General features: G+C 45.1%; 2 protein-coding genes and 1 long non-coding RNA gene across 3 annotated transcripts in view; all 3 read left to right on the forward strand.

Moving 5' to 3' along the window:
• Positions 1 to 3,494: 3,494 nt before the first annotated feature.
• On the forward strand, positions 3,495 to 7,992 carry LOC142803592 (zinc finger SWIM domain-containing protein 3-like). The gene is made up of 5 exons (XM_075888890.1): positions 3,495 to 3,999; positions 4,151 to 4,259; positions 4,959 to 5,190; positions 5,320 to 7,224; positions 7,492 to 7,992. Exons 1-5 carry the CDS (start codon positions 3,752 to 3,754, stop codon positions 7,797 to 7,799), a joined length of 2,802 nt encoding a protein of 933 aa, XP_075745005.1. The 5' UTR covers positions 3,495 to 3,751; the 3' UTR covers positions 7,800 to 7,992.
• A 1,800-nt stretch (positions 7,993 to 9,792) lies between these two features.
• LOC119182204 (tyrosine-protein kinase CSK-like) lies at positions 9,793 to 46,634 on the forward strand. The gene is made up of 13 exons (XM_037433284.2): positions 9,793 to 9,931; positions 10,632 to 10,744; positions 13,158 to 13,268; positions 16,367 to 16,467; positions 21,850 to 22,069; positions 23,451 to 23,616; positions 27,576 to 27,672; positions 28,503 to 28,664; positions 29,450 to 29,549; positions 30,476 to 30,571; positions 41,905 to 41,991; positions 44,415 to 44,549; positions 46,244 to 46,634. The coding sequence occupies exons 3-13, from the start codon at positions 13,158 to 13,160 to the stop codon at positions 46,292 to 46,294; spliced, it is 1,326 nt and encodes a 441-aa protein (XP_037289181.2). The 5' UTR covers positions 9,793 to 9,931; positions 10,632 to 10,744; the 3' UTR covers positions 46,295 to 46,634.
• Positions 46,635 to 55,089: 8,455 nt separating this feature from the next.
• The window catches only part of LOC142803593 (uncharacterized), a 149,654-nt gene continuing 132,927 nt past the window's right edge, over positions 55,090 to 71,816 (forward strand). Inside the window, exons 1-2 of the long non-coding RNA XR_012894183.1 lie at positions 55,090 to 55,226; positions 57,073 to 57,169. This is a non-coding gene — a long non-coding RNA (uncharacterized LOC142803593). The remainder of the gene's footprint in view (positions 55,227 to 57,072; positions 57,170 to 71,816) is intronic.

The raw sequence follows: 71,816 nt of genomic DNA on the forward strand, positions 1-71,816 counted from the left end.
ACTCTGTAATTGCTTTCTCTCTTCTCTCGTCTCGACGAGCGCACTGTAAGCTAAGCAGGGAGGGATGGCACCGGAGAAAGAAGTTACGTCACACTCACGTCATGACCTTGAGCACTTTTTTTATTTCTCAGAATGCGTGACTTACTTTCAAAGTGACAGAACGCGCGCGGGCGGTCACATCGAACCATCGACCGCTGCAAGCATAATATTCAGGCTTTGTATAATAACTCTATACGGCCGCAAGTGCGGCTGTAGTGCATACTACGGTGGCAGTTGATCGTCTGTAAATTTCTTCTAGGAAGTTTACATATGCTTCGTCGATGCCCTGATTCCACATGCAGTGACTGCATGACTGCTGATATATCTACTGAACCAAATGCCGTCTCGTATAATCTATGAAGGCTATGTATAGTGGTTGGGTGTATTCTGAGCATTCTCTATGTCCTGATTGATAGTATGAATGTGGTTGATTGTTGCGTAGCCTGTTCGAAATTCTGCTTGATTTATTGGTTCACTTAATTCGAATGCTGTCCTACTTCTGTTAGCAATTACCTTTGTAAATGGCTTGTATGCGATGGAGATCAAGCTGATCGGCCTGTAATTCTTCAAGTCCTTGTCATACCCTTTCTTATGGATTAAGATGCTATTAGCAATCTTCCAAGATTTTGGTATCCTCCCCGTTAGAAGATACTTCATAAACAGGGTGGCTAGTTTTTTTTCAAACACAATCAGTCCTCCGTCTTTCAACAGATATGATATTATATCTGATCCTCACCAGCAGCTTTGCCTCTTTGCTTTACTTCCAAGGCTTTCCTGACTTCTGATTGATTGCTATGTGGGGTTTAACGTCCCAAAACCACCATATCATTATGAGAGACGCCGTAGTGGAGGGCTCTGGAAATTTCGACCACCTGGCTTTTTTTTAACGTGCACCCAAATCTGAGCACACGGGCCTACAACATTTCCGCCTCCATGGTAAATGCAGCCGCCGCAGCCGGGATTCGAACCCGCAACCTGCGGGTCAGCAGCCGAGTACCTTAGCCACTAGACCACCGCAGCGGGGCTTTCCTGACTTCTGTCATTACTGGTGGGATGTCATCTGGGTTACTGCTAGTTCTTGCATTATGGTCGTGGTGGTCCAGGCTGCTCTACAGATATCTGTAAACTCCTCCGCTACTTTAACTATCCTATCCATGTTGGTATAGTCACTTTGCCTTCCCTGTCTCTTAGTATACATACATCTGGTTTTTGCCTATCCCAAGTTTCCTCTTCACCATTTCGACGATTCCTCCGATCGTTAGTACATGTTCGTACTCTTCATGTTGCACTTCCTTACATCAGATACCTTATGCTTCATTACCACGTTCGAAAGCTCTTCCAGTTCTATTTTGTCTGTTGTGTTTGATGAGGTTCTTTCTCCTGGGATAGCTTGCTAGTGTCACGTCTAACTACAATACGTACCTCCAACTTCCACTGCACACTCCGTAATTATACTTGTCAGATTATCATTCATTGTGTCAATGCTAATGGTGGGTTTCATCGATAAGAGCCAAATATGCGTCCTGAAGCGAGAGTTTGATTGATTGATTGATTGATTTGTGGGGTTTAACGTCCCAAAACCACCATTTGATTATGAGAGACGCCGTAGTGGAGGGCTCCGGAAATTTTGACCACCTGGGGTTCTTTAACGTGCACCCAAATCTGAGTACACGGGCCTACAACATTTCCGCCTCCATCGGAAATGCAGCCGCCGCAGCCGGGAATCGAACCCGCGACCTGCGGGTCAGCAGCCGAGTACCTTAGCCACTAGACCACCACGGCGGGGCGGAAGCGAGAGTTTGAATTCCTGAACTTTCCCTCTAAGTGTTGGCTCATTAATTGATTTGCTTCTTGCGTATCAGTTCCTTCTTCAGGTCTAGGTGAATTCGAGACCTTGCCATTCTATGATCACTACATCGTACCTTCGCAAGCACTTCCAGATCCTGCACAATTCCTGGGTGTGCACTCAGTATAAAGTCTATTTCGTTCTTACTTCCGACATTAGTGCTCCTTAAGGTTCACTCGTTTTCGGTAAAAGGTATATTGAAGATCCGTAAATTATAGTGTTCTGCGAATTCTACTAATAACTCCCCTCAGGCAGCTCTAGTACCGATGCCATAATCTAGCATGAAGTCGTAGACTTAGCGTTTCAAGCTTCTCTCTGAGGCCCCGTGTCAGTTCCTGCAATTATCCATCGATTGTATCTCAATGCGTACGGACTTATATTTCTACGCAATGGTTGAATGGACGATAGTTATAGCGCGAGAACAAAACGACGACACAGAGACAAGTCCTTCGTGTCCTTCTTGTCTCTGTGTCGTCGTTTTGTTCTTGCGCTATAACTATCGTCATGCCATACCAACTAGCCCAAGCTGCCACACTTCTGGGTGAACGGAGTCGCGGTAGTAGTTCACTTCTTGTCAGTAGTGTATTCTTGCAAGCTTAAGTAGTTATTCCAGAAATCAATTGGCGATTACTACGCCTCCGTAATATGTCTTCGAAGTGGCATCGCTCCGCTGCACCGCGCGATTACTACGTCCTAAATACGTATAATGGCGCCTCAGTCATTTATTCACAAATAAATAATGTAAGACGACACATTGGTGTGGTTGTCACGCAACACAAATAGATGCTGAGCTACGGACTGATATCAGAATGTCAGGCTTGTTTTCCGACTCACGGAGATAACTAGCAGACGACGCCACGCACATCATGGCGCCATTTTGTCTTCTCTAATGGGTAGCACTAAAACCCGCGACAAACTATAGTGTGAAAACGTGTAAAACCTGAACAACAATTTTAGTAAAAAATGTGTATATAATAACTTACCAAAAACATTATTATTTGTCATAACTTTGTAAAAAAAGGTAGTGATGTTTTATGTATTTGTAAACACAATCAAGACGCATTGTTTTTTTTGTATTTTCATAGCAGTGGAAATTCTATATGCAGATCATTTCAAACCGAGAAACTTGTGCGTTCACAATTGACTCAGAAGATGGCGCTAGGCGTGTAACTTGAACTTGACATGAACGTTGACATAAAGTATAAGTAAACGCTGTGTCTAAAGGTACGTCGGACGTACCCGAATACCAAAAGCTAAAGGTACGTCCGACGTACCCGAAACCGTGAGTCTAAAGATACTTCGGACGTACCAGAATACTAAAAGCTAAAGGTACGTCCGACGTGCGCTTTCTCGCAAGTTTTCACTCAAGCGACTCAAGTTCCACCTGCCCGTCCGTCGTTTTCAAGCAGTTCGCACGACTGACCTCTTAGACGCGCGGATCCGAGAAAAAAAAAGTTTTCGTCAACGAGTTTGTAGTTGGACGCGCAGACGTTGCACCGGTTACATCAGACGTTGCACGGGTTGCACTTTCTCGCCTACTCAAGCTTGGTTTATACCACGGAAATGTTTATTCCTCCGTGGTTTACACGCAGCTATTATATCGCTTGATTAGGAAAAAAAAAAAGTTTTCGCCATCGGGTCGATTTCGATGCAAGTAGTACAAATCAATCCATTCCAATCCAGTTCTTGGAGTCCGTCCGAGTCTGTCAGGTGTTCTGTGAGTCTGTCTTATCCATAGTCTTATCCGTCCTACTTGTGTGGCGCCATTCTCCCGTCTCTTCAGTCAGCGTGTTACAGGTGTTCTGTGGTGACCGTTCCGCAGCACGTGCGGCGCCAGTCAAGTGTTCCCGTTCCGCAGCTCGTGTGATGGCTGGCAGCAAAATGAAAGTTGGGGACAAATTTCCAACGTTCAGGGAACTGGAAGCTGCTGTGAAAGGATACAGTGAAGAGAAGTTCGTGCAGTTTTACAAACGTGACTGTCGAACTGTCACAGCGGCGAAGACCAAAGTGAAGCGTTTTCTGAACGAACGACTTGGAATGTATCAGGTGGTTTACTGCTGTATCAAGGGGGGCAAGTCTTTCAAGAGCCGCAGCAAGGGGGAAAGAGATACCAGGTGAGGGCCAGCACTGGTCATTGTTTCCTTTGTGTTTCTTTCTGTGCTGCCAATCCACCATGGTCAGCGACGTGGTTGCGTTGTACACATCATGCATTTAGACGATTGTTTCCTGAGAGACATTGAGCATGTGACAACGGATCACTTTCAGCACCTTTCAGGCTGGATGTCCGGCGTTCGTGAAGTGCAGGGCCTCTGACGATGGGAACTTCCTGGAGGTTATTGAAATGAATGAGGACCACAACCATGAGTTATCGAAGGTATGGAGTTCCTAAGCATCCTTAAAAGTGTGCGACAGTATCTTAATGCCCTGTCCTTCATCCCTCACCATGTGTTGTTAAATTAAGCCAATACAGCTTTTGCTGTTACCTGTTCATATTGGTTAGTGAAGTTCAGTTCTGTTTTTTCACAGAAACAAACCTGAGTTTTGAGGTTATACAGGGTGACATGCACCACTGAAATATACTTTTGACGAAATGTTTGACGTGCTTACTTGATCGCGCAAAATGTTCTCGCTCAATTCTCATTGAGCTGGTAGCACCAGCACAGGGGATGCGAAGTTTTGCGATGTCAAATTAATGGGATCAAAGCAGTACATGCAGGTTCATTTCTTATTCACACTCAGAGGAATTCCTGCTGCATCATTATTACATTGAGGCAGATTAACTGCAACTTGCTTGTCATCAAAGCCGCCATTCTACAGTGCTACTACATTCAGGAACTGTGTCCTTGACATCACATGCGAGCCATATATAGGAAACACAGATTTACAGTTACAAGCATGATAAGGTGAGATTGAAGTGAGCTTGCTTGTGCTAAGAACCTAGATGCCATATATGCAGAATGTTGTCTGCACTTGTTTGCTTCACTCTGTGAGCTTGACATTGCATAATGCAGTTAACCTATAATTGCATATGTAGTTCAGTTTAACATTGAATGAAAAGTTTATTTTATTGCAGTTACTCTACAGCCACCTGCCACAAACCAGAGCATTAAGAGAACCAGGGGCCAAGGAGGAAGCCACACAGCTCTTGGCTTTGCATGCCAACAAGAAGTTGGTTAAGAAAAGGATAGAAGAAAAGACGGGGAAACTTGTCCTGCTCAAAGACTTGAGCAATGCGGCCTCTTCCCTCAGACCACAGACAAGGAATGACCTCATTAAGACTGCAGCTCTTCTGCAAAATGAGCATGGTAAGCACCTGATATTGTAGCACAAGTTTTTAAATAATTGCATCTGGGTTTTCCAGTGGGCTTCAGAGAAACTCGTATGTACAGTCGGCCAAATCTTTTACATTTAGACCATGAAATTTATTTCTACAGGTACAGACTACCACATCCTTGCTGATGGGGAAAACTTCCAAGGAATTTTGCTGTCCAATGAGTCTATGCGGTCAAATATGGATGCCTACCCAGAATTCCTAGGAATTGATGCCACCTACAAGCTTCTAGAAATACGAACACCAGTCTATGTGATGCACGTTGAAGACTCCAATGGAGACACAGAGACAGTATGTGTTGCAATTCTTGTGAATGAGTCTGCACCCACTATCAAATGGATGTTGGAAAAGTTCAAGGAACTGCACCCATCTTGGCCAAAAGTAAAGTGTGTCATGGCAGACAAGGACCTTTTGGAGCGTGACCTTCTCAAAGAAAGCTTCCCGCAGTCGAAGGTGCTCATCTGTGTGTTCCACACTTTAAAGACTTTTCGACGCGAGATTGCCTGCAACAAGATGAACATCACTGCAGAGGAAAGGGACCAAGCCCTGGCACTGCTCCAGAAGATGGTCCTGTCACGATCGAGTGAAAAATTTGAGGAGCTTCAACTGGAATTTGACAATAATGTTTGCCAAGAGATCCGCTCTTACTATGACAAAAACTGGCGTCCCATCAAGGATGAGTGGTACACTGGACCCAAGTTTATGTCTGAAAACTTTAACAACACTACCAACAACAGAATTGAAAGTCTGAACGCAAAACTGAAAAGTGTTATAAAAAAGAATAGCTCCCTTGAAGAGTTTGTGTGCTCACTTTTCACAGTATTGAACGCCTTGAGCGATGAACGTGACCACAGAGCATTGACAAGCATATCCAAAAGACCTTGCAAAGCACCTTCTAGCCCTGAAGAAGCTATGTATCAGGAATCATTGACTCCCTATGCCTTTAAGCTTGTAAGGGAGCAGATCTACCTGTCAGCCAAGCGAGTACCAAGTGACCAAAAAGCAGATGTGTTCACATTCGAGGCGTCGTCTGGCAACACGTCAACAACAAAAACTAACTGCAATTGTTCCTTTTGGAACGCTATGAGACTGCCATGCCGGCATGTGTTTGCAGTTAGGCGGACTCTGAACATTAGTCTCTTTGATGACAAACTTTTTCTAAAAAGGTGGTCCAAGGCATATTACTACTGTCATCAGAGAGCCTTCCTTTCTCAAGAGAAGTGCACAACTGAACATTCCATTTCGGAGCAGGCTGCAAAACCTCGGAGGCCAATGTCGCAGCATGAGAAATACAGGGAGGTATTTCCTACATGCAAGTACATAGCTCAACTTGCTGCAGAAGAAACAGGTGAAAGATACCAGGGCCGTCTAAAAGTTTTGTTGGCACTCTCTGAGGCATGGGAGCAAGGGCGCGAAATTGAAATCGTGGAAGTGTTGCGTCATGAAGCCTCATCCCCTTCATCACCAGAGCAAGTCAGACGCCAGCTGGAGCTGACTGTGTCCGTAGAAGAGAATGCAGAGTCACCCAAAGCTGCATCAGGTGAGGATTGGGACACGTCTGAAACTGCAGATCAGAATAATTCACATGATCAACCAGATCTGCCTCAAGCACCTTTAAGCCATACCGGGGCAGAACCACTTCATACCACTCCTGAGAAAGAGCAGCGTGCCCATAATGCAGGTGCATGCGAAACTCCTGATGAAGTGAGAAAGGCACAGCCACGCGAGAATACCTTGGCCCCTGCAAGCAGCGCCGGGCCTTCAGACTACATGCGCGAACGCCTCGGAAAGCTGAAAGTGCCCGCTAAGGTGAAGTCACGAGGTCGACCCAAAGGGGCGGAGAAAACCGTTATTGGGCTTCCACGACGGCGGCAGGGACCCCACAAATCAGCAGCAACACTGCAGCCATTTCGCGATCTGCCTCCTCAGGAAAAGGAGCTCAGGATCCTAAGTTGCTTAGTTCCTCAGGGCCTGCTAAGTGAGGTTCAGCAGGGGAAACTGCTACTCGGTGAGTTGTGAGATTTACCTTTATTTATGCTTAAATTTCCTATTTTGTTGCAACTTCAGTCGCTATCTAAGGTGTAGTACGAAGGTGTCTGATATCACCTATAGGGCTGCAACTACAGCTACATTCTGTAAGAATATTGAGTGTTCAATTCACAAAATAAACCTGAGCCCTAGAAATAAGTTCCCCTTGTTCAGATTCATAGCATTCTGTTGTACCTTAAAGCCATCTGATGGCAGGTTCAGAACACTTATTCAGTAATTTTTACAGGTGAGGACCAGGTGGAAACCATACCTTCCAGGATTCCAGAGACAATCCTCGACGAGGAAGTTCACCTTGACTGTGTCCAGAAATACTTCACTGAAGACGGCTGGACAGCTGTGCTGGCAACAGTCAAGGTGAAGAAGCAAACCATAAAGTGGAAATGCAACGAATGTCGGGACCTGTTAGAAGAGGACCCTTCTGTGATTTGTGACTTATGTTTGTGTTGGTTCCACCAAATCTGTACTTCACTGAGCAGCCGCAACAGGAATAGTTCCTGGTTTTGTGCGAAGTGTGTAGCAGCAGCCCAAATGTAAAGGAGCTGCTCCGTGAGTGGAACACAGCGATGGGAAACCTGCTGCAATTGCTCCTACGTGCTATATTTTGTTAAAGCTGGTCCATACATGCTACAAATGAGCAAAATTACTCCAACCTGCTACGTTTTGTGAAAGCTACTACATTAATGCTACAAATGAGCAGAATTGCTCCAAAGCTTCTACGCAAGCAGGGTTTGCTTCTACGCAAGCAGGGGAGCTCGCAAGCAGGGTTTGCTTAAGCACAACAAAAGATGGCTGAGTGTATGCCCCACTGGCATGCTTATAAAAAATGGAAGAAAGCTTAGTGCTGTTTCATGCGAGTGACATTTACATGTATTGTGTGTCTGTGTATTTGTTCCTATTATTCTTCATACAATTGTGATCCTTTGATTAAAGCTTGCATTAGTTGTGCCTTCAGTGAACACTGAATTCATTCATTGTATACATAGTTTGCATTGACGTCACCATGGCCGCCATCTTAGGGCCCCCAGCTACTTTGAGATGCTGGGTTAGCTCAAACGGTGACATAGGATTTGTGCCGGTGCCCTTCGCGTTCCTTTGATTCCCCACAGCGCGCCTTGCGAACAGAAGAAAGTGGGGACATCACAAAAGAACACGGGGACCGAACAACTGTGTGTCCTCCTCTGCAATGGTACTCTCTAATGACATAAAAAGTCACGGTTGCCGCCATCTCGGAGCACCCAGTGCAGAGAACCTGTCTGTGATGTCACGTGAAAACTATGTATAATAAGAGCATTAAAATGCTATCTGGCCTGTCTTTTTCGTTTTTGCAACCTGCTAAGGAGGAGATCATGAGAGCACCCAGGCGTAGGCGGCTAGCTAGTTAGTGATCTAACTTGGCTAACCAGATAAATAAATTCGTTTGGTTTGCTAAGAAATGCTTTGCATTTAAAAATCTTACATCTTGTTTTTTTCCCTGCAGTAATTAGCTAACGACCCGCTCATCTGGAAACCTCGTGGACTCAAGCGCGCTGGTTAGTTTTTGGGAGCCGGTCGCAGTTACGGTTTCAAAGGTCAGCGAGTAGGTCGGCTCCCAGAATGGTTTTCGTGCAAACTCAGCTGGCTACATAGGCGCATATCACACAAAACCGCGTTCGCGAGAGTACCGCACAGAACTCTTTGCCCGAAAATTGCTCTGCCGAGGGAAGGACATCAGCCTCTGTACTTACGTGCGAGCCTCCCCCTTTCCGTTCAAAAGATCTGCTAGGAGAGAACGGCACCGCCGACATCGACGCCGTTCGTCAACCACGCGATGCTCTAAGTTTTCCATTGTCACCGGTAGTACTCGCTCCCTGTCAGTCTTTTACGTGAGCAGGCTCGCACGAAGGCTCGTTTCTTCGTATATATGCAAAAATTGGTACGCGGTAGCCGTGGACCCACCCGGCAACTCCCGGCGTACGTCCGACGTATCTTTTTTTTTTTTTAGACTCAGTTTCGCGTACCCCCGACGTATCTTTAGACTCACGGTTTCGGGTACGTCGGACGTACCTTTAGCTTTTAGTAATCGGGTACGTCCGACGTATCTTTAGACTCACGGTTTCGGGTACGTCGGACGTACCTTTAGCTTTTGGTATTCGGGTACGTCCGACGTACCTTTAGACACACCGATAAGTAAAACATTGGTTAGAAGAAACAGAGCGCTCGTGTACTCATTACTTAACTTGTTGCATAATTGGTGTCGATATGCGAATGTGCTTGTCATTGTGCGGTCGGTCTGAGCACCAGTACAAAGAGTTTGTAATAGGATGCTGACAACCAAAATAAAACAGTGATTGTAAAATTAGGCCATTTCTGGAGTGTTAACCCACTTGCTTTTAATCGACCAGCCCGATCGCTCGGCTTTGCTATTTGAGCTTTCATTTCTGCATAAATTTGTCAAAGTCATTAGCGTCATAAGGAATCTGCCAGGGCTCCTAGCGCCATCTGCCCTATGCACGGAGAAGCTCGCTGTGGGGCAATAGAAAGACAGCAAAATAGCTGCCAGGTGCAATGGCAGAATTTTATGGGTGACACCGAGTCAACACTACTGCGGTGTATGAGAATGTCACATTCACTGTGTTCTTTAGGCGTAGGTGGGATTTCATGAACCTAGTCACCGTTTATACAAACTGGTGAGTGTGTGATTCACGGATTGTAAGCCTAATTATTGTTCAGCGTTCCGCATTCGTATCAATCATCCGCGCGTAGGTCGTGCCGTAGGCGCAGTCGATCGGCTTTTGCGTCGCGTGTAGTTTCCGCCAGTGTACGCGCTTGTAATGTTGTTTTTTAATCATAACACACGTTGTGAAAACCTGCCAATATGGTAAGGTTGTTTGCAGCGAGCCCGTGGCATTACGTCGGGGATCGATAACCTCTCGCTTCGCTTGTGTTGGCTAGGGTGGTGTGTGCGCTCCTCAGTCGTTTTGCGTATTTGGGCTATTTCGTGCTCTTCTGACCGTGCGATCGTAGCGTTTGTCTGTGGCCACGCCGATTTTAAGTGCATATGAAGCAACTTTTAGTAGTTTTGTACCGTCTAGCTCACGCCTTGCTAGGCTGCGCAGCGTTGCGACATGGAAGTGGTCCGTGTGTGCTCGAGAAATCGCTACACGCCCTACGCGATTAATCACTCCTGACTGTTTACCCCTCGGCTGGGGTGCCCTGCACAGCGTTCGCGACTGTCTTACGACGACCGCCTGCACGAGGCTGCGCACTGCCCCGACAACGCGATGCATTCTGCAAGTCCACGGCCGTGCAAAGTGCGTGCCGCGTTTCCGTGGTGTCGGGTTGCAGACCCCCACGGAGTCCGACTCGCACACTCTCGTATGCCTGCAGGAAGATCGTCCCGTGGAATGTCCCATGCCGGAGGTGACGGCGGCGAACGAAACCGTGTCCTTGCCACCGATGGCTGAGCGCCTCTGACATGCGGTCGGCGAGCTGTTGACAAAGTGAGTACACAATGCGTGTGTCAGCGAAATTCCGCTATGTGTTACTGCTGTCCAATTGAGTGTGCACTGCCCCGCAGCGTAAACAGCGCCTTTTTGCATCCGCGCGAAGGTTGACAAGACAGGCTTGCAGACATGAATAAATTGCGAAGTGATCAGACCTCCGCGTAAACTGAAGTCTCGCCTTTTGCTATCGAATGCAGCTCGCGTACACTTTTGTATCGTGGTAAGTTTCTTCTCAGTAGCCAACAGGTTAGCGCAAACTTTGTCATTCGTTACAAGATCTCATGCATCGGCATTTATATTTTAGCTGTAAACGTCTAATTAACGTCAAGCACAGATCATGGAAGGCACCGTTAGTTTCTGATCTTGGAAAGGCGCGAAAGCTTTTACAACTGTTTCCTGCATTGAGCCCTGATTAAAGGTATGGAAAGCATAGTAGAGCGCTAATTGTAGTAGTGCTAAAAAGTAGCAATATTGGACTCTGATGCAACACCAGCCGTAGCACAGCTAGTGACAACTTTGTGAGGTCCGCATTTTAGCCATTGCTTCTGAAATTCAAGTTGTATAGATAAAAATTCAGCCTAGTAACCTTGATTTTTTTCTTTAAATCGCAAACTTCTACAAATGTGCTTGTTGCATAGATGACTTTTGAAATCAACCTGCATTGGTGTTTCTGAGTTCAATCAATGTATGTAGCCTGTTTGAATGTAGCTGGACCAAGCTCAAGTGTCAGTAAAAGTGTAGTTATTTATAAATCTTTGGGAGATTGAATTGCACTGACTCAAGCACTGCAACAGGTATAGTAATATGTAGCAAACAAATTTCACTTGGTAGATAGAAATCGCTATTTGGTACCTTGGTAAGTACACAAAGATTGAGAATCGGGCTCATGATTTTGAAAACGGCTTTAGCCGCACAAAACCTCAAGGAACTTCGAGCTGGTTGTACCTTCACAAGATTGTGTACAACCAACTAGCCCGCCAGTAGCTCCTTGACCATGTTCCTGCTTCGCTTACCAGCAGTGAAAATGTTTTTGCTGGTGGTAGCAGGTAGCAAGCAATGGATTAAAAAAAGACATCAAAACAGCCTACAGCTCGCAGTGCGCTTTGTCGCTTTAGGTGCACGTGTTGTCGCATTGGTCAAAAGAACTGAAGGACATTTTAATCACTGCTGTCAGAAGGTATAATAGCACTGCTGAAACCAATAATGCTGTGAGGGCACAAACCAAGCACCAGACACAATAGCTAGCTGCTGATATACTGGAAATGCACTTATTGTGATGAACATTTTGAGTCAGTGGTAAGCCTGATAAGACCTCTCATTACCTCATCTGTCCATCATTGTGCCGCACACTTCAAACAACTGTTTCACTTAACATTTGTTTGTGTAATGATGAATTGTGATGGAGAGCTTGATCACCTTTCCTTTTGTTAGGCTGCTTCTTGATGCGACATTGCATCAGGAAAACATTCCCCATTTGAGCAATTGTTTCTTCTTTTTCAGCTAACAGAAATAACACCAACTCTTATCCAAATGACACCAACTCTTATCCAAATAAAATATTCTTTTAAAGCAGCTCAGGTATATTATTATTATTATGATGACTAGCTTATCTTCAACAGTCATTTGTGTTTGAGCAGGGAAATACTGGCACATTGTTCCAAATTCATTTGTCAATCGTCATAAATGAAATTGAATTATGCCGTGTTTTACATTCATTTGTCAATCATCATATATGACTTTGAAATATACTATGCTACCATCAATTCTCGAGCAAGCACCTCTCCCACGGTGAAAAATAAACCAACAAGATTTGGAGGTAGGTACACACCCATAAAACACCCACGTAGAAGAGTGTTAAAGTATACGAACACCCTAACATACTAGTTTGATCCAACGAGATATGGAAGGCCTTGCTCATTTATGGAGCAAAATGCAAGATGGCGGAGAAAGAGCCACTAAGATTATAAACTACACACCCGTAGTTCTAATGAAATGCTTTATTGAGTACGTATGCATTCATTGTTTCCAACATAGGGAATGAAACAGTAAAAATAGCGGTAGGAGATGGTGGGGGGTGCATGCTCTGTCATTGGCACATATTGCAGATATGTCGAAGAAAAACAGGGCCACTTGCATAGGTTGGGGCGCTTGCTCAAGATTTTAGAGTATATGAATTTTTGAAATGTTTGAAAATGGCTATGAAATAATAGTGTAAGATAATTTACGAAAATATTTAAGCTGTATTTACGTTCTTACACTAAATTGATTTTTTTTCTGATCTAACAAAACTTTCCTAGTAAATAATATAAATATATATTTTAAACAAATCACTTCTGATAATGTTCAGTACTTTTGTTGAGGATGGCAGTGCAATTTAATGAATATTTTTGTGTGGTGATTTCATGTGCAGATGTTGCCGTCGGGTACAGAAGTGGTGGCCCGTTACAACTTCAATGGAAAGTCGCCGGAGGACCTGTCTTTTACCAAAGGGGATATCATGACCATCGTGTCTGAGACTCCGGTAGGACACCACTGTGTTTTGATTTTTTCTTTCAATTCCAAAAGAGGTTTTTTGTATGGGCTATAAAGGTAGAGTTTTGGCCAATGGCTGAGGTAATTTTTATGAATGTTGGTTAGGTTGAAATTCATCCAGCTGTTAGTTGCACGTTGCATGTGAGCAGAACCTCGCTCAAAAATCTTAAGTCTGTTCTGCAATTGAGAGTTGGACCAGGGGATCCTGTTGAAATGAAGTGGGACCATGAAGACATTAACAAATAAGCTTTAAAAAGCAAGATGTTTTCGTCAAAATATAAGTTATTTCATCTTCGTAGTGATGTCTGGAGCTTCAGGATCCCTTAAGTTGACTCTGAGGTTTTCTGTGAGAAAGTAGGGGAAATAAAGAGAAAATGAAATGGGCTACAAACTATCGTGATATTAACTGACTCTTGAGTACTGTCCTATTCAATCCTGTTCAGTCACTTAATGATCATCTTATTTATCCACATACTATCATTTGAATTGTCTTAATAGGATGTTCATCCACATCCTATTCAATCACTTAATGTTTACTCAATCGTTCTACTGTCATATGTGGCCCCGCCACGGTGGTCTAGTGGCTAAGGTATTCGGCTGCTGAGCCGCAGGTCACGGAATCGAATCCCGGCTGTGGCGGCTGCATTTCTGATGGAGGCGGAAATGTTGTAGGCCCGTGCTCTCAGATTCGGGTGCACGTTAAAGAACCCCAGGTGGTCGAAATTTCTGGAGCCCTCCACTATGGCGTCTCTCATAATCATATGGTGGTTTTGGGACGTTAAATCCTACAAATCAATCAAATCAATACTGTCGTATGTGATGTTGATTTTCTGAACTCCCGACCCTTTTTAGAGAAGAAACTATGAGGCGCATGGAGATGTGTTGTTGACACACTTTAAAATTTCTGCACGGGCCGATTTTTCCAGCTAGAGCCTGGCCCAAAAACTTCATGCTCCGGCCCGCTCGAGCCCGGTCTTGTGTTTTTAAATACAACCCATACCCGGCCCGGGCCCGAAAGGTATGGGCCCGGTCTGGCCCATTTCAGTCAGTTATGCCTTGAACATAAACGAGGCACTGTCCACTCTTCGGTTATTGTGAAGATACCAGCCTCAGATAAAATATATTCTTGTGAGTGCTTTGTAACTTCTTTAAGTGTCACGACTTTCACTGGTATGCTCTGTATACATTCAGTGAATTACGCCCGTAACACTTTCATGAAGTGATTGCAGGGTAATTAAAATACAATTGTATTCATAGTTGGCTGTCTGATGTACGCAGTGGTAACCACACAATATCTTTTTGCATTTCAAAGAACTACAAAATATGCTACCCCAATAAAGTGGAAAAAATGCCAGAGATTTATAGTTTGAGTCTACATAAATCGCATGCGAGCCGGGGCTGTTGAGTAAAAAAGTAACAAGTCTCCTGCGAACATCATTTATTATGCCATGCAATTAAAGGAACATGTTCTAGCTACCTCTGGGAGGAACATGCCAAGCTGGGCAGCGTTACATAAATTAAAACTGTGGTGTCGACCCCTTAGCTGCCTCCAATGCATATTATGTTTTTGCGCTCAAAACAAGATGGTTATTTACCCCACCCTTCTTCCTCGAGTCGCTGCCACCACAGTTTCATAGATGTCAAAGTGGGCCACACCCATTAGCAAGTGAGCCACCATCCTCGTTGTTCCTTGAAGACGTCTATCTCGTCTTCTTGTGACGGCCGTCAATCATTGAAAGTGTTATGTCTTTGTGGGAAAATCTCTCTGGAGCTTTTATTGGCACTCAGCGAAGTGCCGTCTACAACATGGCCTACATTGGAACAGTCCAAGAACAAACAAGCCTCTGCTCCACTGCCCTCCTTTGTCTCTTCAGTCTGTGTCACGCGCTATTTTCTATATACATCCTTCGCCCTGATAATTTCACTAACCTTTCCTTAATATTCTCTGCAGGCAGTATTTTGCAGTCTGTATCATTCTTCCACAAATCTTCCCCACAACGAATAACGCTCGGCTACAATTTTAATGTTATTTGCATAAGTGTGGAGAATTCCTAGAACAATATGTCTCAAAAAGCCTCGACTTCAGTTCACAACTATATTTCTTAAATGTTACTTTTTGGAATGGGAAACCCTGTGCGATAAAAGGATGAAAAGCCTTCAGAGATGCTTTAGCCTGAATGCCACTTTACATGTGTGCACTGCTCCAACTGGCACATGATTAACAATGACAATATACGCTTTCACAGTAGGGACTCCCCCTCGCAGCTTCAGGCACAACACTGTAGACGTTGTTGACTTGAAGCAGCTTCGATTGGGACACACCGTCTTTTGGAAAGGTGGTAGAGCTGTTGAGGGAGCATTGAGTCAAAATCGCGTGCATGCATCAGAATTACCGTGGGCTTGTTTAACTTGTGGGTGCTGTTTCAACAACCAGAACCATTCACATAGCTCAGCAAAAGTGCCATGAAGGCCACCATCACGACGGCGTCGTTGCATGTTGCACCAAACAGCACATCTACCATTCTTTCAAACACGCTTTCAATGAAAATGTATTTGTTTTAAATTTGTGAAAAGTTAATTGTTTAATTTCTTTAATTACCGCTATAAATAATGTTTGTATAATCTAAAGATGCCTTTTAGAAAAGGAAATTCAAAGCCACAGGTAACACGTGAATGCCTCCTTTCTGTAGTTTTTAATTAATTGTGGCCATGTTTGTTGAAACGCCCTGTATATAAGACCCGGGCCTAATACAGGCCTGGCTCGGGTCCGGCTCGACTTGAGCCCGAAGCTCATGGACCCGAGCCCGACTTCGACCCGAACCAACAATGCCTTACCTGGCCCGGCCCGGGCTTTTGGGCTGGCCTGGCCCTGTGCGGTCTCTGGAGTATGTGTGATATGAGGATTCCCGTGCCTAGTGCATTTATAGTATGCATCGTCACCTTTCATCTGCACTCTTTTATCTCTGCCATTTCTCCTTGCCAGGGTGAAGAGTAATAGGCCAAGAGTGTGCTTCAGGCCGATCACTGCTCCTTTCTCTGCGTGATCTTCCCCTCCTTAGCTGTACTGCATCATCTCCCTCATTTCAGGACTGCAACTGGTTCCGGGCACGGCATAGTGATGGCCGTGAGGGCCTGATACCACTCAACTACATCCTCCGAAGGGCAGAGGTCAAGCTCAATTCCATGCCGTGAGTTGGACATTTTTGCACACTCAATGAGCTTGCTCCATTGCTTCAAATTGTGCAGAGTGTGCGACTGTAAACAGAGGTGCCTAACGAAATGCTGTTTGCAACAGCTTATCTTTTTCAGTCACAGCTTGCAACATTCCTAGTACAGGAGACTTTTCAGTTCTGAATACAACAGCTTTCATGTCGCTCTTAGCACCGCACATGCTGTAATAATTTCTAGAGTACAGTTAATGCTGGATACATCGAACTCAAACGTGATAAAGAAATGGTTTGATATATTGATAGTTCAATATAAAAATATTTAGTTTTTAAGACTAATATTAATGGATTGCAAGTTTCCAAACGGTTTTCAAGCATCGTAACAAGTGCTAACTTGTTGATTAGCTTATAGTGTGTTAAAGAACAAGCTGACAACTTCTTTTGCATGTTACCACCCATTATTTCGCATGAAGATAGTTCGTAAACTTGTTTTGCTTCTTGCACGCCATCAAGTTCATCAGGGTATCCTCTATATCACTGAGGTTTGCCAAACAAGCAAATTAAGCATCTTTGGTCACAAGTGCGGGGACTGACGCTGATCGACATCGCAAGTAATCGGGCGTGGTAAAAGGTTGTTTAGTGGTGGTGCTGGCATTCTCATGACTTCACGGGTCCCCTTTTATGCTGCCAGCAACGTCATCTATGATCTCAGCATTGACGCAGTCAGAAAAAGCTGAGTCATCTGCACCGACGAAGTCGCTTACTCTGTGCCCATCTGAGGTGGCACCCGAACATGCTAATAAGTTGCAAAACTTATGAGGCTTCGTACGCCATTGTGAGAAGTCATGATGCGCCCAAAGTCGTAACCTGGCTCTAAAGCCCACAAGGAAATGGTTCACGATGATGCTTTGCTTGACATAGTTCCCAAGAGGAGTCGTTATTCTCATCGCTGCGAGCGGGTCAATGTTCGACTTGGCCCCCAAATGAGGATCTACCGGGAACGAAACAGGAAGCACGCCACACCACTAGCTGCTAGGGACACAGCTGCTCTCAAACAACAAAGAAAGAAATCTCGATTGTTGAAATCTTTCAGATGGTGATAGCACTTGTGGCTTTGCAGCAGGCAGCCGATGCTTTGGCACAGAAAGCAAGAAAAGGCGTAGTCTCCGAAATGTGTGTTCTATAATGAAAATGCAAAAAATGAGTCACGAGGTTTTGTATATCGAACGCCATGCTTTTGGCGCACTCATGCTATCATTCACAAAAGAACAAGGAAAGAAATGAGAATGAGACTGCTTAGTCTCTCATCATTTATCTCACTCTGATGGCCTCCGCAATTGGCCCTTTGGAAAAACACTCTGGCCATGAGTTACTGCCTTTGATCGCGCATCAAATAAGCTAGTGCACTCGCAAGCACTGCGTGCGCACTCAGATCAATGCAATAAGATATACTCAAACGTCCTTATGACAAAGTGGCAGCTTACATAAAAATAAGTTCGTTATATTTGAAAATTCATTATAAAGGTTCATTTTTAACACTAGCTATTGTAAGACTATATTTTATTTACTTCGTTAAAATAGTTATTTCGTTATATCTGGGTTCGTTATATCGAGGTTTGAGTGTAGTGCCTCTTTTTCGTCACTTGCACGCGAAGGGGGATCAGAACTTGTTAGAACATGACCTAAATATAATCATTATTTTTTAAAAAAGATACACTTTCTGAACTTCAGCCTGGAGCAGGGTTGATATAATGCGTGTTTCGATGTGCAGTAGTTTGATTTATGTAGGCACCAGCTCCATACTTTTGCATGAACAATTCAAGGGAATTTCTAAACTGTTTGATATAGCAAATAATTAGATATCCAAGTTTGATATATCTGGGATCAACTGTATTGTGTTCTTGACAGTACCCACCTCTTAAACGAATGATACAGGAGCTTTCATGTATTTCCTTCATTGAAACAACTCAGAAAATATTTATCAAGACTTTGCTACATGAACATGAACTTTCCTGCCATGTCATTAGCTTGTTTTTCTATTGGTGTAAATTGCTAAACTAGAGTTTGTGCACACAATGATTAACCACCCTCAAGTAATGTCGCAGAAGATACATGTGCTGCTGTGTGCTGTAAATTCCCGTCTTTAAAAAAGGCAACAAGCATTTATACTCGAATTACCGACCCATTTCCATTATCCCATTCTTCAGTAGAGTCATTGAGAAGCTTTTTGTGGGATGTTTAAAGAGTTATTTAGACAAGTTACATACTCTTTCTAATGAGCAGTTTGGTTTCAGGCCCGGTTACTCAACTGAACTTGCTATGATATTTCTAACCGACAAAATTAAATCTTCTATTGACAATGGTTGTGTCGTTGGTGGTGTTTTCCTTGACCTTTCAAAGCCATTTGACTTTGTGTCCCACGTCATTTTATTTCAGAGATCAGAGTCAATTGGTGTATCTGACATCCCACTAGAACTGATTTGTAGCTATCTGCGTAATCGTGAACAGTTGGTATATGTGTCCCGTACTTTTTCCAGCCCTAAATTCATCAATTCAATTTTTGTTTACCAGAAAACAATCTGGAGGGACACCTGGGCAAGAAGCTGTCGCAGCAGCTTGACGAAAGCCCAGGGTCCCTTACATGGCAGTAGCACATATATGACACATGTCAACAAGTGTTGACATGTGTCATCATTATCGGTGTTCCGCAGGGTTCAATTTCGGGCCTGCTATTATTTTTAGTTTACATCAATTATCTTCCTCATTGCCCCGCTCATTCGTCCTGCATTCTTTATGCGGACGATACCACTGTGTTAACTGCAGATAAAAAGGTGCTGTTTAAATTAAATGCTGTTTAAATTAAACACTCGATGTTGTTTAAATTGAACACTGACCTGAAAAACATCGTTGAATGGTTCAAAAGGAATAAACTAAAAATAAATGCTAAGTCAAACTTTGTGGTATTTTTGTCACCTAATCAAATTATACCTAGAAACGTCTCTGTCTACGTAAGCGATTCTCAAATCCACTCTACCTTTAGTACAATGTTTCTCGGGGTCGAAATTGATGAGCATTTAAAATTTAATTCCCATGTTTTTACAGCTTACGCCGAAAGCCACATATGCCATTCGAATCTTGCTAAAAGTTTGCCCCTTCTTTCATTTATGAGATATTGTTGTCACTGTACTACACTTACTTTCACAGCAACATAATCTATTGCATTTCATCCTGGGGAAACACATACGCCACTCATTTATCACCCATCCAACATCTTCTAAACCAACCATTGACAATAATAACATTCAGTAGCTTCATGTCCAATGCATCACCCTTACGCCGTTCACATGGAATTTAATAAGTTCAGAAGCTGGCCAAATATTTTCTCTGCATTCTTATCTACTAATATGTGAATGGAAAACTTCCCATTCCGCCCCGCCGCGGTGGTCTAGTGGCTAAGGTACTCGGCTGCTGACCCGCAGGGCGCGGTTTCGAATCCCGGCTGCGGCGGCTGCATTTCCGATGGAGGCGGAAATGTTGTAGGCCCGTGTGGTCAGATTTGGGTGCACGTTAAAGAACCCCAGGTGGTCTAAATTTCCGGAGCCCTCCACTACGGCGTCTCTCATAATCATATAGTGGGTTTGGGACGTTAAACCCCACATATCAATCAACTTCCCATTCCTTTACTACACTCAAGTAAGTTTCCTCAGGTGTCATATACTCGTTTTGCAAAGGCTAATAACTTCCTTTTACCCTAACCCAGGACCAATTATGGCAAACTCACCGTAAAATTTTCGCTTGTATTCTTGGGCAATTTTTGACCTTCGGAGATAAAAAGTAGACCCCTTTTAATGTTTAAAAAAAGCTTGTGTTCACACTTACTCAATTCTTAGTTCTTACTATTATACACCGTATGTTATTGCATTTTTTTGTTCTTTTGTGCTTATCTGCATTTTTTCTATCCATCGTGCTTATATGTATGTTATATATCTCAATTTATATTCCTCGCCGTGATAATGCTTGATATTATACTGAGTGATTGTTATTGTATTTCATATTAGTTTATTTGTACTTATCTACGCATTTTGTATATCTTATATTTGCTATTTCGTACCTATCTGTTCATTTATATGTTCTTATTTTTGTATCCCTACCACTGTTTACTATTGCGTTGTAACTCTGTCGAATGATTTTTTAGGAGGTCTCGCTCACAGTCTTGCGACTTTGAGACCTCCTTCTGTATTTGTAATCAACACATGCAACTTATCACTTGTATTTCAATTTCGAATAAATTTCAAAATTTCAAATTTTAAAAGCAAGAACATGGTTGTTTCTGCTTTATTAAGCAACTAGATTAACATGAGATCTTTTAATATAATCAGAATTGCAAAATTTCATGGCCTACAAGTATGAAATTTAGTTTTTTCTCGTTCATTAAGTCTGTAGGTGCTGTGAGTGTCCGAAGAATCTAGCATATGTAATTTACCATTGGTGGCTGTAATAAATTAGGCTAACATAAGGTTAATGTTGAGGGCTCTTGTTTTGTATTCTCAATTTCATCACAGTGATACAAATAAAGAAGCATGAAGTCTTGCAAATTGGGTATTATATTTCCCGAATCACATCTGTTTTGTCCTCTACTTTGTATACTCTGAGCAGTATTCATGAGGTGGTTTGACTTAAACTTAGTGAAACTTAATAGGAGAATGTGGCATTGTGTAATTTACTCGGAGAAAATACTTTGCTCCACACGTGCTTCTCCCAGCACACTCTGGCAGTCTGCTGGGCTCTCAAGCAGCTAGCAACTCAGCTGCACCTTCATTATAGCATCAATTCACTAGTTTCTGAAGGAGCAGAGGTTTGGGCATCTTAAATGCAGCGTGACACAAGAGGAACACTTGTCATATCAAGGTTGCCCGATGAATAGTCAATGCAAGAAAGTGTGCGCAAGCAAGTAGCAAATCAGTAGCACTAATAAACTGCAATTAGATTATAAATAATTTAATGTGCTCCTAGTTTTTCATTTGTTGTTGTTTGTACAACCTTGGGCAACAAGTTCTTTCCATCTTTATTTCCTGTTTTACCTGTCCGATTGCTTATTGATTGAGGCTTAGCCTCATATGTCAAATCTTTTGTGAACAGGCCATTGAAATGTTAAGAATGTACTTGTTGCTTCAATTGCATGTGTGCTTCCTTGATTGCTGGTGGTTCAGCCATAACTGAAAAGGTGGGATGGCATAGTCATTTAAATGTTTGTCATGAGCTGTCTTTCCTTAGGCAATTTTAATGAAATCGTAAAGAGAAAAAGTGGCTCAGTATTTGACTGTATATAAGTGTTTGCCTTCTGTTCCGGGGTGTAAGCGATCATTCCTCAATCTCTACTGCCTAATTTTTTCTTCGACTCAGATGGTTCCATGGAAAGATCAGTCGTGAGCGAGCAGAGATGTTGCTCCAGCCTCGGGAAGACGGGCTCTTCCTGGTGCGCGAGAGCACCAACTACCCCGGTGACTACACGCTGTGCGTCTGCTTCCGTTCCAAGGTGGAGCACTATCGTGTCATCTACCGCATGGGCAAGCTCACCATCGACGAGGAGGAGTACTTCGAAGGTCTACCGCAACTCATCGAGGTCAGTGGTGCAGTGCATTGCTGTGGCCTAGCTCATCCTCCAGCTTTTTGTTTGCTGACCACTCTGCCGTCTCGCATTATCTGTTCCTGGTAGTGTTTTTCACAACCAAATGAATCCAACCAACAGTTAGGTCACAAAAGCAGAAGCGCCATTGATCGTTGTCTTTTCACCGTAATGTAGTAATAGTGACAGAAATAGATCTTAGATGAACTAAAGTAGACGAAAAAAATCTTCGTTTCCTTCAGTGGGTTCTGGACCCACAACCATTAAATCACGCATTCGATGCTCTTCCAATTCAAGATTGCAACAGGTGTGCACCAATTTAATACAATTCCTAATTTTTGCACCAAGCTGCACCAAAACCATGAAATTTGCCGAAATTGTGCCACGCTGTGCCAAAATGATTGTGTGCTAATTTCAGCGAGAATTGAAGGCCACCTGCAGTTTGCGTTCTCAATCAATCCAGGGATATAGGCGCACCGACCCTTAACCTAAATGACGGCAGGAAATTCACGAAATATGATCGACCAGATAAAGTAACAACGCCGCGCACCTGTTGGTCCGCTGATTGCAGTAGGTAAAAAACTAAAGCTAGAAGCGTATGCCGCTGTTACTGTGTGGGAACAAACTCGACATGTTGCGAATGCCGGCGTTGCAGGCGACCACGTTTGGTTACCATAGCAACGGCACATATGATAAATATGCGGTGCCGTCGCTGGGCCAGTGGGCGTGTGCTGGTATTAGTTTATATAGTCAAACAAGTACTACAAGCGCGTTTGACTAGGTAAAGTTTGAAGTTGTGTCCTAAACCTAACTCCATCGTGGAAAACAAAAGGAGGAGGCTGTAGCAATTTGAAAATTTCTTGGCCTTGTCCTAACCCGTCCAGCACACCGCTTAAGCCACCTTCACTGCAGTACATCAATGACCTGCAGAAAAGCGTTAAGATTTGGAAAGGGCTGTTAGTATTTGTCGCGGGACACAGCACAGTTTGTTCAATTACTCATGCATGTATACGCACCATAGTTGTGAGTACTAGTATGATTGCTGATGTCTAAAAATGTTGCTGGCAATTGTTTGGAGCACTGTATAACATTTGTGCAGCCTTAAAAGAAACAACTTTGCGCCAGTTTTTTTATCTTTTTTCAATCTTTTTTTTTTTTCACTCCTAAAGTCGCCAGCTTGGCAGATCCACATTTAAATCCTCAGAGTCTGTCAAAGGATTTGACTGGCATGGCAAATGCTAATGTGGACTTTATCATCATTCGCCAAGTGGTGTCGTTCAAAATGGCATGGCAAATGCTAATGTGGACTTTATCATCATTCGCCAAGTGGTGTCGTTCAAAATACTTCACAATTTTGTTTTCTCTGCTTGAAAACCAGCATTATGAGCAAGATGCAGATGGGCTGTGTACACGTCTGTCACGCTCGGTGCCAAAGCAAGGTGGTGAGCTGGCAATTGATCACCGAGCCTTCGAGATGGCCGGCTGGGCAATCAAGAAGCAGGACCTGCAAGTTATCGAGAACATTGGCAAGGGCGAGTTCGGAGGTGAGATTACTGGAGTCATTTCTTGGCTGTTACGTCTGTTCATTTGTCCCTTAACGGACAGACAAAATGGGTCTAATTATCTGGTGGGGTGAGAGAAACAAAAAATCGACCGCTGTTTGTCTGGAGTCGTGAATATCCACTTTAAGCAGTACCTCAGTATAACAAGAACATTTTTGAAAGGCTGCATATAAGCAAAACATGAAGAAAACACGGCCGCGCTATTCTGATTATTGAGGCATGTGACTAGGGTGTAAGTTTGATATGCTTAAATTTGAAAATTTTGAATAGTTAGGGTTTTTCGAGTGTACCTGCGGGGCCAACATAACAAACAAATGCAGAAAAAAAAATGCACTGCAACTTGCAACTACAAGAGTAGGAAGAAATTTTCTCAGGGGTGGGGGGAGGGGGGCATCATGTTTATTTAAAATTGAGTCTGGGCAGGCAGATTGGGTCGAGTGTCATTTTGGGGTCTGTATGCCATGGCAAAAAAAGAGGGGGGGGGGGGCATTGTGCGAGGCTGCTTGCACATGCTTGCAAAACGCATGTCTGTGTCGTGTTGAATGAACAGGCTATTCACTGCAGCTCAGTGAATGAAGCATGCACGAAGAATGCACAAACATGTGCATATGTGACATTAAGCATACATTAGGCGGCAGTAAGGCTGCAAACGGCCCGGCCGAAATACGACCGTGAGAGCCGAGAAAGTGATGTGTTTGCTGCATGCAACTAGCCAGATGAGATGGGCCGTATGTGGCAGTACCAGGTTTCGGGGAATGGTGCGAGCTCATGGCGAACATGGTCTATATTCACTTGTGAGCACACATCTGGCATCGCTTAACTCTCGAAAAGCCGGCACTGGTCACTGGAGGGGTTCTTAGCCTTTTTTAGTAAAAATGTGCAAAAAAATGAAAAATTGGGGGACCCATAAGCCTTGCCTTTAAGAGTTAAACACGATAATAATATTTTGTCCCTAGTGCATACCGTATTTCCTCGCATAATAGGCGAATCCCCAGTTTGGTTGCGAGAAAGCAGATTTTTTTTTCCTCACATAATAAGCATACTCCAAACTTAGCCGTGATCACCATATTTGCGCAATTGTAATTCAACGTCCTCATACGTTAACTGAAGCAAGAAAAAAAAAAAAAGACTGTGACAGCGCTGTGCCAGCTTAGCGAGCTCGCTGAGTGAGGAAGAAGTGCGGTTTCCTGGGTGTTGAAGTAACCTTTGCACTAGCATCGATGTAGCTTCGCCTGCATGCACTCTGCATCGATCGCATGTCCTCGTCAAGTGTGCCTTGAATTTCTCGTCGGGTAAAGCATCCTCTTTACTGCGTTTGCTACCTCGTCCGCAAATTTAAAAGCTTTTCGGCTTAGTGACGCGAGCTTGCACCTTTGCTACCACCACGCGGACTTATCGGTAGGCTTTTGTTGTCATTGATTTGCTGGCTGCGAACCTAAAGATCGTATCACACACGCTGCTTTTGGATCAGTGCTTGAGTGCGATATTTTCGACGGCCAATCTTTATCTTGTCTTGTACAAACTTTCTGCGACAGCATGCCGAACCGTAGCCTAGGCGTAATCCCTTTTGGTGCTTTTAAATGGCGGTCGCAGGCAATCAACGTTACAGTTTTGTACAGAACCATCGCAACTCTTTTCGATAGCTCTACTTGAAGGAAAAGTGGCTTTGGTGGTGCTTGTAACACTCAAATGGTGGTTCGCGATTCGATTGCAATGTCTTGGATACGAGTTTAGAGCCCGTGAAATGGAACGATCGGTACCGTTCAGCACACAAAATTTCATTCGTGATCCGCATAATCGAAGTGGCCTAAAATATAATCGGTGAATCTCTGCGATGACGCTTTCTTTGCGCCGGTTCTTTTTCCCGGCATTCATTTTCTTTACAACGCGATTCTCTAGATGTTAACTTTTGCAAATTTGAATGCGCACTGCATCGCATATGTCTCGATTCTCAGATACGTGAGATTGCAAGCTAAACATGTTCTGCGCTAGTGTAGCCTACGAAGGAAATCGTTTTGGCTGTAGTGCAAATTTTTGTGTGTTCGGTGACATATACGTTGTTCTATACTGTTCAGAAATGAAATTTTCGGAAGTTTTACCCCGCATAATAGGCGCACCCTGAACTTGGAGCTGGATTTTCTGGAAAAAAAGATCGCCTAGTATGCGAGTAAATACGGTATTTTTAAACACCCAATGCATACTTTTTTAATGTATGATGTTACTCGAGAAGTGTAAATTCTACATTACTACAATGTAATCGATAAAGTTTGAAAGTGGCTTCTGTTAGTGAAGCTTTCGTATATGACTGCATTTTATGTATTGTGGAGCATGTTTTTTTTAAACCATGAGCGATTATTCTCATGAAACCTTTTTGAACTTGCTATGCACCTACTATAGGCGCAGTAACATGTGTGCCTGTTGTAGAGGGTGGCCGTCTTTAAACCATGAATTTATTATGATAATCCCATATTCTGAGGCCCAATAGCTATGTACTCTTGTATCACACATTATTACTGCGATATTACATGTATTTTGAAGCATGTATACAGGACACGTGTGTTTCTAAAGTGTGAAAGTTACTTTCACTGCGTTTACGAGCAGAGAAAGTTATTTTTTCGATATTTCTAAGAAGATGCGTGTCTGTGTGGTAGAATACCTGCTTGTCCACGCAAACAAATCGGGTTCCATCCTCACTAGAACCAGGAATTTTTTATTACTTGTGTTTATTTGCGTCTTTCTCGATTTTTCGGTCATGCACAAGATGAAGTTTTGCTCACAACAAACGATGTCGGCACGGGAATTTTCACGAAAGAAGCTCTTTCGTTGTGTCGCATTAAAAACGGTTTGGTCGCTAAGTGCATGTTTTTAAGAAGGAGTCCATTTACAACAAACTACTACTGATATAACAACCACTTTTTGTGGCACTTTTGATTTCGTTTTGAATGGGTGCTATTGTACCATGTTTCGAGACAGTGTTTGAAAAATAAATCTGTCTTTTCATGCCTACACTGTCATTACATTACATTAGTGGTATTTTTCTGCTAGACACTACAAAAAGTCGCCCCTTGTGCTGCTTCTGGGTTTTCATATTTTTTTTTTGGCCACAGTGAAAAGTCAATCTTTGCATTACATTTGGGTCAATATGATAACAAAATTGAATGTGTGTGTAGCACAACTATATGTGAACAGCACTGACTTGGTTTTACACCTGCATTACGATTTTTTGGCGGCCGCCATGATCCTTGCCAGGGCTCTCTACTTGCAAACCATTTCAATGGACAGAAGGGGCATCTTTTTTATGAACTTTCAAGGCAGTACAGCAGTACAAAAGCTGATGTCCTTGCCTCAGTTAAGAATTGAATTCATTAATTATTTACAACATCCCAGAGGGCATTACAGGGTGTTCATGGTAATACAGTTTTGTGTGCTTGTGGAGTCAGGTGCATTAGCATGAAAACCATTCTGGGTCCTGCCATACTTATCGCTTTTTGACACCAGAATCCGCCTTTTCCGTTTTCCTGTGTTGCCCTCTGGCATTCCGGTTGGTTTTTGAGGGGGGGACGGGGGAGAACTGGCATTGCTAGAACAAAGGCCTCCGAAACCAGGAAGGTGCTTCGCGACCTTTTTTGCTAGGGAAGGGCGCATGTGCTGCAGCATCGTGGAAAAGGCGGATTGCAACTGGGTGCTATAAGTCAGTCTTCGAACTGTCGTATGCTCAAGCGAATTAGGTTTGCAGCCATGATAAGTGGGTATTTGCTACTTATTGCAACAGAAGAAAATATGTAACATTTTTGTGTCAGCACTCTTTCAACCAAGTAGAAATCAAATGTGCATATGAATGTACAGCAAGAAAAAACAGGATATCTCAGATTCTTTCAGTATGACATTCTTGGCAGATGGCTGCAATATGTATTTTGTATTTGCTGCCCTCTTTTTCACAGATGTCTTGCTCGCAACCTACAAAGGCCAGAAAGTCGCAGTGAAAAAGATCAAAGAGTCTGGCAAAAATATGCTCATCGCTGAGGCATCACTTATGACGTAAGTCTTAATTTGTGTTTGATTCTGGCTTTTCTTTTCTCATCTCTCATGCATTTCTTTTCAATCAAATTGTCAGCGATAGCCTTACTGTTGTTCTAATACTGAACAGTTTTACTGTTGTACATCACACAGTTGTGATGTTTTGTACTTGGCACACTGTGATGATCATCCAAATTAGTGAGTTGAGGCCAACTGTGATCGAGTTAACGAAAATTTGTTGCCATATACCAATGTATGCACTTTCCAGGACAAGAGAATAAATCGAAATTGTCTGATTTTCGAAAATAAGGGCCAAATTAACTAGCTTTTGCTGTAATACATATAACTTCTGTCTTCTGGGCTGAATGCTTAAGATTTACCCTGGGATTAATTTTAAGGTGAAAGCTTTGGGTGATTCATGAAATGCAAAAATTGACCTCAGCATCCCACATCCTCAGTGTCAACATGAATAATGCAAAAAATCATCACTGGGTGATTTCATCATATGACATCACAGACCATTAAAATTTGTGACATCACCACGTGACATCGTCGCTTGGTCAGAGGTGTGCTGATCATGGAGCCTGGAGGCAATGCAAAATCGTGTTAAACGTTGAAAGCTTTTGGAAAAGTGCTTCAGAGAATCGGTACACGGATGGCGAAGAAGAAAAAGAAGATGGCTTTTGCCTTGGAGTCTTAGGCGAATGCGTTTGAAATGCTGCGAGTTTTTATCAAAATTTCCGATTTCATCACTATTAGTTTTCCCCTTTTTTCGTCATTTACCGGGCAAGTTCTTGCTGACACTGTCAAGAGACCGCTCTAACATTTACGGCTGTTTGAAAACAATGCAGGTCCTTACGCCACCCAAACCTCGTCCAGCTTCTTGGCCTGGTCATTGAGGAGAACTCTCTGCAAATTGTCACCGAGTACATGGCTAAGGGTTCGCTGGTGGACTACTTGCGTTCCCGGGGACGGCTCCACGTCACACGAGTCGATCAGATCAACTTTGCCACGTGAGCATGTGCTTTTGTGTAGTGTAGTTGTTAGAGTACACTCTCGTTAAATGGAACTTGAAGGTACCTAGGACAATATTTTTCTGTCAAAAAAGCTCTCGCTGGACAGAATTGGCCTTTCTCTCCTGATTTCTTATCGTTAATGTAGAGAAATGTTTGTGTTTCGATATATAATTTGATGCCTTTAATTATAGTTGAAGTTGTCCTCATGTCAATGGATTACCATTGCATATAGAACGGTATGTCTCAGCAGCACTGCTTAACTGAGGCGACAACATGTGGTACTTTTTTCATTAAGTATGCAGATGGTCTACTGACTATTTATTAATAAATCACTTATTATTATTGTTATCAGTGGAGATTGAATTTTTTTTGCCAAATTCGCACTCCCGCTCTTTTCAACGTGTTTTTTTATTCATATTTAAAATATTCAAATTAGCCAATTTTGAAGAAGTTTACCCAGTATTTTCTTTTAATGACCATAAAAGTAAAAGAAAATGTTTTCAGGTGCTGATGCATTGGTTACTCAGAAATAACAAAACTAAAAATGAGAAAGTTGGAATGTTGAAGTAGAATTTTGAGGACAAATCTAGACCATTTGCTCTACATTGTTATAAAGCAGGACTCTTTAAATTAGAGCAAACTACAATAATTTGAATGACTTATTTCGTGTATTCTAGAATTGTTACGAAGGCTCTTCTGTGCTAAGAATGTTGTGTGTAATTTCTTGATTTCGTTGTTCATGCTGTCAATGTTATTTTTACTACCCTCTTAATTAATTGCAGAGACACATGCGCGGGCATGGCTTACCTGGAGTCGAAGCACGTTGTGCACCGAGACTTAGCTGCTCGGAATGTGCTAATCTCTGATGACGGCGTGGCAAAGGTGTGCATGCTTTGAAACACTCATGTTATAACTGTTTGTGGGAGCATAAAAAATGCACTTCAGCTTTTTTAAACCCTTTCCTGACAGAGTATTCTGTCCAAGAATGATTCAAAAATACCAGTTTTTTATTTGCCTATTTGATTCTACATGTCCTGAAACGAGTATAAAAAAAATATCAACAGCACTTTATTCGTAAGTTACATGCAAATTGTCAATTTTTTTTTTTTTTTTAAATGTGCACTAAGTTGTCCTTACTGCAAAAAAAAAAAAACAGGTCATACCTCTGCAGTCTTGAAATTAATATTGAAGAAGCAGTGCGCAGAAGGATGCAAAAACATGCGCACATAAAAGATGTACACATCATTCTCTAGTCTCCAGTGCGGAAAATGTGTACTTAAAATTTAAAAGATAACGTCTTAAGAGAAAATCCTTGAAAACAAACCTTGGTCATGCTGGTGGCGATTTGTTTTAATCTAACAACGTCCACTGTCGATATGTTGAAACTCTGTCGTTGTTGGAATTCGATGATTTGGTTAAGCTGCGCTGCTATGCATTGTCGCTGTCACACTCGTAGGATAACTGATATTCTTCATTTAATGAAACTTTGGCAAACAACGGCATATCTTCTGTGCAAAGCTGTTCTGGCACACGCACAGAGGAAGGCGCCATATTGTAACTCCACCTACATGAATCAAGTCTTTTCTCTACTAAAATGTGTGCTTATTTCATTGCAGACAAGCCAAGCTCGTCTTCGGTACGAGCAGTACAAACTGTGTGGACAAAGGAAAAGGTTTAGCGGAATGAGGGAAAGAGGCGAGGGTGTAGGGAAAGGGTTTAGCGGGTCTAGGTGTCAGATTTTGTTCATATTAATGTCTTGATATCATTCCAATTCAGTGCTGTATGGTGACTTCATCACGGGCGTGCAGGTGTCCGATTTCGGCCTGGCAAAAGATGAGAGTGACAACCTTGAGGGTGGCAAATTTCCGATCAAGTGGACTGCCCCCGAAGCCCTCAAATGCAACGTGAGTGATGCAACTAGCTGTGTTTTTGCTCAGGTAACTTTATTAAGGGGAGACCTCGCACTAGGAAAACTTTTCAACTGCAAGGCTATTCCAAGGCTGGACTGGACAGCAGATGTCCGGCCAGGGTGGTTGTGCTTTGGGGTGCTGTGCAGGACGGCTCGAGCTTTTTGGGAACACGAGTTTGCTTCAAGCACACTTTACGGCCATGATGACAGGAATGACAGGAAGACAGTGCGGAGCGCATGAAAAAAGCTTTGAAGCTTTGAGAAAAATGGCTACAAGAATGTGGATGATGTCACAAACGAGTGGCATTGCGGTAGTTTTCAAAGGAGCACCATGTGTGAACCCGTCAGCATTGCCCTTGGTCAACATTTGAACAATGCAGCGACGTGATTGTCGCTAAACATTGTGCCTCCCACAGGCAGGTGTATTCGAGTGGGTTTGTCTACTTTCAAGCAAGTTTTTTTGCTTCACCTGAAGCATAGAAATTTGCACTCTTGAAAGCAAGAAGAGCACACAAACAGCACTCTCAAGCAGCTTATTTTGCCTCTTTCAAATATTGCAGATAAATACTGAATGGATATGTTGCTGTTACAGGGAAACCTCGTTAAACCGTACCCGCGTAAACAGTTGTTTCGTTTAAAAAAAAAAAAATTGAGAGGTACTAATATCGGAGTCTCTGACGACTAATCAAAAGAAACATTAGAAAAAAGGAAGTCCCTTTGGCGCTCTGCTCTTGATGATAGGCGCAATGGTGCGAAGGTGAAGCTTGTTCGAGATAAGCTTTACATCGACGACGCTGCTTATACGTGGGATTCCCGTTCCCATACATGCGTGAAAGTTAACGCTCAAAGCGAAGCACGCAGCCCAGTCTGACAAAAGAAGCAGTGCGACATAAAACTGATAAACGTGAACGCACGAAGCGTTTTGAACAAAACAGAAGAACTAGAATCGTTGACACTAATTTATGACCCTGACTTCGTGGCTGTGACAGAAACTTGGCTAACAGAGGATGTTGCAGATACGGATGTTTTTCCCATTTCATTTCATGTACTGCGTAATGACAGACTAACCCGAGGCGGAGGCGTTGCTTTACTGATTAAGAAAACTCTTCGGTACGAATTATTGTCGCCCATTAAAGACTGTGAGAACGTGTGGTGCAAATTATTTATGGGAGATATCACGTTACTTATAGGGGTTCTCTATAGGCCCCCCGGAACTTCAGTTGATATTTTTGAGAAATTGGATGACTACTTGCTAACAATGACAAACAAACGAAGCAGAGTAATAATCACAGGCAATTTTAATTTACCAGGTGTTGACTGGAATGCACGAGCTGCTGGGCCGCTTAACAGGCCTCTTGCAGAAAATCTGCTTGACATCATGATCAAGTACGATTTGGTTCAGGTAGTTGACAAGCCCACTCGAGTTCGAGGACAAACCGAGACATTGTTGGACTTACTATTTTTGTCACAGGAAGTGTTTGATTATGAAATAAGTATCGAGGATGGAATCTCGGATCATAAGGTGGTTGCAGCAACTCTTAAACCAAATAAAAAATTAGAAAAAATAACGAGAGTAAAGGTGTACAATTTTCAGGCCGCAGATGATACCTCAATTCTTGATTACTTAGAAATGGCTTTTGACGCTATCCCGCCTACAGATGATGTAAATGGCCTCTGGGAATACTTTAAGAAGGTAGTAAACGACTGTTTGTCACGTTTTGTTCCCCAAAGAGAAAAGAGAACTGCAAAAGCTAACCCATGGATTACCAGAAGTATCATTCACCTAAAACGACAACTATGTCGCGCCCGTCAGAAAATACCAAGAAACTCGTCTGTTATTGCTCACATTAGTGCTCAGGTACGAAGAGAAGTCAAGCAATCTAAAAGTAATTTTCTAACTAATATATTGTCTGAATACATATCCAACTCTCCCCAGAAATTTTGGCGGTACCTGTCTAGTTCGCAGTCTGAAATAACTGGGCTTTCTATAGACGGGACCTCCTATAGCGAACCGATTCAGATTGTCGAAGCACTCAATCATTACTTCAGTACTGTTTTTTCTCCAAGTATTGATCATTCAAAAAAAGGCTGTACGTTCGATGATACTAGTTCCAATCTTCTTACCGTATCTAAAGAGGGCGTAATGGCATTACTGCTTGAATTGGATCATAAAAAATCACCTGGTCCGGATATGATTCCCAACGAATTTTTGAGGCGCTACTCTGATGGGGTTTCTAGTTTCTTAGTTAAAATTTTTAATTTATCTTTGTGTACTGCCGCTGTTCCGATTGATTGGTTATTAGCAAGAGTTGCGCCCATTTTCAAAGCTGGTGACCGCCTTAATGTTTGTAATTACCGTCCAATTTCTATCACATGCACGGCGTGCAAAGTAATAGAACATATAATTTCAAAATATATATTTCAATATATAGAAAACAATAATCTGTTTTATAATAAGCAACACGGTTTTAGAAAAGGCCTTTCAACCGTCACTCAGCTTTTTGAATCTGTTCATGCTTTCGCTACAGCGATAAACTCAGAAGAACAAGTCGATGTCATAGCAAGTGATTTCTCTAAGGCCTTTGATAGAGTATGTCACCGGAAACTTATTCAAAAAATGTTAATACTTGGTATTGATCCCGAAATTGTAAGATGGGTTGAAGCGTACTTGCGCAATAGGTTGCAGTTTGTTGAAATAAGTGGCGCACGTTCTTCTCTTTTACGCGTATCCTCAGGTGTGCCACAAGGCTCCGTGTTGGGACCTCTACTCTTTTTAATTTATGTGAATGATATTGCAACGGTTGTGCCTCCTTTTGTTGATGTAAGGTTATATGCAGATGATTGTCTCTTGTTTTGTCACGTGAAAAGTGTTTCTGATCAAATGCTCCTCAATGATGCTCTTCGATGTATTGACAACTGGTGTGAAAAATGGGACATGAAAATTAATTTTGATAAAACTGTTTGCATGACAATATCAAATAAAAAATTCCCCCTTAACTATAAATACACAATAAACAATAGAGAAATTAAGAGTTCTAATGAGTTTAAATACTTAGGTGTTACTATATCCAGCAGTTTAAAGTGGGACAAGCATATTGACAACATTACAGGACTGGCAAAGCGAAAGCTGGGTTTTCTGAGAAGGAAACTCCATAATGCAACGCCCGCTGTTAAATTGTTGACGTATAAGACTATTGTTAGACCAACGCTGAAGTACGCAGCTATCATCTGGGATCCGCATACTAAAACTGAAATTAACAAACTTGAACGAGTACAAAGATTGGCCGCGAGGTTTATTTATTCAAATTACATGAGAACACAGTCTGTATCACTTTTGCTTGCTAGGGCTGACCTTCAATCGTTAGCTACACGTAGAAAAATAGCTCGCTTAAAATTTATTTATGACCTGTATCATAAGAACTACAAGCTGGATCCCAGTGTATACCTGCGCCCCCCAGGACGAGTGTCGGCTCGTACCAATCACTCATTTTCTGTCCAAGCTTATGTACCGTGGGTGGATGTATTTAAGTTTTCGTTTCTGGTGCGATCTATTGTTGACTGGAATGCGCTTCCTCCCGAGGTACTTACAGGATGTAGATCCTCACAGGATTTTCAACGACGGCTGGACTTGTTTTTTGCCTAACATTGTTTGTGTATTGTTCACCTGTTCACCTCCCACCCCTGCTACAGCCCGCAAGGGCTAGCAGTATTGTAAATAAATAAATAAATAAAAATAAAAGTAGTGAAGTCAAATCCCCGACTCGGCGGTTATTGAAAATAATGCATTGTGTATCCGCATAAGCCGTACCAGCTTATCGCGTATGTATCGGTTAATAAGTAGTTTTTCCAATTTTCGTTGCGCACTCGCTGCGGCTTGTCGTCCCCCACTGGGCGTCCCGACAGAACAGCAAGCCCCAGAGATTGAAACACGCCTCGCTTGTTTGTGTTGATGATGATGGCGGCTGTGTTGGTGAGCGCCATCTCTTGGACTGCAACAAGAAGCACTCGGCCGGCTAGGCTTCTGGTGTTGTCCACGCGATGGCACTTTGCACAAACACGCAAACACGGTGTGCGCTTGCTTTGCTTTCTTTGTTCCTTTGGCACCGTGCATAGGTGTTCTCTGGTTGATCCGTGCCGTACAGCTCTCGCGTCGTTTTTCACGTTTTGTGTATGTGTGCTTGTGCTGCTTCGTACTTGCGTCATGACGAAGCTGGGACAAAAGCATCGAGTGCTGAAAATAGAGGAGAAATTGGACATAACTCGTGCTATTGAAAGTGGCACGAAAAAATCGGTGCTGGCACGCGAAAAGAACCTGCCGTTAACCACGGTGTGTGGAATTGGAATTTCCAGAGAGAAGTTTCTCGGCAGGGCTGCTGCAACTGCGAAAAGGTGCCGGCTACGCGGTTCGGCGTTTTCAGATGTAGAGGAGGCGCTGGGGAAGTGGCTAAAAGCTGCAAGGTCAAAAAATCTGCCTATCAGTGGATCCCTGCTCGTGGAGAAGGCCCTGGTTTTCGCCTCGCAGCTCAACCATAACAACTTCGTGTGCAGCAATGGCCGGCTGGCCAGATTTAAGGCGAGGCACGGCATTACCACGAACACTATTTCGGGAGAAGGTGCTGCTGCTGACGTGAATGGTGCGGAGCAGTGGCAAAATGGTCAGCTGAAGAACATCTTGGAAGGCTACGCACCTGATGACATCTTTAATATGGATGAATCTGCGCTATTCTTTAAGCTGCTACCAGACAAAACGCTCGCGTTCAAAGGCGAGACGTGCACCCGCGGCAAGCATGCAAAAGATAGAATATCAGTGGCGTTTTGCGTAAACATGACTGGAACCGACAAAACACCGCTCCTCGTGATTGGAAAGTCGGCGAAGCCTAGATGTTTCAAAGGCACCCGGTTGCCATCAGGGGTCATCTATCGCAGCAACACCAAAGCATGAATGACGGCAAAACTCTTTGAGGAGTAGGTGCGCCTCATTGATCGTCGTTTTGCGGCTAAGAACAGAAGAGTTGTTATTATTTTAAACAACGCTTTGGCGCACGTCATCCTGGACAACCCGACTGCTGTGAAGTTGGCATTTCTACCACCAAACACAACAGTGATTGCCCAGCCCTTGGACCAAGGCATCATTCGAGCTGTAAAACAGCTCTACAAGAAGAATATGCTGTGCAGATTTCTTCTCGCCATTGAATGTGGCAAATTATTCTCCATCGACCTGATTGGCGCGATACTCGTGGCGGCTGGTTGAAGCAACGACAGTTCAAAATTGCTTCAAGCGTGCTGGCTTCAGTGTGTGTGCGGGCGATGCAGATGACGCCAGTGACACCATCGACCAGACTTCGGACATCGTAGACGAAGCTTGCAAAACTCTGCTAGCTGAAGTGCTGGAGCGGCAGGGCTTTACGGAAGGCATTTCTTTCCCCGACTTCAGAGACGCAGACAGCAATGTGCAGACATCTCCGGACATGTCTGACGAAGCCATTGTTGCCTCGGTTGTCGAAGTGTCGCCAAATGATAGTGATGAGGACGACATGGAAAGCGACAACACGGGTGGTCCAGGTCCGACAGTGGCCGAAGCTGCGCATTGCGTCAGCGTCATGCGGGTATTTGCAGAGAAGAGGGGGCTGGCGGAAAAGCTGGCTCACAGCATAAGTGAGTTTGAGGCCGCTGTCGTTGCTGCTAGGCTGCCGCGTCGTCAAATGAAGATTACAGATTTTGTCACACGAAGTTAATAAATTACTGCACGTTCTTTTTCTTTCATCGTGCTCCCTGAAGGTTTCTTTTTTTGACAGGTAAGTGAGCAACCTGACGCTATTTCGGTTAAGCAGTACTACTGTTTAGTACATACTTTTTCCGAGCTCCGGCCAACTACGGTTTAACGAGGTTTCACTGTACTTACAATACTCGTCCGAAAATTTTTAACCATAATGAATTGGAACAGTGTCTCCTCAAGCCACTAAATACAGTCGAGCCCGCTTATAACGAACCTGAGCGTGACGCGGCATCCGTTCGCTGTATCCTGAAGTTCGTAGTAAATGAAACACAGTTTTTAAAAAAAGTTGCAAGTGAAAACACAAACTTTTTATGCCCCAAAAAGTCCGTGATGCACGTGTTTCGAATAGGAGCAGCGATAAGGGTGGTCTCCAGTTCATTTAAAACGACAAGGTGCTCGTTCACCGAGGCCCGTGGCATAAGCTGCATGAGGCACTGACTCCAAAGTTCTTTGATTCTCGCAATCCGATTCCTCCAAATCGCTCTCGCCACCTACTTCATTCACAATGCCCTAATCCGTGCACGGTTCCGCAGTGTCGGAGTCATCATCGGCCGTAATTAAACCATCGCAACAGATGTCCCACCCGCTCTCCCAGGTCGGAGTCGACGACGCGCTGCGTGGCTTCACGAACTTCGATATTTCGCGATTTGTTCCGCGCAAACTAACAGCCGTTTTCGCGCATCCACACGCGTGCGAAGGCATGCTGAGCTGAGTCCGAAGTGAGCGAGAAGAAGTCGTAAACACGAAACAAATCGCAAATTGACCAAGGGCTAGCAGAGGGGCGTATTATGTTTCGTCTTAACATGTTGTCAACGTTTTCTTCAATAACCTTCCACTCAGCTACTGACACGTGATATGGCCGACGACGAACAGTTGACGTACCCTCAGTCTCGATGCGATGCATGGTGATGCACGTCTGTCCCAATACGGGTGAATGGACGTCAAACAAAGTTTCGTGCTTAGTCAGCAAGGCAAACAGTTGTTGGGTCTGCAAAGGGGTCAGGTCAGAGCTGATGGTAGTTTTGAGGGTGGAGGTGGATGGGGAACGTGCAACAGAAGGATCTTCAGGAGAAGCGTCTTGAAAAGTTACTACACATTAAGGCTCCGGTGTAGCGACGCAAGCCAACGTTAAGCCTTTCGGAACCGCAATTTTTTTCAGGCGCAAACGAATGTGAAGCCATCGTCGAAACGTATCAGACCTGATGCGAAGGCTATTCCTCTGGTGACAAAGCGTACGGAGGGTTGTACGAGCACATCGCCGTAGTCAATGACATCAGACAGAAGTGCAACAATTCGCTGACTGTGCTCAATGTAGCTCAATGTCTTTTGCAACATAAAAACGAAATGGTGCGTCATCTACGTGATGCGAATAGGCGGTATCGTTCATGTGTAGGACGCGTTGCCGGCAGCAGATGGATGCGGACGCCATTGAAAGAAAGTCCCATCCAAATATTAGCTGTTGAGTACACGAACTAAGCACTGCAAATTGCACATAATGGAGAAGTCCATCAAGGTAGACACGAGCAGTGTACATGGTGGAAGGTCGGATGGCGTCCCCTTGAGCAGCGAGCAACGTAGGTCCATCGTAGGGCGTAGTAACTTTGTTGAGAAGTGACACAAATCTCTCTGAACGACTGAGAAACTAGTACCAGTGTCTATTAATGCTTCCACTTCTATGCCTTCCACCGAAACAGATATATTATGAGGATGCTCTGGAGGAACTTTTTCTACTTTGCTAAATGCAGCTTTCCCCCCAGAAGCTGTGTAATTTAGTTTTCCGGGCGAGGGTCGGCGAACTGAGAGGCTGGTCGAAGAGGCGACGTAAAGCGACAGAGAGGGGACGGCTAGCGATGCCTGGCACCACGGTAGCGAGGAGCCATTTCAGGAGTTACTGATGGTGAGGAAGAGCGACCGTGAAGCGTAGCGTAAGGACGGTGCTGGAAAGTGGTTGCTGTGGCATAGTCATCCCGTTCTTAAATTCGTGGGTTCGTAAACCCACGACGTTCGTCTCGCTGACGCTTGCGACAGACACGTGCGATGTGTCCACGATATCTGCAATAGTAGCATGTAGGTCTCGTCGGGCGCCATGATTGATAGTAGGGTTGGGTGTTTGGGCTAGGGACTATGGAAGCCAGGTGTGCTGGCGCCGGTCGTGCATAGTAAGGCTGGTTTTGCATGCTGGGCGCCAGGGACGCCAGATGGGCTGGCGCCGTCGTCGTCGGCGGTATCGGTGGAATGAAGGCTGAAGTAACTGGGGCGACTTGCGTGTAAGTCAGTGGGGCTTTAGAGACCTGAGGGTCTGCGTACGCATTACCAGTCGTAGCCGCCAACTCCTCCTTGACAACGTCCCGTAAATTTGTACTAGGGGTGTCAAAAGGAAACTGATGCGCTGGAAATCGAGCGACTGCAGTTCCTCTCGTATCATAGTGCAGATCATGGCTCAAAACGAGGGGTCGGCAGTAGGGTTGTCAGGAATGGCTGCAGGAGAGTTGTCCAGCTGCAGCCGTGCAGATTCGAGCTCGTCCGGGCGCTGGCACATAGGTACAATGTCAGCAACGGTACTGGGTCCTTTACGACCAAAGCATTGAAGGCAACAGGCCCTATGCCTTTGAGCAGATGGCGCGCTTGGTCTGTCTTGGTCATGGAGGCATTGACACGTCGACAGAGAGAGAGAACATCCTGGATATTCGAGGTGTAAGACTCGCCTAGTTGTTGTTTGCGACCATCAAGTGTTCTCTTTGCCAGACTGGCTTAACTGCCGGAGTAGCGAAGACTTGTCGCAGATGTTCTTTGGAGACGTTCCAGCTGGGAAAGTCGATCTGGTGGTTAAAAAACCAAGTCTTCGCCACGCCAGTAAGATAGAAGGAGACGTGGCGGAGCTTGTGCGGATTGTCCCAACGGTTCGCTGCACTCACTATGTCATATTGGTGCAGTCAGTCGTCCACGTCCTCATTTTGAGTCCAGCTAATAGAGGGGGCTCGCGAGGGGGTCCACTGACGATCCAAGAGTGAGTAGCTGCGGCAGTCGAAGGCGAAGGGGTAAAGGGAGAAGCGCCTGAGGGTTCGTCCTGCGGCATGCTGATTGACACGTAGCCCAAACGGTGACCTGAGCGAAGCTTCGGAAGGTAGAGTGGGCGAGCAGGGACGGGGAATCGAAGAGCAACCTCCACCACTTGCCAAGAAGTCCTTTACACGCCTTTATTAAGCCTGGAAGACGTGGCCAAAAACAGTCACCTCCGAGGCACAGAACCGACTCAAGAGCCTTATCCACTAACGATGAAGATAAAGAACACTAGGGGATGATGGTTTTGGTTTTGTACAGGTGATGAAGAAGCATGTTTTAAATGCCCACAATATGTATATATACGTGTGCTTGTGTTTATTATATTTAAACATCTTTTGCTGTGTGTATACTGCTGATTACGTGTTACCATTGCATGCTTTATTATGAAGCTTTATTTCTTTTATGTACACCGCAGTCTTATTATCTTGTTGCCATTCAGCATTTTTCTTTTTTTTATCTTTATTGTTCTGAAATGTATTACTTTTTTAATATATTTTTTGAATATGTATTTAAATGTTATCTCCCCCCTACACTAATGCCTCACGCACGTGCTGTAGGTATTGTAAATAAATAAATAAATAAAGTAATGCAGCAAAGTTTGTTTTAAACAGGCCACTGTACAATGTGCCATTTACAGTGGATGAACTCAGCGTCATCTTTCTTCGAAATTGGGCACATACAGCGAACTTTTTCTGTGTTGATGTGGACTGACAACGGACTTAACCATGTACACTCTGGGCACTCAAGCCACGGTAATTTTAAATTGGGGCTGGCAATGTTGTGGTTTCTGGCCAAGCCAAGCTTCCAGCAAAGTAAGTCTGAGAGGATGTTGGTCATCCTATCACCTCAATGGTTCAAGTGGTGAACCTTACTGAAATGAGGCGCACATAATTGCATAATCTCACAATAGTGCACGTCAATTTCTGTTTAGGAATTTCGGTTGGGCTAAGTGTAAATAAAATGTTTTTATTTGTGTTTGGCATGAGGTGGTTGTCACTTATTCCAGTAACGTAGTCAGGCATTGCGACCAAAGTCTTTGTAAGGCGTAATGCAGGTGAGGTGCGCCGTCATATTTTCATGACAGTGTGAGAGGTGCCTTGCTGCTCCTCACTTCAGGATTCTCAGACCAACTTTAGACCGTCCAGCGAGCTGTGGAGGCAGCACGGGATGCTTCCACAGCGATTAAATAGCTTAAATAGGCCACAGCCTAAACAGGCCAATAAGTGGCCTATTTAAGCAAACATGCCTTTCCGTCTGCACTAATAAGAAAGAATTCATTTCAAGTCAATCAGCAGAAGTGGCTGAAAAAGCCTGTGGAAATGCTTTATTATCGATCGGGCTAAGCTTTGCTGCTGTACAGGGGCCTTATAGAGTCTCTGCATCTACAGTAGCGTCACTCTCTCAATAAATAGAATTTGCACTTCAGCTTTCTTATTAACTGCCGCTCGGCATTGTTTTCTATATAACCAAACTCGATTAATTCTACAAGGCCTTTGTTCAACTCATGAGCATCAGTGCTGGTGTGGCTGTCAAGTGTTTTATACAGTGGAGCAGCTTTTTTGCACATAAAAAAAAGAAATGGTCAATGTGCACTACTTGAGCAGGGCTGAAGCCATCAGCGGGGCTTGTGATCGCCAAGCTTTTTCCAGCTTTTTACTTGTTTCGAGCGTCTACTTAGTCGGCTTGATTGGCTTCTTAGTGGAGACTGAATCAGCTGGGTCTCGGTTTTTGTGATAATGTTAAAGTTGGTCTTAATTAGTCAGTTTGTAATTAACATGATAATAAATAATTCTGTTTTGATTGATATGGTTTTAATCCCCAACTGCTCATTGTGTTTTTGAAAATTTTTCATTTAACCAGCACACACACCTGAAAATTAATAGTAAAAATTTCAGACGCCTTGTTCTGTATGGCTGCACTTGTGTGCTGTGGAAGACAAAAAAAAAAAAAATGAAAAAGCTTCCGGTTTGAAGACACCATCTAACTTTCTTTACCACCCTTGTTGTGACACTGCATTCTACTAGAGCCAATGGAATGCAGGCATGCACTTAGGGCTGGATTTGACCTTTTCGTACTATTAGATCGTTCTAAAGGGAGTGTTGCCAATGCACAGAAAGTTTGCTGCAAGTTTTCTAAGCTAGGGCCATTCTGCATAGCACCCTACCAGCCTGCGTACGTAGGATGGTGATGAGCTGATCACTGACTTTTCTTTTTAATGACATTTACCTTGAACCATCAGTCAACAAGTCTTTAGGTCTATAAATGGTAACCTATATGTGGGACAATGCATGGAGAGAAATAGGCTGTGTTAGATTTATGCGATGTTCCCATACCCATTATTGAAAGTTGAAATACTATTTGTAACCTAGATGAAATGAAATTTCAAATTTGTGATGCTGCTGTAATAGTAATCCTGGAATCATCACAAGTGACTTGTGTATTACTTTTTCCAATCTCTCCACGCCTTTTCTCTGTACTTTTGTTTTCAGAAATTCTCTAACAAGTCAGACATGTGGAGCTTTGGCATCCTGCTGTGGGAGATTTACTCTTTTGGCCGAGTGCCGTACCCACGAATTGTGAGTCACAGCCATTATTTTGGTTATTGCATGATCAATGGCAAAATATTGATGTTGGTTTTTTAGTTTTTCGTGTACATTTTCAGGTAGCATTCAACTGCACAAGTGGCTTTCACTAAATAATGTATTGTTTCTTGTCTAGCTTCTGCATTAGTTTATAAGGCCTTACACGCCACTTTGTTTTGTCTGCTCTTTTATTTTTATTTTTGTACATACTTAGATGTTCGATAGTCTCCAGCACTGTTCGATTTAAGTTCGAATCGAGGTGAAATTTCTATATTCAGAAATCCTTACAAAGGAGTTGTTTACTCAAAATATTTATGGTCATAGTAAGTGGGCTGGTCTGTCTATTTCTGTGCATATCCATTACTGTCTCTGTGGCTGTGATGTCCTTTGCCAAGCTAGCAGGTTTGATGTATATTTGATGAAGCAGCATCATCGAAGTGGAGGATATCTCCCTGGCCAAAATTCTACGAAGCCTTCCAATATTGCAGCTTTATAAGCTCCATCGTTTCTTTGGAACATTAAACCAAGTGTATGAATCAGGGGTGTCTATAGGCACTTCTGTAATGTAAACTGAAAGAGTGTGTTATTGCTCCACAGGAATGCTGCAATCTTAAAAAGCAACTAGCAATTGCAGCCAGTCATTACTGGTGCAAAAGTATCATATATACATTATTATAGGCCGGCATATTTTATCAAAACAAGAAATGCGAAGTTGGGGCCAGGTAGATGTACAATTCAGTATGAAACCAGTTAAACCTCGTTAATACACACCTGTCAAAAATACGCCATAACTGCACACTAAACAGTTATAGTATAAATTATTGGCATATACAAATTTGCATCTCTTGTCAAGTGATATTACCACCCACGGAAATATAAGTAGTGTGTCTGCAAAAATTGCCAGAAGTAGCCACCACAAAGTCTTTTCGTTTTTTCTCATCAAAGTGGAGTAAAGATTCTGGCACACTCATGCAGTGGCAACGATGTAGGGAATGTTGAAACTAATGTGCGTCTATGTATCTGTACCACGATTTGCTACTAAGCAAGAGATGATCGTCAATACGCAGTAGGGCTGCAAGGAGCAGATTGTTCCCTGGTTAGTTGCATGCAGCGCGTCACTTACTTGGCTCACGCTGTCACTGCATGTAAAGCCGCTTGCTGTACCATACGCATGCATTTGCGATGAAAGTATTTTTTTTATCCACATCAACTTCGCTTCAGGTCATGCACAGATGTGGCGAGTAGCCTGCTGGGTTAACGTGGCGATGACAGGCTTCCTGCAAGCCATGCCCTTTTACGATACTTTAGCAGTTCTGGAAGTGGACAGAGGCACGTTTGGGTTGTTGCCTATTAAAAGTGTGCATAAAGGTTGTAACAGCGCTATGCTTGCAATACTGCACGTGGGCATTTTGCTAGATAATGACTGAACAGCAAGGTTTGTCGGCACTTGAAACCAATGCTCACTCTGAAACAACAAGCTGCTTTGGTTTCTATAAAGTAGTTTTGCTTGAGCACTTTGCTGCATAACAAGACGGCAGCAGTTGGCGGCCCAGTGTGTTTGGGTTTTGACATACTAAAAGCGTGCACTAAAGTAGTGCTACACCGCATGCATGTTCAAGCAAAGAGCTGAAGATATTTATTATGATGTCATTGCCACCTCACCTTCCTTCTTTCCTGATGATTACTCGCAAAAGAATTGGAACAGTCACGCGGAAGTCGTAGTCATTGGTCAACCTATCTGTCCTCCTCAAAAAGACTGAAAACTTTTTGTGGCATATTGTGACATCAGCGAGTTTAGCAGTACAGTAAAATTTTATGGCCCGAAGAGTTATCGTGGCACTCGTGCTATGCACTAAGCTGTAGGTGGAGGACAAACCGCTACATCTTAGACAGTCAGTGAATGCTTTATACTTTACCGAGATTCGGTTGGGAATGAGTCAGAACTATATTTTAATCGTTAGTATGTTTAAAGTGGCTAAATAATAATGAGGTTTGACTGTAGGGCTACTAGTAACAGTGGGAAAGGATCTATGTGGGGTGCTTGCAGCATTAGTCTTCCTTTTCTGCACTGTTCATAGCACATAATTGTAGCATGCTTGTCTAAAAAATTATTTTTTTTATTTTCCAATTATCACCAAGCCATTGTTGGCTGTCAGAAGTTCTGCTGGTATAGTTAGCAGTGTGGCTCTTCCATCAATTATCGACACTTTCCAAAAAAAAAGCTGTACATGCCAATTTTTAACTTCTGATTAATAATGCAAATAAATGGCCATTAGGGAATACGTTAATTTTTTTTCTTGGATTCACGATTCTTGGAGGTCAATCTAAATTTGAGCCGAATTGCAGTCGTTTAAGTATGCTAACTTTACTATAGCATGGAAATAGAGCTCCAGGGCTGTGTTGTGTGTGCTTTGCAGCCCCTGGCAGATGTGGTGCGTCATGTGAGCAAGGGCTATCGCATGGAATCGCCAGAGGGCTGTCCTAGTGATGTGTACGAGCTCATGCGTGCTGCCTGGCAGGAGGAACCCCAGGAAAGACCCACTTTTGCGCAGGTAAACACACACTACTCACTGCAGCAAGGAAATTAACTGGTACAAATAGTACGATAGAGTCTCATTAGTATACCGAACCTGAAGGGATTGGAAAAGTATGTTCCATTTTCAGCAGGAGCTCCGTTCACCAAGAGATGAGCGGGGGTGCAAAATACAAATACGAAACCAATATTATCAGAGGCAGTTGTCCCATTTAAGGGGGCAGACTGGTCTTTGGGACCAAAAAAAAGTGACAAAAAAATTCATTTTTTAAAATTAACATATTTGGTTTCTGAAAGTAATTTTCTATCTCTCTGCAAATTTTCATACACCAGGAAGTGGTAATTTTTTTGTAATGTCATTCTAACTCTCCAGATTCTTGGTGCTGTTAACATGCAGAACCTGCAAAAAAATGGGGAACAGACTTCAAAGCTTCTTTATAATTTGCCGGCACCTGTGTTAGAAGCTCTGCTACGAATTTATGAGCACCTTTATGAGGATTGCAAAACGTGCGCACCATGATTGTTACTTTTTAAAGAAGCTGCATCTTTTCAGTTTTTTCCATTTCTCTCAAAAAAGTTAATTTACAACTGTTCAATTTTGAGGCTTCAATATCTCGCAGCTAGGGCAGGTACAACACTAATTATTTTGCAATGGAAACCTGTATGTGTGTGGAATGCAAGTATGGGAGCAGAATATAGAGCACAAGCCTTTTTAATTAATTCATCAAAATGATAGCACAATACCGACTGCTTTTGAAAATGAATAGTTTATTTTGCTGTAAAATAACCAGGAAAGGCCTAAAAACTAAAAACTCTTGCATACTTTTAATCTGTAGTCATTAGTCTATGTTGGCATATCTTAAATATCACTTTTAATTAAGCACTTTTTTTTCTATGGTGGCCTTAAGCAATAGGGGACGAACTTAAGTTGTCTCAGGAACAAGATGAGTTACAGGAAAACTAATTAAACATTTGAAATCAGCAGAAAAAACTGCATAATCCTGTGCAGTTTGATCAAGACAACTGAAGAAATAAACAAACAAAATGTCTATGACCTGTCTGCCCCCATAAGGAGCACTTATATTTAACAGATTTTCGTTTACTGAGTGTTTATTGTTGTGAGATTATGCATGAAATAACCATGGTGAAGGTAATGCAGTAAAGCAATTATACAGTTTGTGTCAAGCAGTTAGTCAGTGGAATCCTTGAATTAGCTTTAGTATGCGGCCTTTCAAGCTTTAGTATGCGGCCTGTTCAGTATCTCGTATTTACAACCTATGCCTGCCTATATTTCAGCAGTATGCGGCTGGGGTTCTACAGCTTTACCATTATGTTTATAATGCGCTGAAAGAATGATCAGTTTTCTGACAATTTTGGTGACAAATATATTCTTTGTTTTGACTTGTTTAACTTGGACACATCCTAGTACTCTTGTGCATTGCTGTTTTGAAAATGTGTTTGCATTGATACGATATCATTCACTTATGCTCGTGTTATGCTTATATGGTTGCTATGACTAGAAGGTGAATTAGAATCGTTACAATTTTTGCATAATAGCAAGAACAAGAACAGTGCGGCTAATATGGTTTCATGCACTTTGAGTTAACGAAGGTGTAGGTGTTCTCATTATTCACAGAAGGGATTCTTTGAAATGTTAGACTGAAAGCTGAAGGCAACACATGTGACAGGGCAATGTGATGTCTTGCTACACAGGTGCTTCGCAAGCTCCAGGGTTTGAAACTTGAAGCTCAGCATGTCATCTGACAGCGTACTGTGAGTGACTTCCTGGAGGCTGCGGCTTCAGCTCTTGGAGACTCGTGTGCGCAAGTTCCGTCGTCTAGTAGACAGGACCAGACGGTCGACAAGTGTTGTCCTTGTGCCAGTGAATTGACTCTCGTACCAATGCAAGGACTGAAATGCAGCACACCTGTTATCAGTGGCGTAGCTGCAAGCAGTGCAGAGGTAGATGACGCCACAGTGAACGCCGACCACGCCGCTCTTGAGGATTTGAGCTGCACGCCACTCTCGTGTGTGGAGATGCCTGTGTCAGACACGTGTCCACAAGAAAGAACTCAAACGCGCAAGTCACTTGGTTGCGGTGCAGAAGCTGTGCCTGCCCATACGAGTACATCTCCCTGTGAGGCATTGAGCAATGGTAGTGGTGCATTGAGTGCCACACAAAAGCCATCATCGAGCAGCCTAGGAGAGCACCGGACACGAGTCTCTGTGGCGGGTGCCTTTGCACTTTTGGTGACAGCCTACCTTCAGACCCAGATCCCTCCATAGGTGACATTCGGTGTGGCTCTTAGATGTGCACCATGCGGGGTGACTTACACTTTGAGTTTTTTTTTTTTTTCTTCTTTTATCCTGTCGTGGTTTTCTGTTTCTCCTTTCTTACCTTGTGACGCCCATTTGCTATTAGGCAAGAGCAGTTGTCTTCTTATTATATCAATTTAAGCGATACTCAGTTTAGATGGGGGAGTATATCCATGCACTGCCTGGATGCCAAGATCCATGCAGAGTGCTGTCGTTTGCTTCACTTCTACTGTGAATGTGCTTAAGTGCCCATGAAGTGCATATTTGCTCAGAGAAACATGATATCACTCAGTGTGGAGTAACTGTACCAATTTCTTAACACCCAAAATGTAGTGGTGCACGAAAGACTGGCTTTTTACAAATTGTAGTCAGTGCAGTGTGGCCAGCTGATGGATAGAGTGATCAGCAGGCATATCTTTGTCTACCAGCGCCTGTTTACTTACCCAGTCAGATTCCTTGATATGTTTTTTTTTTTAATTTTTTAAAAGCTTGTGTGTAATGTTACGGCCAGCAGTTTTCTGTTTTTCACATCAGAAAGAAGGTTCTGCATGGAAGAGTGAGAGTGTCTACATCTCTTCTTTTTCCTTTTTAAGTGTCTCGTGAAATTGCAGCTTCCTTTGTTTGGTGCCCCGTGCACTGCTAGAGTAGATATTGCTGGTGGGCTATCAGCGAGAAACTGGCCTATACCCACACTGAAGGAACAATGCTACAAGAATATTCACCTTCCTGTGTTTTTTCAACAGTTCAGATCTTTCTGCTTCTTTTTTTATCCTGGCGTTTTTAGGTTTGACCAGTGTGAGCAGGCATGACAGTGTTTCTTATGTAAAGCTGTGGTATTGCAACTTCCAAAGTGCATGTGCACATGCCAAAGCGAGTGGCAGCATTCTTGTAGTTGTGTGTGTGTATGCGTGTCTTATGCTTGGCAGATTGTGTTAACTTAAATACTGCTGTCCCATTTGGCCTCTTCTATGGGCATCTGCTGAACAACTTAAATTGCCAGAGAAGCTTTCCAATAATTGGATGCTCTGTTTTCTACGTTATAAGCTGTGCCAAAGGGAACAACAGCAGTATTGTATGAAGAAGTCGCACCAGAACTTTTATGAAGTCAGTGCACAGTGAGGTCTGTGCAAAATCTGTGGCTCTCCATGCAAGCAACAGCTCAAAGTGAGCTCTTTGATGCAGCAGAAGAGCCCATATCAGCTAACTTAACAGCTTGCCACCACGTCCTCTAAATCATTTCTGCAGCTTTGTGCTGGCCTTTATAAACTGCTTTTGCTGCATAGCATGGCTGCTGGATATATATGCCGAATGAGTTGCACCCTCTTGAATCTTGGCTAAGGTATCTAATGATCTTATTTCGGTCCTTTATCTTTTTAGCATTTTGTCAGTTGTCTGAGCAGTGTCCATTTATTACACCACCACAACCAGCTAGTTGTGAATGGTGAATGATACAAAGATAGAACTGAGTGAATGAAACCTCAGCGTTATACTTACCTTGCTTTTGCGGAGCAAGAGCCTGCATATATGAAACGCTTGTTGTCTGCAATAATACTACGTCAAACTTGGCTGAAACTGATGTGAACTGCTCTACTGTTTTTTACGGTGTGATAAACCTTCCTTGGGCACATTAAATACAGCCAAGTTATTGGGAAAATGGCAAAATTCCTTCCGTGGTGGTGCATTATCTATTTTTCAGTGTAGCAGAAGGTGTGATTCTGGAGTTTCCAAAGACTTTTCGCTATTTCTTGCCTCAGCCGATTTCTGTCACTGTGTGCCTCCTTTTTGGCCTATCAGCATGGCCAGCCCTACCCAGTCATCCGTAGCACGTTGCTATGGTTTAATGTTCGTTGTTCCAGATCTCAGATTGCGGGTGTGTTCTGTCGCACAGTTCTCTCTGTATCTGCCATTTTTGCTCCTCTTGAAGGTTGCCGCCATGCCTGGCTTTCAGTGCCACGACCTTCATGGTATGGCCAGTCCGCAAAGTAGCAACACTATCATGAAGATGTCATTGGAATCTCATAGATGATACGAAAATTGTGCCACAGCGAAGATATTCATGCTTGTTCACCAACCGGCGTTTCCAAGATAACATTACTTCACCATCCGAATTATACCTCTTCTAACATACTACAGACATTCTTGGTTTATAGGGGCGCCTAAAGTGACAGTGAGTCAAGCTGGACTGATAGACCACGTTCCTTAAAACCAGTCAACATTGGTCCCAAGAGAAGTGTAGTTAGTTGAAGATGTGTACGTGTCTCTTAATTTTCCAATTTTCGTTCTGCTAAGTAAAAAGATGCTGTTGTAAAGCAGGACCTCAGCCATGCGACAGCTGATGTTGTGCTCTGTCGCTCCGCTGAGTTGAAAGATACTACAGATAGTTCTGTCGAAAAGCCTCCAAACAAGGATGATTCGCACCTTTCGTATCTTCAAATAATGGGAAGTTTTCACATAAGGTCAGTGCGTTACATATACACTCACCTTGTGTTATTGCCGCTGTGTACGTTTCATACTCTAGGTATTCTTTTGATTACCATTATGCACCATTTTCTAAAATTGCATGCATATCCATGCAGCCCTATAGCTTCATTGCACTGGTAAAATGAAGTTCTGAGTGGAATTCATGTGAATTTGGGCTTTGGAGGACCAACTCTATTCTGAGACGTCTATGCCATGCTTATGCAAACCCATCAAATCTGAGACTGTGCTTCTAATGCTCTCTAACATATGATTTTGATCCGAAAGTCGTGGATTCAATGTTAGCCGCGGTGGTTGCATTTTGATAAAGGCGATATGCAAGAAGCCCGTGTAGTATGCGATGCCAGTGCATGTTGAAGAAAGCTTATTGGTCGAAATTTGTAGAGCCTATTTACTACGACATGCTTCATAATCATATTGGGATTTTGAAACGTAAAATCCCAGATAATATTAACCATGCTATGATTAACATTTAATTTCCCAAGTGGCTACTGTTCGTTATGTAATCATTGACGATACCCCAAGTACCAGTGAGAACTGGTTCCAATATTATGACTTAAGTCATCCGTCCCGTCACTTTACGAATCAAGCAAGGAATGCTCTTGGTTTCAGTTGTACATGTGTTGTCTGCGGAGATTGATCTATCAACATGGCTTGACTTTTTTCTTTCTTTAGCATATCAATGATGAAAAATGACCTTTGAAGGCTGGTTGGCACGTAGGTGACTGAATGCAAAATTTTTGGCTTCAAAGAAAGGCAGTTTCACGCAGTTCAGTGGAATGTTACCTGTTTGCCACAGAAAAACAGAACGTACACAAAAAATGAAAGTCTTGTTTAGAGCTTTTAGTTTCTATTGGAAGAACACTGGGGGTTCAGTTCCAATCACCTTCAAGCACTTGACATAGGTCTGTGAATGCAGCATTGTATGTGCCAAGTTTTACTCCCTAGCAGGCAACCACCACTGCAGTTTGTGAACTAGGTTTGATTGCTGCTGCACTGCTGTTATCTTCCTTTGAAGGGCCTTCTGCACACCTGTAGGACCTTGCTGATCGCTGCTGTTTAGTTACTTTGGCTGCAGATAATATACAGAAACCCAGCACATATGGCTATTTGTGTGCCGTTGTCATTTGTGTGTCGTTTCAGGAAGGAATAACTTAACGATTTTTTTCTATTCTGTCGTCTTTCATGATCTCTCATTGGTTTGACTGCCTCAATTGCAATATTACCAGAATTGGCAGGTTTGAATCAGTAATTCGCAAGGGTAGAATTAGTTAAAGATGAGTCTGCACTAGGCTGATCCTGCTCCTTTTATTCGACCAAGATGCAGTTATTTCAGTCTTTATGTGGCTTTGAATGCAATTAGGGCTTTTTTTTTCTTATTTCCATAAGAAACATTGCATTGGCTCCAGTTTGTGCAGTGGCACATAGCAGTGTTTCATGTATTTATCTTAAGTTTCTTAGTGACAGCTCAAGCAACATTTTTACACCGTGCCGATCTTAGTGTGTATGTCAAATAATCCCTTCACCAAGTGCATGACACCCTGCAACATCTATGCTGTCGTCTCGTACCTTCCCTAATGATGGGGCAATTTTATATTGTGAAAATGAAAATTTTTTTAAAGAATCAATATTTCAATAAACTTCTACCATTAAATTTTTTACTGCTTTTAGCCTAGAGCACAGTTGGTACCGTGTCTGTCAATGGAATAATCCCTTTGGACATAATGTGGTTGTGGGTGATTATGTATGAGCAGTGTTTAGGAGATGTGCTCCTCGCCGCTTATATGTGTGCACGCAACTAAAATGGCATTCTTAATTGATATTTTGTTCTTAAATATACGACAATCACTCGAGTTGAGTTCCTGTGCTGTGTTTGGCTTTTGTCTGCCGATCTTTGTGTGTGTGCTTAGTTGTGGAGGTAATTTTTTTTGTCCGCACACTTGTTTTATGGCAGGATTTGTGGGACATTACTGTTCTGATAAGTACAGTGCCTTTGAAGAGAGCAAGGTGTACCGCTCCACACTTGAGTTTATTCTCCCGAAATTGAATTGCTGCTCAAAGAACTAGTGTGCAAGCCATGAGCGATGCTGTTAGATGACCTTTTTGCAGTTGTGAACTCTTATGTCTGGTCTTGGAATTTAAGAAATTAAAGGCTTTTCACTTCCTGCCAGGGTGCAGGCTTGTATACCATGCTGTGAATATTACTTCTTGATCACGTGTGTGCTGCTTGGCCGTGGCGTCACGAGGAAAATATCTCATTTTAATGCAAAGCATTCTTTCCCTCATTTCGGCACTTTCCTTGTGGCAGTAGTTGACAAGTTATGTCTTATTGTAAGCTGGTTTAGCAAGAATAAGAAGTTTTCTTAGTTTATGCTCCAAGCGTTTTGTTGCACTACGTACAAAGAGCTAGGTTGCTGCACCATTTTCGATCTACCATCACTCCATTTGGAGAGGTAGGCACCGAGTCTCCCTAGAAGAGTGTCTGGGACTTGTCATTGCAACTGGTTGTTGAATTAAAGTATAAATTGGAAATAAATAGAAATGAAACTGTAAAAGTTGCATCCCCCCCCCTCCAAAAAAAAATTGTAGTTGTGACAGCAGTAGCCATGTAATATAGTTACATGAACTAAGGTTCGTAGTTTTATTAGCCATCTATCAGCACATGTTAAAGTAATTATGAGCTTACTAATTAAATGAACAAACAGGGCCTCTCAACACAGACGTGAACCCGAAAGCCGCAGGTTCTCTCGCGGTCGCATTTCGATGGAGGCGAAATGTTAAAGGTAAGTGTGCTGTGTGATGTCGGTGCACGTTAAAGAACTACAGATGAGCCGGGATGCTGCCATGCACTTGATCACGGGGAAGACTAGTGCAGCCACGCCATTCCGTGCGTTGAGCGCAGCCGAGCGTAGCGCTGGAATCACAGCCATTCCAAGGATACTGTAGGCTTCCATACTTGAATTGCGTTTATACAAAGCTAAAATTTTTCAAGTGAAAGCGTTACAATAACATTGTAATGTGTGTACAGTTGCAGACCGTTCTTTAGGCCATCCTGTTGTTTTGAAACTGTAATTGCTTGCTAAAAGTAATAAAAAATTGGAAAAACGTAAACAGCCTTGCTGCCATCCTTTTCCTTCTTTATCGGCTCGAATTGACATTAGCCACTCTACGTGCACCGTACGAGTTAATGTTGCATGCAGCCCTGATAGCAAATACAGATTTCTGCATGATCCTATGAGCCGGCAAGCGATGGCGTGTTAGTGTTTTTGTCTGCGGAAAACGGGTAGTTGCTGTTAGTATGGTGAACTGTGGAAGTCTCAATGAGTTCGCTGTAAATCCGTTCATGTTCGAGCCGGTATGACTAAAGCCCCCAAAACTTCGTAAAGTAGCGACGTACGTGGTTATTCACGCGCCTCCTCTCTTTTCCTTCTCCCACCACTCCAAGGCCGGCGCCGCGTCGGTATTGGCTAGATGCCGTCACGTGGGATCGCTCGCAGTCACCTCGTTTGTTTCCTTTCCTTCCTCCGTGGTTTCTTTACAATCGCTCGCGACTGCCATCTTTGCTCTGAAGGCGCGGACTCCTTGGGGCGCAGCGCACCTGTTTTGACGGATACGAAGTTGTCTTTTCGTGCGCGCTGTGCTGTGAAATACTTTTCACCCAAGAATGACGTCGCGGTTTTCGTGATTGATTGTTGCGCCTTGTGCTACAAGTCGCTGTTAATTGTGTAGGACGTCACGATCTCTTACTCAGGTTTCATTAACGCATTTCGGGGGCTGTTTTTTTTTTTTTTTTGTCTACGATACATGTTTACGTGTTTTGCTTCTTGTTATGCGCCGACTGGTATGAGTTCGCGGTACTGGTTTGGGCGTTTAGAATGTACGCGGAAAGACGCTTGCAATTGTGATTACGAAACATGAGATGTTTCGCGTTGCTGTTCTGACTAAATAAAACTGAAGTACAGCAATTCAAATTAAGATTGGTACTCTCCGTTGGATTTTGTTGCTTGTTCGTATATTTCAGAGCAAATTGCTCTCCGTGACTATTTTACGTTACTGCCTTTGGCGCCATATAACCATAGTCGATTTTGCGCCACAAAACCCGACACAACACACTCTTTTACGTTGATGATGCAAGGGCATGCAGCTATGCAAAGCGTGCTTGCCTTCGAGTCACTGGGTGCGTGCGTCATTTAGGAACCTCACACATACGTGTTATTTCACGTGATAGTTTATTTGCTCATCCGTGTGAAGGTTTACATCTGCGAGTAGAGCTCTCGAGAAGTAATCGTGTATGGTGGCACGCTAGTTCATTGATACGCTAGCTCATCCTTTAGGCGATATAGTTCATATGTGAGATACGTCTACAAGCCGCACTCCTGAAATATGATTGGTGCATCTAACCACTTCACGAAGCAACCACAGCTGTTCGATTATAACAACTCTGTGCCTTCTGACACATTATTAAGGCTTTAGACGCCTGATCAAAAGCTAAAATTGGCCACTGGCGACATCGCCGTCCCGCGTCGACAGCGTCCACGCAAGTTGTTTCATTGAATGACAGTCACTGTGAATGCTCTCAGCACATATTTTGTACCCTACACATGGTGAAGCTTGAACCACCGATGCGCCGAGTAAGACACGACAATTGCACCGTCCCTTCGGGCGCTATCGCGCCAGCCAGCAGGAAGGTTAGCCATAGCAGCCGCACATGAACGTTTGAGCGATGCTGTTTACAGTGTAAAACTTATTCGCGGACACCCTACACGATGGATCAAGAAAACAACGGGTGTTCTCACCAACGATCACATTTTTACGCTTAACGTGGTTAAGGGTGAGGCGCAGAGAGAGAACAACTTTTTTTAAAAATAAAAGAACCCCAGTCCGGGTCTATGAGTGGTGCGCACAAAGTTGACATCCGGTCTCTGCGATGCCGAGTGACTCGATCAAGGCCTGGTCACAAGTACGCGTTGCGCGTGGCACTAAACAGAGCTAATGTGGGCTAATGCTACGCTTGTTAAGATAATTTTAGGATGAGTTAGACGACTGGAGCGGATGCTCTCAGCGCGCTGCCTGACGAGCAAGCGTTCTCTTTGCAAAAGGGCGTCTGCTACGCAGCAGCAATGTAGGTGGCGCCACATTCGAAATACGAGTGCAAAGGAGAGGAGAACGAGGATAACCGTGAGCAGAGGAGGAGAGTGTCGCTACTTTACGAAGTTCACTGCGCCGTCCTTCCGACCGGGCTGCAGAAATTAGGTGCCTTTCTCCTCTTGTAACCACTACCACCACCACGAAGTTCTAGTGGCTTTAGGTATGACCAATGCACGAGGGATGACCGAAAACGATGTCAGCGCTGAACCAGGTCGACCAGGGAAACTCAGCGCTAGTTTCGTTTTCGAAGAACATGCCCGCTCGTAGCGGTTGCCGGGCATCCTATAATCCGGTTGAACAAAGTGAAGTTGATGTGAATGTTCGGATTTATTAGTTTTCACAAGTTTTTTTACAAATACAAAAAGTCAACACTCCTGTAAAGAAGTTTTTTGTTTATAAGTTTTTCTTATTCCTTCTTTAGTAAATTTTAAATGAAGCAAAGCGCGGGAAGTGATTGAGTTGTGTTCGTAGCGCTGTGGCGCTTGCCTCCGCTCCTTCTCGCTCAGCGATATCAGAAGTTGGATCTTGGTTGTATCGCGCTCAGTTGTCTCGCCCAGTTGGCATCTCAACTACGGGAAAGATAAAGACAGCAAGCTGTGGCGGGCAGTGAACGAAAGCCGCAGTGAACTGCGCCGAACAAGTCAACCATGCATTCGTCGAAGCGGGCAACACATGTTTTCCGCGGCTCTGCGGTGTGCTAACCCAGGGATTTCTAGTTCCGGGGAAGTTTTTCAGCGTTTCTTAAGGGCAACGGGTAAGCGCAAGAATTTGGAGCCATTGTTTGAGCGCGTATTGATTTTGCATTAGTACATATGAGTAAACACAATTCTCTGCAAGTGAGACTGGACTGACAGAAGTGCAGTGTCGCTTGACGAATTGGTGAAGGCGGCAGCCAAACTCCTGTCGGAAAAATGCGTTTACTGAAAGTCTTGAATTCGAGGTGGCTCGGCTATTAGTTTCTTTTACTTTTGCGTGTCGTTCAAATCATGTCATGTAATATAGGCTGCTTCCTGCTCATGAAATTCTTGTAGCCGCAGTTTCGAAATATGTGAATACGCGTGATGAACTAAATGCTTCTAAAAATTATTGCGGAGAATGTCGACGGAACCAACGTTTCGACATGTGAACTTTTTCTTCGTCAAGGCAACGCTGTTGCCCTGACGAAGACAAGTCAAGTTGTCGAAACACTGTTTCCAGCGACGTCCTTTCTCGAAAAAACGCCAGGCCTGTGTGGTAGGCGCAGCACAGTCACAGCATAAGCTAGAAGAGTGGCCTTTCAGAGCCTTTTCAAAACACTCATCGGGCTATACTGCAAGCATACTTGCTTGATGCCCACTACGGCATTAATAATGAAAATTTTAGGGTAGTAGGCCGGCATTCGCTATGCTATTTTTCGTCATTCTTCTGAGAAGCGTGGTGTCCGCTAAACTATTGCGAGGAATTTTTATGCAAATTGATCATGCAGTGGCTGACGACGATGAGGAGTTATGCCTGAAGTGGGCATGCGCCACAGTTATTAGTTGAACAGAAACAAGCTTTTGTAATGGGTTCGAGCATTGTACGACCAACTCTTTACGCTGTTCGCATTGTGCAAGGACTGCTTGTTTCTGGGCCGTTTTAAAACGCTTTATAAGTCATATTAACGCGATTGCTTGGCCGACATCAAGTTTGCCAACAAGTGCCAAGCAACGGCGTCGCTCAATTCACCTTTCACACATTTACATATTGGTCAAAATAGAAGTGCGTCGCAAAATACACCCACAAAATTCATTGAAGTGCCGTCAGCGTTTAGCTGACTATTGATGCAAGGCAATAAAGAAAAAAAAAAGACCGGCGTGGCTCACTGGTAGAATACTGGGCTGGCACCCAGCGGACCCTTGTTCGAGCCCCACTGTGTCATTGGTTCTAGGTTATTTTTTTGTTCTTCTAATTTCGCGCGATGTGGTTACGGACACCGGCGGTGGACAGCGAGGGCGCTGCGTGAGATCCCAGTTGTCATAACCGCTTTCGCTGTAAAAAACTTCTGATCGCTTCAAGACTCTCTAGGACTCTGAACATCAGTCTCGTTTGGTACCCAATTTCTCTAAGAAAATTATGCGCTTCGTCTTAACAAACGTGATTAAGGTCAAATACGACGTGTCCTACTCACGATTGTTGAAAATTTTCGCATTGGCTGTATATTCTGGGTTCAACTTTTGCTCATTTTATCTATATGTCAGCGGTAAATCAAAGCTTCGTTCATAGATTGACACTTTCACCGTACGTGTAACTACCTGCTTTTTTATGCAAAACATGCGATAAAAAGTGCATTTCATTTGTGTCGATCGAGTTTAATCTTACTGAGAAATCAGTCGAACATCGCCTCTTCACAAAACACGAGCGAAATTCAAAACTAAATATTAACAAAATTTTATGGCCGCATTGCCCAAGCGGCCATTGGACTTGAAAGTAGGCACGAGCGCATTCCGCTTGCATGCGAAGTGGGGAAGCAGGGCTTCCGCGGCAACCCTCATCCTCTCAATTTTCACTCTTTCCCTCTATTAGAAGACCTCACCAGGGACGTCATGAAATAATTTTTTCTGTTCGTGATTTATTTTTAGTGGGAGGCCCGACAACCGCCAGTGATAAAAGCGTCGCTGCCGAGAGCAGTCCCCTGTCCCAACCAGCTGGCTTCACCCGCGTCGGGAACATAGACTGGTACGTATCGATGGATGTTAATGCTTAATTCGATACAAATGATAAGTTAAACTATCGATATTGCATCCGATAAGGAACAGCAGCATCGGAACTTAATTTTAGCCACGTCATTGGCATGGTCGTGCGCATCGTGCGAAAACGTTATATAGATGTTCGTGGATTTCACTGCTAATTCACGGCTCAGAGTGCAGCGTTGTTGATGCACTGCATCAATATCGCACTGCGCTGCGGGCAAGAAGCATGCGATGAGTCACTGCATACTACCACCAGGGAAAAAAAAAAAACCACGAGTGCCGCTTTTTGCCGGAATGGTGACGTGCTCTGAACTGCGCTGAAAGCTTTCAAATGGATAGTCTGGTCCATATATATAGCAGTCCGGCTTGGAATACGGTCGCTTTTTCTAAATTCTGGCCAGAACTGCAGTGATGGTTTGTTACAAATCGTTCAGCGAACTGGGAGTGCGGGAACACACAAAAAAGACACAACATGAGCGTTCGTGCTGTGTGGCTCTTATCTGTTGGTTGTTTCCGCTCTCCCAGTTCGCTGAACGAATATTGACCCACCAAAAACTAGCCCACCTGTTGCAATGGTGTGTTAACATGCGAGCGATATATCAGCTGCGTTAGACGCATGCGATTGTCGGGTAGAGTACCCAATTTCTATGATGCATACTAATATCTTTGTACACATGTTTTCGCAATAGGTGCTCATGCACGTACTGCGTCCAAATGAGGAAAGGAGGATACATACAAACATGACGTTTCTGATGATTCATGCTGGCGAATTATGCAGTCCCACGTTTTTTCTGTGCAGTGTGATAGAAATACATTCAGCCTTCATTTAAATATATTGGTATGCAGCAAGTCTGCATAAATCATTCTCAACACTACTGCCATGACGAGCCCCATTCAGCACAATATATATATATATATATATATTGTTACCACATGTGTAATTTAGGTATGTGCACCTGTGTAGCGGGGAACATGGTGGTAGCAGAAGAAGAGGACGTTCGGTTGGTGGCAAGAGCTCGCTGCTTCGCGTTCACTGCGGTATACCGTCGAGTCAACCGTTACGTCTGCTTCGAATAAACCCCTCGTAGGCGTAACAGAGTGGTGGAGGTGCTGGGTACGACAAGTAGACGTACCACGGAGCCACAGCTGTTCGGAGTTCGCCGGAGCCGTCGTCTTGCCGGTCTGCCGCCGACAACAGTCGTCATGGCCCAGAGCGAAGGTCAGGAATCAACCGCTTCGACTTCGCGCCAATCTACACTGACTACACCTCGGCATCACTACATGGAACCCCGCCCGTTCGCGGGAATGGCAGGAGAAGATGTGGACGCGTGGCTAACGCACTACAAAAGGGTGAGCCGGTACAATCACTGGAACTCTATCGATCAGCTGGAAAACGTCGCGCTGTTTCTCACGGACACTGCACTGATGTGGTATGAAAACCACGAAGAGTCCTTGACAACATGGGCTCTTTTTGCTCAAGAACTCAAGAAGTGTTTTGGTGACTCCGACTCAAAAAAGAAAAGCGCGGAGCGGACTCTTGCTGGAAGAGCCCAGACTCCTGGAGAAACCTGCACTGCTTATATAGAGGACGTCCTTAAGCTTTGCAAGATTATAAACCCGCAGATGTCCGAAGAAGACAGGGTCGGACACCTATTGAAAGGCATAGCGGAAGACGTTTACAATTTTCTGATAGGCAGGGATGACCTCACCTCTGCCTCCGACGTCCAACGCCAATGCCGCACGTTTGAAAAATTGAAGACTCGTCGCATCGCCCCGAAATTTGGTAGGCTGGCAAATGTGACAACGGTTGCCAGCGTCGACGTGAGCCCGCCCACCGACCTTGCGGCTACTATTCGGGCAATTGTGCGTGAAGAGCTGCAGCGACAAGGTGGTAGGGTCGACGAAACCATTCCTCATCCACCTACCAATCCACCCTACTACACGGCGGCACCATCAGCTCCTTTGCCACCATCAGTATGTGTGGCAGACATCAGCGGAATTGGAAATCCGAGGCCACGTCGTGACTCATTCGCGGCCGACCAGCGATATGGCCAACGCCTTCGGCACGGCTCCGCCACACAGAGGTGGGCAGCCCCCGCTCAGCAAGCTCGTCACCGACCCTTCACAGCTGAGCGGTCTCAGCATTGGTTCAGCGAGCGTCCTCTACCAGTCTGCTACAACTGTGGCTTCGAAGGACACATTGCCAGGTATTGCAATTACCGGCAGCCGCCAAGGTACGACCGATCACTGAGATTTAACCGTTCTGGCCTTACCCGAGCACCGACATTCCCGGGAAGCGCGTCTTACGAGATCCCAGGACCGCTACGAAACCAATCTCCGGCCTCTGACCGCAGTGTGACACCACCACCTGCCCCTCGCGCCAACCGATCACCGTCTCCTCGGCGCCGCCACTCCTCGCCTCCTACGGAAAACTAGCCGGCGCGGCCGTTGGAGGTGAGGTCGCCGGACAGTCTTCGATTTCAACAGATATACCTCTGTTAGCTTCCATGCTTAGAAATAAGGTTCGAGTGCTTATCGATGGTGTACCGACGATGGCGTTGGTGGACACAGGTGCAAGCGTGTCAGTGATGAGTTTAGTTTTCACCCGCCTTCTTGGACGAAAGGTTATGTTTCGTTGGGACCGTCCTGATACGTTTCGTGGAGTGAGCGGAGAGGTGTTACAACCTGTTGGTGTCTGCACTGTGACTGTTAGTTTGGCATGCCAGAACTTTGTCGCGGAGTTTGCTGTTCTCCCTCATACTACGCACGACGTCATTCTGGGACTCGATTTCTTGAAGCTATGTGGTGCTACTGTTGATTGCCGCACAGGACAAATTACAGTAGATTCTGATATCCCAGTTTCGTTTATGGAAAACTCCCCCTCTCAAGAAAGTGCTCTTTGCGTGTCTGTGGACACAACTGTGCCGCCGTTGTCTGCAAAATGTGTCCCTGTTGCCTGTTCACCTGCAAGCGAGAAAACATTTGACGCAACTGTGGAGCCCGTGCATCTCAGTTGCATAAAGAAGAAAGTTTTAATACCCTACTGTACATTATCGGTTGCGCAAGGGCATACTGGTTTATGGGCGATTAACTGCTCTAATGAACCTACAGTGCTGCCGAAGGGTCTGAAACTTGCAGAGATTCGTGAACACCAAGTATTGTCGCTTGCCACCCTCGCAGAAAGCAATGATTCCCCGGATAAGACCCGTTGCGATAATCTGCACGCCAGGGACACCACCATTATGGCTATGATTGATAAGTCACTCAGCACCAAGGAACGTAATGAACTGGCGAGTATTCTGCGCAAACATGCCGGTATTTTTGATTTCGCACAGCATGATTCACCGTCATTCCCTGCTTCCCGTATAAAGCACCGAATCGACACGACATCTCACAGACCTCTCCGACAAAAACCATATCGTGTATCACCTTCAGAACGCGCAGTGATCAATGAACAGGTTTGCGAGATGCTCAAGCAAAATGTAATTCAAGAATCATGTAGTCCGTGGGCCGCTCCAGTAATTCTAGTGAAGAAGAAAGATGGGACATGGCGATTTTGTGTTGACTACCGCCGTCTCAACGCCATCACTAAAAAAGACGTATACCCACTCCCGCGGATTGATGATGCTATCGACTGTCTATCATCGGCCTCTTACTTTTCGTCTGTGGATCTGAGGTCAGGCTACTGGCAGATTCCAATGCACGAGGAAGACAAGGAGAAAACGGCATTTGTTACAACAGATGGACTATTTGAATTCAATGTGATGCCGTTCGGACTCTGCAACGCGCCCGCAACTTTTGAGCGATTTATGGACAACATTCTACGTGGATTGAAGTGGGAAGTGTGTATTCGTTACTTGGACGACGTTGTAATTTTTGGGCGCACCTTTTGTGAGCACAACACACGCCTTGGTCTCGTACTGGACTGTCTGAGCAAAGCACGCTTGGTGCTCAACTCAAAGAAATGTCGTTTTGGAGAGCGCCAAACACTCGTCCTTGGACACTTAGTAAACAAAGAAGGCATAAGACCGGATCCCGCCAAGACGGCCGCAGTGGAGGCATTTAAGCAGCCAAGCTCGGTGAGAGAACTGCGAAGCTTTTTGGGGCTTTGTTCATACTTTCGCCGATTCATTCCTGGCTTTGCCAATATCGCATACCCGCTCACGTGTCTGCTTCAGAAAGGTGCGCAGTTTGACTGGACCCCGGAATGCGAGTCTGCTTTTTCGGAGTTGAAGTTTCTTTTGACGTCCCATCCGATTCTTCGCCACTTCAATCCTCTCGCTCCCACTGAGATTCACACAGACGCCAGCGGTATTGGTGTAGGTGCTGTCCTGGTTCAACGCTTGGATAATCAAGAACACGTCGTAGCGTATGCAAGTCGCTCGCTCAGCAAGTCCGAGCGTAACTACACTGTCACAGAGCAAGAATGCCTTGCAGTAGTCTTCGCAGTGCAGCGCTTCCGGTCCTACCTGTACGGACGCCCCTTTACCGTCGTGACAGACCATCATTCTCTCTGCTGGTTGGTCAACCTGCGTGACCCATCTGGTCGACTGGCGCGCTGGGCACTTCGTCTACAAGAATATGACTTCACGGTTTCCTATAAAAGCGGCCGACGTCACGCTGACGCAGATTGTCTTTCGCGACTACCGCTTCCAACGATTGAATGTGACGCGGACACCTTCGATACCTACATTACATCACTCGACCACCCATTTCCCGATAACAAGACCTTTAAGGATGAGCAACAAAGGGACAGCACCGTACAACAGCTTCTTGCTACCAAACCAAAATTATCGCCTACGCGCTTCTGCATCCGAGACGGGCTAGTGTACAAAAAGAGCTACACCAACACCGGCTTACGATATCTTCTGGTTGTTCCGAAGAGTCTTCGCGTTTATGTTTTGCAGGCTATGCATGATGACCCAACATCCGGTCATCTAGGCACAGCGAAAACTCTGTGCCGTCTTCAAGAAAGATTCTACTGGCCCAAAATGCGCCAGACGACGGAACAATACGTGTCTAGCTGTAACGAGTGTCAACGTCATAAGCGCCCAACAAGTGCTCCTTTAGGGCGATTACATCCGGTGCCGCCCCCTAGAGCTCCATTCGAGCAAGTCGGGATTGACCTCCTTGGACCCTTTCCCCGGTCTTCTGATGGAAATCGCTGGATAGTCGTTTGCACCGACCATTTAACACGGTACTGCGAGACAGCTGCCATACCATCGGCAACTGCAGCCGATGTGTCTTCCTTCATGCTACGTTTTGTAATTCTTCGACATGGACATCCCAAAATCGTAATCAGTGACCGTGGCCGACAATTCACAGCAGACGTGATGGAAGAGATGCTTCGTGTCTGTGCTTCAAGGTTTCGGCACTCTACGCCATACCATCCCCAAACGAACGGTCTAACTGAACGAACGAACAGAACTCTCTCGAACATGCTGTCTATGTATGTTGCATCCGATCACAAGGACTGGGACAGTATTCTACCCTTTATCACATATGCATTCAACACCGCTCAGCATGAAACTACCGGCTACAGTCCTTTCTTTCTTCTATATGCTCGACCACCTCGTCATACCCTGAATACCATCTTCCCGTGTTTGGACCACCGTGATCCCTGCATATCCGAGATCATCTGTCGGGCAGAAGAAGCTAGACGCCTTGCTTATTTGCGCACTCTTGCTTCGCAAGATCGCTCGAAGGCACATTTTGACCGCCGACGCCGACATGTGACGTACAATCGCGGCGACCTAGTGTTGCTGTGGACACCAACTAGAAAACGCGGTTTGAGCGAGAAACTGCTAGCGCACTATGCGGGACCTTATCTTGTTGTAGACCGTATCAGTGATTTAGTTTACCGCATAGCGCGTCTCCATTCAAACGGCCGACGGTGTGCAAAAACTGAACTTGTCCATGTTGCACGTTTGAAGCGCTTTATTCCTCGAGAGACTGTTTGACTCGCCCAGTGGGCTTCGTATGCGCGGAGGGAAGTGTTACCACATGTGTAATTTAGGTATGTGCACCTGTGTAGCGGGGAACATGGTGGTAGCAGAAGAAGAGGACGTTCGGTTGGTGGCAAGAGCTCGCTGCTTCGCGTTCACTGCGGTATACCGTCGAGTCGATCGTTACGTCTGCTTCGAATAAACCCCTCGTAGGCGTAACAATATATATATATAAATATATATATATATATATATATAAATATATATATATATATATATATATATATATATATATATATATATATATATATATATATATATATATATATATATATATATTGTAGAGAAGCCGCCGAACACTGAAATGGGTCGAACTCTCAAGTGCTTTCTAATGGGTCTGCCCAAAAAGAACGCCGCTCGCGCGGAGAGTCCGTGCTTGGCTGTTACTGTCGCCATTGTGTAGACTCGCTGTGTGCCGGCTAATAAACGCCATAACAAATTGGTGGAGAGTGCTACGATCCCCTTCGATGCCCTTGGAACTACGCTCACGTACCCTGCAATCTACCATGTCCCACGACGCCTCTCAGCAAACGCCTCCTCCCATGCCACCCCCTTGTCCCGGTGTCCCCAGGATCCGCGATCCACCCATCTTCACGGGCGCCGATGGCACTGACGTGGAGGACTGGCTCGCCATTTACGAGCGCGTGAGCGTCCCCAACAAATGGGACGAGGACGGCAAGTTGACAAACTTGGTGTTCTACCTTGCGGGCGTTGCAAGTTTGCGGTACACCAACCACGCGTCCGAGTTCGCAACCTGGTCCGATTTCAAGACTGCTATCACCAACGTTTTTGGCCGCCCTGCCGTTCGCAAGCTGCAAGCCGAGCAGCGCTTACGCGAACGCGCTCAACAGGCCAGTGAATCATTCACCAGTTACATTGAAGATGTCCTGGACCTGTGCAAGAAATCCAACGACAGCATGTCCGAATCAGACAAGATCCGGAACGTCATGAAGGGCATTGACGATGATGCCTTCACGATGCTGCTAGCCAAAAACCCAGGCACAGTAGCTGAGGTCATCACGCTGTGCCAGAGCTACGAGGAGCTCCGCCGGCAGCGTTCGATGACCCGTCGCTCTACACCACGAGAAGCAGAACTTGCTGGCTTGGAGGCGAGATGTGATCAGGTGGCGCTGCTGGCAGACCTAAAGTCCTTCATCCGTGAGGAAATCGCGCGCCAGTTCTCTCTCCTTCCCTTTGCCCACCCACCGGCTGTTCAACAATCGGCAACTACTATTCTTCCACCCATCCGCCGAGCGATTGAGCAGGAAATAGCGGAGGTCATGCCTGCGTACCACCCACAACAACTTCCGGCCCCTGCGCCCCCAAGTTACGCCCAAGTGGTCGCAAGGCCGCCTCCAGTCGTTCAAGCGCCTGCACCACTGACTTACGCCGAAGCTGCCGCACGACCTCCGTCCTTTGCAGCGGGTATGCCGGCTGCGTATGTTGGCGCAACCCCTCAGCCTCATTTTCAGCCCACCATGCAGCCTTTCCAGCCACCGTTCCGGGCGAGACCCACCCCGGCAAACCGATGGCGCACACCCGACAACCGGCCCATCTGCTTTGCTTGCGGTTACGCCGGTCACGTAGCCCGTTATTGCTCTCGACTATAGCCGGCTCCCATTTCTTCTCCTGTTGCTGGCCACCTTAGCCGTTCGTATAACGACGAACTGCCGTCTGTGCCACTGTCGTCTCGCCCAGGTCCGTCTGCTCGAAGGTCGCCGTCTCCACGACGTCGGTCTCTGTACCCCATGCGGCCAAGTTCTTCTGCTCATGAGCGGGAAAACTAGTCGTCGCAGTCCCAGAGGCAAGGACTGCGACGCTATCGCATTGTGAAAGCCCTCAGAGCCACCCATCTAATGTCATTGACGTGCTTGTGGACGGTGTTCATGCATCTGCTCTTATTGACACTGGAGCTGCGGTATCAGTTATGAGCGAAAACCTTTGCCGCTTGCTTCGAAAAGTGACGACGCCGATTTCTGGACTGTCCCTTCGTACCGCTAGCTCACATCGTATTAATCCTACAGCAGGCTGCACAGCTCGCGTTGTCGTTCAGGACGTTCTGTATGTCGCCCAATTCATCATCATTCCTGCATGCTCTCATGACGTCATCCTGGGATGGGATTTTCTCTCCCGCAACGACGCCGTCATTCATTGTGCCGCCGCCGAAATTGAAGTCTCGCCCTTCTCGCATTTGACGCCAGAAGACGGTCCCTCGACACTGAGCAAGATTCTTGTGAAAGACGATACTATAGTGCCTCCAAGCTCGACGATGGGTGTATCGGTCTACTGCACCGGTCTCTCCGACACAATTGCACTCGTTTCGCCATCCTACCGTGCTTCCAGAAGGAGAGGGTTGCTAGTACCTTTCGCGACCGTGCAAATCACCCAGGGCAACGCCGCTATTTTCGTGACCAACCCATCCCCGTACACTGTTACCTTGGTTCGAGGGGAATGTCTCGGCAGAGTGGAACCAGTCGACGACGCACAAGTCCTGGACGCACCCGAAGACTCGCGTTGTCTTGATTCGCATACCATCAGTGCTGTTTGTACTTCTGACCCATCATCTCCTGATGTATTTGGCCCATACATTGATGACGGCCTAACGTCAGTACAGCGTTCCCAGCTTCTAGACCTGTTGCAAGGATACCGTTCTTCTTTCGATGTCGGGCGAAGTTCTCTCGGTCGCGCGTCCACTGTTACGCATCGTATCGACACTGGTGCCCATCCACCATTACGGCAACGTCCATACCGCGTGTCGCCTGCTGAACGCCGGGAAATTAACGAGCAGGTTGACGATATGCTCCGACGCGACGTCATTCGGCCCTCGGATAGTCCATGGGCGTCTCCTGTTGTTCTTGTTGCGAAGAAAGATGGTTCTGTGCGGTTCTGTGTGGACTACAGACGGCTAAATAAGATCACTCGCAAGGATGTCTACTCACTGCCGCGCATCGACGACGCAATTGACAGCCTTCACGGAGCCCAATTTTTTTCTTCTCTCGATCTGCGCTCGGGGTACTGGCAAGTACCCCTAGCTGATGACGCTCGACCGAAGACTGCCTTCATCACACCCGACGGCTTGTACAAATTCAACGTCATGCCGTTTGGTCTGTGTAATGCACCTGCGACATTTGAGCGCATGATGAACACCGTTCTGCGCAACTTGAAATGGCACACGTGCTTGTGTTACCTCGATGACGTTGTTGTCTTCGCTCCAGATTTCTCCACCCATCTCCAACGTCTAAAAGAAGTTTTCGCACGTGTGAGCAATGCCGGCTTGCAACTAAATCTGAAGAAGTGCCGCTTTGCAGCACGCCAACTCACCATCCTAGGGTACGTCGTGTCCAAGAATGGCATTCTTCCTGACCCAGCCAAGCTTCGGGCCGTGGCCGAATTCCCAAAACCTGCGTCCGCCAAAGAACTGCGTAGTTTCGTGGGCCTGTGCTCATACTTCCGACGCTTCATACGAAACTTCGCCACGATTATATCACCGCTGACGAAGCTCCTTGGAAGTAACGGGCCCCTCAATTCGTGGTCGTCAGAGTGCGACAACGCGTTCTTGAAGCTCCGCCATTTGTTGACGTCTCCTCCCATTCTCCGCCACTACAACCCTACGGCCCCAACAGAGGTGCACACGGACGCCAGTGGAGTAGGCCTCGGCGCTGTCCTGGCGCAGCGCAAACCCGGATTCCCCGATTATGTTGTGGCATATGCAAGCCGTACGCTCACGAGAGCCGAGACAAACTACACCGTCACGGAAAAAGAGTGCCTGGCGATCGTCTGGGCTCTTACAAAGTTTCGACCTTATTTGTATGGTCGCCCATTCGATGTCGTCACCGACCATCATGCACTATGCTGGCTGTCATCATTGAAGGATCCCTCAGGCCGCCTCGCCCGTTGGGCTCTTCGCTTACAAGACTACGACATCCGCGTGCTCTACCGCAACGGACGCCAGCATGCTGACGCCGACGCCCTCTCGCGCTCCCCTCTGCCGGAAGCTGACGTGCTCTGCTCAGTATCCTCGGTTGCTGTTTCTGCCATTGATGTTGACATCATCACTACCGAACAGCGAAAGGATAATTGGATCGCCCAACTGATCTACTTGCTCTCTGATCCGTCTGCAACGCCATCCACGCGTGCCTTGCGTCGTCGAGCTCACCATTTCGCCATTCGTGGCGGCCTCCTACACCGGCGCAATTACGACGCCGATGGCCGGCAGTGGCTACTCGTGATACCCCGCAGTCTGCGGTCGGAGATATGTGAATTCTTCCATTCTGATCCACAGTGCGCGCACTCTGGGGTATTCAAAACCTACCATCGCATTAGACAACGCTACTTCTGGCGCGGGATGTACCGCTACGTCCAGCAGTTCGTTCGCTCCTGTCTCGCTTGCCAACGCCGCAAACCGTCCGCACACATGTCACCAGCCGGTCTGCAACCGTTACCTTGCCCTGACCGTCCGTTTGGGCGCATAGGTATCGATTTGTATGGACCACTCCCTCTGACGTCCACTGGCAACCGCTGGGCCATCGTCGCCGTAGATCATTTAACGCGATACGCCGAAACCGCCGCTCTCCCTGTGGCTACTGCGCGTGATGTTGCGTCCTTCCTACTACATCAATTCATACTGCGCCACGGTCCACCCCAGGAGCTTCTCAGCGATCGAGGCCGTGTCTTCTTGTCAGAAGTCGTCGACGCCATTCTCACTGAGTGCCATTCTGTCCATCGCAAAACTACTGCTTACCACCCGCAGACGAATGGCCTGACCGAACGCTTTAACCGCACCCTCGGTGACATGCTGTCGATGTACATCGCCGCCAACCACACGAATTGGGATACCATACTGCCCTTCGTCACCTACGCCTACAACACCGCCCCTCAGAGCACGACTGGTTTTTCACCTTTCTTTTTGCTGTACGGAAGGCACCCGTCACACACCATCGACACGATACTCCCGTACACGCCGGATCCATCTGAGTGTACACCTATTTCCGAGACCGCCAGGCTTGCTGAAGAGTGTCGCGAGCTTGCGAAGACTTTTACGACGCATGAGCAAGAGCGGCAGAAGAGTATTCGTGATGGCTCCGCCACTTCTGAGCCCACGTTCCTTCCTGGTTCCCTTGTATGGCTCTCAATCCCGACCTCTGTAGCTGGCCTTTCTTCCAAACTACTCCCGAAATATGAAGGTCCCTACCGTGTGATCAAGCGCACATCTCCGGTCAACTATCTTATCGAGCCAACTGAACAATCTTCGGACATGCGCCGCCGCGGGCGCGACATAGTCAACGTGGAGCGCCTGAAGGCTTACTATGACCCGCTCGTAGTGACAAGCTGTTAGGTCGCCAGGCGGCTCCCTCTTCGACCCCGGGGTAATTTTAGAGAAGCCGCCGAACACTGAAATGGGTCGAACTCTCAAGTGCTTTCTAGTGGGTCTGCCCAAAAAGAACGCCGCTCGCGCGGAGAGTCCGTGCTTGGCTGTTACTGTCGCCATTGTGTAGACTCGCTGTGTGCCGGCTGATAAACGCCATAACAATATATATATATTGAAAGCAGCAGAGCAATGTTGTACAGGCCGAGCTTCTGAACGAGAACACTTTATAGGTGTCAGTGTTACGTTCGCTTACAATATGCGCATTCGCAAGTATTCACTGTTATCAAATCTGTCACACATACAGTGGTCTAATTCGAGAAAGCATTAATTTAGACCAAGCTGCTGGGACACCTTGGACTACGATTTTGCTTGATCTGGTGGCCTTCGGGAGTGATCGATTGTCACGGTAATGATTCAGTGTTGTCGTCTGTATTATCCTATGAGTTATAGTCGTATAGTACAGCACCGATGATTTTGGATTTTGATAGAAAAATTCAGCCGGCCCCGCCGCGGTGGTCTAGTGGCTAAAGTACTCGGCTGCTGACCCGCAGGTCGCGGGATCGAATCCCGGCTGCGGCGGCTGCATTTCAGATGGAGGCGGAAATGTTGTAGGCCCGTGTGCTCAGATTTGGGTGTATGTTAAAGAACCCCAGGTGGTCGAAATTTCCGGAGCCCTCCACTACGGCGTCTCTCATAATCATATGGTGGTTTTGGGACGTTAAATCCCACAAATCAATCAATCAATCAAAAATTCAGCCGGAGTTGAATTAAAGTGCCCGTGCTACAAGGTCACGTTAGTGGGCGATCAAGACTTGCTGTGATAAATACTTCAACGTTATAGCGTTAAAGAGCTCGTTTCGCAGAAATCCCGGCGTCGGCAGTTGAGTGAAAAATGATCTTGTGCGTGACTGAAAAATTGAGAACGATGCAAATAATATAAATGGGGACCGAATTAGGGTCGTCTGGGTCCGAGCGGGAATCGAACCCGGGTCGTTTGCGCGGACGTTCGACCGCACGGTCCCGCGCCTGCTTGTGAATATAATCAAAAGAACTTCCTATGCTTGGAAACGCAGTGAAAGTAGCTTTCATGCTTTGCAAACGCACGCGTCCTGTATACATGCATGCTTCACAAGGCAACATGAAATATTGTAGTAGTAATACGTGGTACAAGCGCCCATTGCCAGTGGCCGTCAGAACATGCAGATGATGATGATGGCCTAAATGTACGGCTCACACCCACTTTGGTGGATTGTCCAAGAAACGAGTAATTAGAAAGGATCGCATAATAGTTGTAAATATAATGGATTATTATAATGGCTTCGTGGTTTAGAGCCCGTTACCCAGTGTACAAAAGGATACACGCTACTGCGCTTATTTCTTTAAGGCTATACGTAGTGGGTGCATGACAAGTTCGAAAAGATTTCATGCAATACATGTTTTCATGCACTGAATTCACTAAAAGAACGCACTAGGAACAGAATATCGCTATCGCGATCAACTCTTAAAGGTGAAGCTTGAGGGTCCCCAAATTTTTTAAAGGCATGATTGCAAGCTGTTGCTGCAACAGGGAGATCGCGCGTACTGGGTCCCAGATCGAGCAAAACTATACGATGAACGGTGTCTGCGTGACGGCTTGCGATCTGCGCGTTCCATATATATATATATTCAAAGTGAGCGTCACGGAAGCAAGGCAGCGCAGTGAGCCGAGTGCTCACCAGCTAACTACTCGCTGTTATGGCACATAAGTAGTCTTACAGCGTTGCCTCAGTTTTTCTTCTTTTCGCGAAGGTGAATTGTGGCGGCGGCCAGGCCCCCTCAGGTGCGCAAAACACAAAATGAACCATGTTGCTGTGTTCAGTCGCGCGCACTTGATCGTCAATCTCAGCGACTGCATGAGAGCCGGGTTTCGTACGTAGTCGCCGTCACGGAAGTGCTGGGAGCACATCACACTTTATCTGGTATGTTTGAAGTCTTTTCTTTTAACTGCAGCGACCCATTTTGCAGCCATCTTCTGAACCCGAGCGAACTGGTCAAAAACGACATCAACGCGACCGAAAGTGTGGCAGTAACCATTTGCCATGCAGTAATTCGGGATAGCGAGTCCACTTTAACTCCGAAGAAACACAAGCAGTGAATGTCGGATGGCAAAAATCTCTGATGAAGTAGAGAATGGTGAAATGGTTAGAGATCCCTACGAACTGAAAGAACTGATACTTCGCTAAGCAGCGGAAATTAGGCACAATCCTGAAGCAAACAGGCTGAGCGGCCCAGCTCGATCCCGAAGCTGTCGTCACCGCTCCACGTGTCTCTCTCTCTTCCACGCATCTCCCCTGCGCTCCACGCGCGCTGTTTGGCGTTCCCTCGGTGAAAGCTTGCTCGCTTATAGCGCCGTCGTTCAATCGCACATCGCGAAAGAAACCTTAGTAGGCATGTTGTAAGAGGGAGCCGATATCGAATGTGCAATAACCACTACAGTGTCCCGTTAAGGCGTTGTTAAAATGTATTCAATGGACTACTAAGCACCACGACACTCGTGTTTTTATTTAGAGCGGCATCTTGAACGTATTTTTTAAAATTCGTGACAGTACTCATTTGAAGGCCTGCCCACACGCACCCATCGGGGCGCGTCAGCCTGTGGCTTTTTGGCGCGGCGCTGAGCCCTCACTCAATGGAGAGAGAGGACGTGTGACTACGTGAAGATCCGCGCTCTCTCCCAGTGGAGGGAGAGACTGCCCGGCTACACGAAACTAGGCGCTCTCTTTCTGCATGTCACAGGTCCCGTTAATTCGGGAGGCGATCGCCGGGCTAATTCCAAGGGCCGAAGTATCGGCCCCCCGAACCGCACCACGAAAGCGTGGACAATTTAAAGTGGTCCTATTTGGCGCGCCAGCGGACGCCGGCTGTGGCCCAAAGAACAAGTCAGAGCCGAGAGTTGATAAACAAAACAAAATTATATTCTCAATAACGGCAGATAAAAACGATACACCAATATGCACACTCGACAATCGTTGAATATGATATGATACCATTCAAACAACTTACTACGCAGTACAATCAGCCACACTCGAAACAACGGACACAGACAACAATACGCACTACAATGCAGTCGCATGCATTGAACAACCAAGACACTTAAAGACTAAAGAGATAGAAAACCTATTCAGTCCAAAGTTCTTGGAACAAAAGTCTGGATGATACTCTTCCGAGAATCACTCACTCAAAGTCCAGCGTTGTTGTCGTTCCGCTGCCCCCGAAGTTTC

This window comes from Rhipicephalus microplus, chromosome 3 (assembly GCF_043290135.1).
Source record: "Rhipicephalus microplus isolate Deutch F79 chromosome 3, USDA_Rmic, whole genome shotgun sequence".
Lineage (NCBI taxonomy): Eukaryota > Metazoa > Arthropoda > Arachnida > Ixodida > Ixodidae > Rhipicephalus > Rhipicephalus microplus.

What these genes read in the sequence shown, in the direction of transcription:
- LOC142803592 (XM_075888890.1), top strand. Translation starts at nt 3,752, where the DNA reads ATGGCTGGCAGCAAAATGAAAGTTGGGGACAAATTTCCAACGTTCAGG. An exon ending in AAGGGGGAAAGAGATACCAG is followed by an intron (nt 4,000 to 4,150) that starts GTGAGGGCCAGC and finishes GATCACTTTCAG; the next exon opens with CACCTTTCAGGCTGGATGTC. An exon ending in GCAGGGGAAACTGCTACTCG is followed by an intron (nt 7,225 to 7,491) that starts GTGAGTTGTGAG and finishes TAATTTTTACAG; the next exon opens with GTGAGGACCAGGTGGAAACC.
- LOC119182204 (XM_037433284.2), top strand. Translation starts at nt 13,158, where the DNA reads ATGTTGCCGTCGGGTACAGAAGTGGTGGCCCGTTACAACTTCAATGGA. An exon ending in GATCAGATCAACTTTGCCAC is followed by an intron (nt 28,665 to 29,449) that starts GTGAGCATGTGC and finishes AATTAATTGCAG; the next exon opens with AGACACATGCGCGGGCATGG. An exon ending in CTGATGACGGCGTGGCAAAG is followed by an intron (nt 29,550 to 30,475) that starts GTGTGCATGCTT and finishes ACGGGCGTGCAG; the next exon opens with GTGTCCGATTTCGGCCTGGC.